This window comes from Ixodes scapularis, unplaced genomic scaffold (genome assembly GCF_016920785.2).
Source record: "Ixodes scapularis isolate PalLabHiFi unplaced genomic scaffold, ASM1692078v2 PGA_scaffold2__306_contigs__length_199485367, whole genome shotgun sequence".
In the NCBI taxonomy this organism is placed as follows: Eukaryota; Metazoa; Arthropoda; class Arachnida; order Ixodida; family Ixodidae; genus Ixodes; species Ixodes scapularis.
Genome location: NW_024609857.1, coordinates 48,335,767 through 48,407,855, shown reverse-complemented (window position 1 = coordinate 48,407,855; position 72,089 = coordinate 48,335,767). Strand labels below are relative to the sequence as shown.

Below are 72,089 nucleotides of genomic sequence, written 5' to 3'. Positions count from 1 at the left end.
TCGTGTAAAATAGGGCATGTTATTAAGTAAATAGGCGTGCAGCTAAATCTGTGTGGTACGCAACTGTTTGTTTGCAATGTTTTTCTTAATACATAGGTTTTATGCAAACTCCAGAAATTTTGAGTATAATATTGTCACGGGTAGTGACCAAAAATAACAAATAAACAGGAAGAAATAAACGTTTAATGTGGCGAACTTGTGCCAAAAATAAAAGAGTACAAAAGATAATAATAGAGCGTCGCGGGCGTCGAAGTCGGCGTGGCAGCAGAGTCGAACGCTGGGGCGAGACTGACTCGACAAGGTCGCGGGCGGCCTCTTATCTAGAGTGCGCCGCTATCTCGAAGATTCGGCGAAAGCGGTTCGAGCGTCGCGTGATCGGGGCGAGAATGAACACACACTTTCTAGAAAACAAAAGCAGGGATAAATGATAGAAGTTACGTGCGGTACATGAATAAACGGGAACTTTCTGGAGGACCGTGACCGAGCGTTGCTTTCTCAGCCTTGCGCGCGGCATTACTCCCCCCTTTAAAAGTGCATCGCCTCGATGCAACACAAAACAAAGCACATAAAGAGAGCGGCAAACTAAAGAGTCATTTGAAACACATAAGCTCCACAGTCCTATCGAGCGTAGTAAGGCTTCAGGCGCACGACGTGGACTACTTCAGGTCGTGGTGGGCGGCGTGATGATGTTCTTGTTCCGTCAGGCATCACCTCGTAGTTCAGCTCGCCGAGGCGACGAAGTACCTTGTATGGTCCAAAGTACCGTTTCAGCAGTTTCTCACTGAGGCCGCGGCGACGGATGGGCGTCCACACCCACACCCTGTCTCCGGGCTGGAAGTGAACGTCCCTGCGACGAAGGTTGTAGCGGCCCGCGTCGACGCGTTGCTGGTCTTGAATCATGAGTCGGGCGAGCTGGCGGGCTTCTTCGGCGCGTTGAGCAACCGCCTGGGCGTCGTCGCTCTCATTTACAGATGGCTCATGGGGCAGCATTGCGTCCAGCATGGTCGTGACCTTCCGACCATGTACCAGCTGGAAAGGGGTGAATCCAGTGGTCTCCTGATCCGCCGTATTGTAGGCGAACGTGACGTAGGGCAACACCTCGTCCCACGTCTTGTGCTCTACGTCGACGTACATAGAGATCATATCGGCGATTGTCTTGTTGAGTCGCTCGGTCAGTCCGTTGGTCTGTGGGTGGTATGCAGTGGTTCGACGATGGCCGGTGCCAGTGAGACGAAGGATCTCTTGAGTCAGCTGGGCCATGAACGAAGATCCACGGTCTGTGATGAGGACTTCAGGGGCGCCGTGCCGGAGGACAATGGACTCAATGGAAAACTTGGCGACTTCAACAGCAGCTTCAGCAGAAGGGCTTTCGTCTCGGCGTACCGTGTGAGATAATCGGTGGCGACGATAATCCAGCGGTTTCCCGACGTTGACGATGGGAAAGGGCCAAGTAAATCCATTCCGATCTGCTGGAACGGCATAGACGGGGGAGAAATCGGATGCAGAAGTCCTGACGGCTTCGTTGGCGGTTTCTTGCGTCGCTGACACTCGTGGCATGATCGAATGTATAGGTGAACGGTCTTCGGTAGCCTCGGTCAGTAGTACTTTTCTCGAATCCTGGCGAGCGTCCTGCTGTAGCCAAGGTGTCCAGCCGTTGGGTCGTCATGGCATCCTTGGAATATTTCGTCTCGAAGGCTAGCAGGAACAACCAACAGCCATGCGGTGTTGTTGTTGACGAAGTTCTCCTTGTACAGCACCCCTCGCCGCATGGAAAATGTATGCAGGATTCTTAAGAAAGCACGGGGAACCGAACTCGCTTGTCCCTCTAAGTGATCGATGAGCGCTCGCAGTTCAGGGTCGTCTCGTTGGAGTGCTGCCATGTCGCTGACGTCCAAAGCGCCGAGGAAACACTCATCGTCGTCGTCTTCGATACAGGCAGGACCGGCCTCGACAGGAGCTCTTGACAGGCAGTCGGCGTCATGATGCTTCCGGCCGGACTTGTACACAACGGTCATGTCGAACTCCTGCAGTCGTAGGCTCCACCGGGCGAGGCGTCCGGAGGGGCCTTTCAGATTCGCGAGCCAGCAGAGCGAGTGGTGGTCCGTGACCACGCGAAAAGGACTTCCATACAGATATGGGCGAAACTTTGTTATTGCCCAGACGACTGCAAGGCACTCCTTTTCAGTTGTAGAGTAGTTCCTCTCCGCCTTAGACAGCGTCCGACTCGCGTATGCGATGACTCGCTCTGCCCCGTCCTGCCTTTGAACTAGCACTGCGCCAAGTCCGGTGTTACTGGCGTCCGTGTGGATCTCTGTATCAGCGAACTGGTCGAAATGGCCAAGAATCGGGGGCGTCTGGAGTCTTCGTTTCAGCTCATCGAATGACTGCTGGTGTTCGTCTGTCCACTCGAACTTTACGGCGTCCTTCGTGAGGTGCGTCAGCGGTGCGGACAGCTTGGCGAAGTCCCGAACAAATCGTCTGTAGTAGGCACAAAGTCCGAGGAATCTTCTCACGGCCTTCTTGTCATACGGCGGCGTAAATGCAGCCACGGCGCGGGTCTTCTCAGGGTCAGGGAGAACACCTTTGTTGCTCACGACGTGGCCAAGGAACTTAAGTTCACCATAGGCGAATCGACACTTTGTTGGCTTGAGTGACAGGCCGGCGGTCTTGATGGCTTGAAGCACGGCTCGAAGTCGTTTCAGGTGCTCGTCGAAATCTCGTGAAAATACCACGACGTCGTCGAGGTAGACGAGGCAGCTCTGCCATTTCAGACCTGCCAGCACGGTGTCCATGACACGCTGGAAGGTGGCTGGCGCAGTACAAAGCCCGAACGGCATCACTTTGAATTCGTACAGTCCGTCGGGAGTGACGAAGGCAGTTTTCTCCCGGTCGCGTTCGTCGACTTCAATCTGCCAGTAGCCACTCTTCAGATCCATCGACGAAAAATATCGGGAGTGGCGCAGTTGGTCTAACGTATCGTCGATGCGGGGGAGCGGATAGACGTCCTTCTTCGTCACAGCGTTCAGTCGACGATAGTCCACGCAGAACCGCAGGGTTCCGTCCTTCTTCTTTACAAGGACGACTGGGGACGCCCATGGGCTTCTTGAGGGTTGAATGATGTCGTCGTCGAGCATCTCCTGGACTTGATCTTGAATCACTCTCCTTTCCTTTAAGGAGACTCGATACGGCGACTGGTGGACAGGAAGTGCGTCGTCGTCGGTAACAATGCGATGTTTCGCCATTGGTGTTTGGCGAATCTTCGATGTCGTGGCAAAACAGTCGCTGTATTCGGCAAGGAGATCAACCAGTTGCCGGCGCTTCGTAGCTGGGAGCTCGGGGTCGATGTCGAGCGGCGGCGGCGTGCTGTTCTGCTGTGACGACGAGGTTTCTACGGAGATTGCGGTGACCACGACTGGCGCCTGAAGCACCTCAATGTGGCCCACAGTGGTACCCTTCGTTAGGTGCTGCGGCTCCTCTCGGAAGTTCGTTACAAGAACAGTTGTACGTCCTTCTTGGAGATCCGTTACGCCTCGTGCGACGCCAATTCCTTTCTCAAGGAGCAGTTGGACGTTGCCTTCCAGAAGAGCTTCACCGTGCATGGCTGCGTCGGTTATGACGGGGACGAAAACACTCGACCGCGGCGGTAAGTTCATATGGTCGGCGATAACTCGGATCGCGGTTGACGTCGTGTTGGTCTCCACCGACGGTAAAACAGGCTTTCGCAGCGTCAGCTGGTTTGCCCCGAGATCGATGACGGCGCCATACTCGCAGAGAAAGTCCATTCCGAGGATAACGTCTCTTGAACAGTCTTGCAGAACGACGAACTTAACAGGGCACGTCTCACCGTGGATCTCGACGCGAGCAGTGCATCTCCCGACTGGTGTGATGAGGTGCCCTCCGGCGGTTCGTATTTGTGGTCCATCCCACGGCGTGGTGACTTTTCGAAGGCGGCGGGAGAGCCTCCCACTCAAGACTGAGTAGTCTGCTCCGGTGTCCACGAGCGCTGACGCGTCGTGGCCGTCGATGACGACGTTTAGGTTATTAGACACCGTTGCAGGGGCGTCGTTTCGATTTCTGGTAGCGTTTGAGTGGGGGCCCTCTGACGTTCGTGGAGGATCTTGGCGTCGGTCGTCTTCGGCAACTCCACCTCCAGGGGTTGCCGCGCCTAGTTTCCCCGGCGAGGAGCGAGAGGTGACAGGCTTTCACGTCGGGGTCGGTGCATCGGCGAAGCTGGACCTCGCGGTGACGGCGACCGGAACTCTCGGCGTGACGCAGGCTCGGGGGACTGGAGTCGTCGCAGGTACTCGTCGATCTCCCGAGGGCGTTCACCATACCGGGGGCGCGGGTCGCTTGGGTGGAATCCGCGCAGCCCGAGTCGTCGGTATGGGCATCGGCGGTACACATGGTCAGCCTCCCCGCAGTGGTAACACAGCGGGCGTCGGTCGGCCGTCCTCCAGACGTCTGTCTTCCTCGGCGCAGGTCGCTCTGGGGGAACGTGCGCCTGATCTTCCTGCCGTCGGGGGTACTGCGGCGTCGGGGCGTCTCTTCGGGGTGGCGCCGTGGCTTGGCGGGAAGCTTGCGGCGGTCGTCGGGCCATGGCGGCGTAGCTCAACGTCGGTTTCTCCGGTGCCACCCTGGTGACGGGAACCTCTGGTTGGAGCGCGCGATGCACTTCTTCTCGGACAGCCTCGGCGATGGAAATGGTTGGCGGACGGCTGGTGGTTGGCAGCAACCTTCGCAGTTCCTCCCGGACAACCTCCCGGATAATTTCGCGGATGTCCGTACCAGGCACGTTTTCACCGCTAAGGAGCGCGGTTGCAGTGACGCTTGGCTGCCGCTGGTAGTGGGAAGCGCGCGCTTGGAGGGCGCGCTCGATGTTTGTCGCCTCGCTGACGAAGGCGTCGACGGTTGCCGGCGGGTTGCGGACGAGGCCTCCGAAGATGTCGTCCTTCACGCCCCGCATCAAAATGCGCAGCTTCTTTCCCTCGGTGGCCTGAGGATCGGCGCGGGAGCTCAGGCGGAGCACGTCTTCCACAAAGCTCGTGACGCTTTCATTGGGGCCCTGGGTCCTGGTTCGCAGTAGGTCCTCGGCTCTCTCTCGGCGGTGGTGGTTGACGAACGTAGCCTTCAGGTCGGTCTTGAAGATGTCCCACGACGCCAAAGAGGACTCATGGTTCTCGTACCAGTGCTTGGCGGTTCCCTCAAGCGAGAAGTAGACGTTGTGCAGGCGTTGCTCGTCGGTCCAGCCATTGTGGCGGGCAACGCGTTCATACTGGTCAATCCAGTCTTCGACGTCTTCGTAGAGTTCACCGTGGAAGGGGGCAGCCGTCCGCGGTGCGACGGGCATGTAGACGACGGGAGAAGCGGCGGGGGCTTGCGACTGGTTGGCCATCGTCGTCTTCTGCGGCTTGGGCTTGTCCAGGAGCAAACCGTACTCAGGATCCTCTCCCTTGGTGCGGCGGCTGGTCCGAATTTCAGGTTCTGCGGTGAGTGGTCTTCTCACCGAGCCGGGAATCGGAAGTGCACTGCGGTCCCTTGGAGGGGAACGCTGCACGGGCATGCGGTACCCCGCACCTCCACCAAGATGTCACGGGTAGTGACCAAAAATAACAAATAAACAGGAAGAAATAAACGTTTAATGTGGCGAACATGTGCCAAAAATAAAAGAGTACAAAAGATAATAATAGAGCGTCGCGGGCGTCGAAGTCGGCGTGGCAGCAGAGTCGAACGCTGGGGCGAGACTGACTCGACAAGGTCGCGGGCGGCCTCTTATCTAGAGTGCGCCGCTATCTCGAAGATTCGGCGAAAGCGGTTCGAGCGTCGCGTGATCGGGGCGAGAATGAACACGCACTTTCTAGAAAACAAAAGCAGGGATAAATGATAGAAGTTTCGTGCGGTACATGAATAAACGGGAACTTTCTGGAGGACCGTGACCGAGCGTTGCTTTCTCAGCCTTGCGCGCGGCAATATCGGTAAAAATGACATGTACTTTTTTCACAACAGTGTTTTTCTTCGATTCCCGAGGATTTTTTATCTAAATGAATTGTTTCATACATATCCCAGACATGAAAGAATTGCCGCGACTCCTTTGGCATGGAATGACCCAGACGTGATTGAACAAAACATTTAAAAGGCACAGAGGAGGTTATTAAAGTTTGCTAATTTTGACGTCGAATCAGGCGTTTATGTGAAGAGGAAAAAACCATACTTCAATATAAAAGAATAAAATAAAAGGGGATGTTTTCTAATTTGTAAATTTCTGTTTCTCTCATTTTTATTATCCTGGTGATTAAAACACCCTTCGTAGAACGTGACTCACGGGACGTTATATTCATGACCGAGGGAGGCATTCGTACGTATTTATACTTTGACACTAAAACACCAAGACAAAAATCCGATACTGCAAACGACAGCTACATTTGTGGGGTTTATGTATTTTGCGAAGTTACTAAAACGCCGTCTTTCAATTATTTACTCGGACGAAATATTGCACAAAAGAGCACCCTGGCATTTGGCCACATTCTCCGTCAGGGTCCGTTCACACGACGTCCACGAGCGACGAGGTGTGAAATCAATGCACAGTTGCATTGTTGCCACTGATTCATAGAAACTCAGTAGCATCCAACTTCTTTTCAGAATCATTATGGCAGTAGTTTACAGCTGTTAATACTTTCGCGAAGAAGCGTTCAGCCGCATGCCTCTCTATTGGAAGTGGCTGACGGGCAAAACTTTAGCATTTTATAAAATTTCTGTTTCATTCATTTCTTTATTTCTGTGTTTGTTGACATAGCCAAGAAGGCGTCACAGAGAGGCAAGATAACCAACGAACATTTATTCACCGGCTGTGTTGAGATGAGTAGTACGGTCTGCTTTCCGCAAGAAAGCGAAGAAAACGATTGACGTGGGATCGGAACGCTACGTGCGTAATAGTACTTCGAACTGTGAAGTAGTGGACAGTTTGAGCTATCTGCAATTTTCATAAACGCGGACTGAGGGATGACTTCATGACAGTCATACAAATGAACGTTTGTTACGTGTAGCGGTAGGCCTCTAGGTAAACCCATGCTACTTATTGGAAATGGCTGACGGAGAAAACTTTGCCAATTTCTAGAGTTTTTGTTTCATTATTTTTTTTTTGCGTGAGTTCGTGTCTATTGACATGACTAAGGAGGAGTCACGAAGAGGCAGCACTAGCAACAAAAATTTATTCACTAACCATGTTAAGATGAGTGGTGGTTCGCTTTCCCAGAAAAGCGAAGAAAAGAATCAACACGGAAACGCAACGCTACGTGTGTCATATAGTACTTCAACCTGCCAAGCATTGGACAGTTCGAGATAGCTGTCATTTTTACGTGAACCCTCGATGGAATGCATAAAAAAGGAACCGGCGCGGGGTACTTTACGCTAAAACATCGACTTTTTAAGGTAGTTCATAGATTGTGCAATCTGTCACTTCCAGCTGGCGCGCAACATATATTTATAGTATTGGCGGGCGCAAGACGACAAAAAGAAATTTACGACGGTAGAAGTAAAAGTGAGCGGGACGATCTTCCGGCACACCGTCCTGCTTGTTTTATAAGCGGCTTCCAGAGTCGTGCTGATCAGAGCGAAAGGAAGGACGGCCGCAGACGTTTAAGCTAACCGTTCGGGAAGATCAGGAGCACAATGCGGGGGGCAAGGATCACGTTCTTGCTTGTACTCTGTGTGTTCGCTAACTCGGAGTTTCCGGAAAGGAGGCCGGAGTTGGAACCATTTCAAAACTACGCGCAGGTGATGTATTCGACTCTTCTATTTTCTGCATAGTTGGAGATAGTAATCACCATTGTTTTGTAAGAGTTCGTCGGTTATGCCGTGTTCATCGTACGCACTAAAAAAAAAAAAAAAAAAAAACATCTGTGAGTTCATCTTATTGTAAAACACAAAAATAGCAAAACAACAACAACAGTGCAGACAGTTTTTTTTTTAATGTCTACACATACTTTCACCCTCGTCATTCGCCGAATATTTTTTTTTCTATAGATTCCAGCAATTGGTTCTTGCACATGCTTTGCGGGCAAGTAGACGCTCCAGATATGTTTGTGGTGTAGATATGATAATTTTTAAAAAGTACCGATCAAACGTACACTCCGGTGCGCATGCCTACATTCAGTGATGAGTAGACGTATTCCGGTCTCCATATGGTAAAGCAACCCTCTGTTTTATTTTCCGTTTTTGTTGTTGCGTATATTCCGTAGCCTGTTACAAATCGTCTGAAATATTGGGGAACTTTAATGATTTTCAGTGTTATCCCTTGGAAGGCACTTGGTTCCTTGAGTACAGGACACACGAGCACGACCCTTTCTTCGGGGCTCCGCGCAATGCGTGCACGGCTATGATGTCGGACCTTTTCAGGAAGGCGCCACTACTATAAGGCTAAAGTATGCCCCTAACATTGAACGGTAAGCACAACGTCGCAGGTAAGTGTTGCATTTTAGATTTTAGTAACTTGATATGAAATTTAAAGAGTCTGTTTTATAGTGCCAATTCCAAATAGGGAAGAACTTTCTAAATGGCTGTTTTAAATTTTGAGATATCTAAAAAAACATCATGAGTGGTGGATGAAGCAAGAATAAACAATTAACAAAGGGACAACACAACCGCATCTTTCAACTAGCAACACACGATTAAAAATTCCCACAGCGAGCAGCCGACTAAACCCAGGAAAGCAAGGGGGGAGAAGGGGAGAGAAGGGGAAATAAAAAACGCGAAGAGAAAGTCAGAGAGGTGGGTTTATCTCGGATTTTAGAAATTCAACCTCAGTTTTCGTCAGCAGGAGGGAAGGGTTTGACACGTTGTTGTTTGCTGTGGTCATGGCGAATGACTCCATGATCTCCCTGCCGAATCTGCTGTTATGCCCCCCAGGATGTTTGTTTCATCAAAGAGGGGATGACAAAGCGAACACCAATGGGGATGTATGACTATAGAGTGATAGGAATCTGGAGAGGCCTTAGAAACTTCGTTGTGGTGTTCCCGCAGTCTGTGATTGGTGCATCTGCCGGTCTGACCTATGTCAGCAAGTGAACAACAACCGGATTCCGATTAGCTGCACTGTTAAACACGAAAAAAAGTTTATTCCATGCAAAGAAAACAAAGTGTACTCCATTCCCATGAGCTACGGCCATCAATACATAAGTCAGACTCGCAGATGCACCAATCACAGACTCCGGGAACATCACAACGAAGTTCCTAAGGCCTTTCCAGATTCCTATCACCCCATAGTAATACATGCCCGTTCGTGTTCGCTTTGTCATCACCTCTTTGATGAAACAAAAATCCTGGGGATGCCCCCCAGGATTTTTGTTCAGCAGATTCGGCAGGGAGATCATAGAGTTATTCGCCATGACCACAGCAAACAACAACGTGTCTAACCCTTCCCTCCTGTTGACGAAAACGGAGGTTGAATTTCTAAAATTCGAGACAAACCCACCTCTCTGACTTGCTCTTCGCTTTGTTTATCTCCCCTTCTCTCCCCTTCTCCCCACTTTCCCTCCTGGGCCTAGTCGGCTGCTCGCTGTGGGAATTTTTAATCGTATGTTGCTAGTTGAAAGATGTGGTTGTGTTATCCCAGTGTTGATTGGTTATTTGTTATTCATCCGTCACTTGAACCAACACACTCTTCTCCCAACCATCATGAGCGTATTGGCAGAATTTGTTGCGGGACATTAAAATGTTTTCTGTCGAGTAAGGAAACAAAGTACTTGCAGCTGGGCGCCGAAAACTGCCTTTAGTCAATCCTGCTAATTTGATTTTTATCGAGACATCCAAAAGCGTGAAATTGAAGCGTTTTTTTAATTTCCAATAGTGTATATTTTTTTTCTGAAAATATTATAAATCAAATTCCGGCCATTATATTACGACGTGTATTAGTGACGTAAATAAAGTTCGTATCGTATCGTATCACTTGGTTCAGTACACCCAGTGATTCGATATAAATCTCTCAATGACAAATTTATGGTTTTCATGTAAAACAAAACTCGAATACGTCCCGCGAGACAACGTCGCACTTACAAAAACATTAAGCTAAAAAAAAAAGTTATGCACATTTGCAAGTTTGGCTTCTGCTCACCGCACTCTTGCTGCTGGTGTGTGTAGATATACTGATAATCAAGCCTTGCAGGACGCGACAACGGTTACCAGACTGGTACCCCACCAAAGCGTTTTCAGCTCCTGGTGGCCAGACTAGATTTTGGAATGTGGCTCCTAAAAAAGGGTATGCACTTGGGCTAGTTGGTAATCCGTATTTCCGAGGGTAAAAGTTCTAAAAAATGCTCCTTACAAAATTGTTTATGATTTTAAAACTCCCTCTAACGTGCGCTGAAAAAAAAAATAGTATCGAAGTTTGCACAGGAATAAACGTTAGTCAAAGGCGTTAAGTTCAGTTCAGAATAATATTCCTTACACGCTCTTCAATAATGTACATTACATAAAAATGAAAGACGGGGAAAAAAAAAGGGGGGGGGAGAAGGGGAAACGCTGATCTAGTACAAAACATTAACAGTGAAGGTTGCCGATCAGAGGTTCGGTTAATAATGAATAAGACACTTAGCGGTAAATTTATGGTGAAAATTTAAAGACGAAACTACGTTGCTGCGAAACATGAGTACGAAATCTTTGAAAATCTCTGCGACGGATACCGACGTAAATAACAGATTTGTGCCGATTTATTTATTTATTGGATTGTGCAGGTGACGTCGGGATGGACTCTAGAGAAAAAGTAATTTCTGCCCAACCACGTCCTCTCAGGAAACAAAAGTTCAAAGTCGTTATAAAATTATATTAATAATATAAAGCACAAAATAATCAAAGAACAACAACATTGTAAAGCGCATAAAGAAGTACTTAAGAAAAAATCCACAAATACACACTTTTACAACTGCTGAAAACAATCTGGATTGAATAGTACATATAGTCAACGAATACTAAGTGTAAATCAACAAGAAATGTCAGCAAGTTTAAAATTATGGTAATAAATGATGTCTGACATTTACTAGAACATGGTCGCCTGTGGCGTAACCCTTCATTACAATTCATAAGGACGTTTTATTTTTATGAAAAAAATTGAGCTCGCTGTGTGGAGGCACCGATTTTTCTGGCCTGTTTTAGAGCTCGACTGTTTGAAAGAGAGAGAGAGAAAAAAAAAGAAAGAAAAGGCGCAGTACAATTACTAACCATAGGTTACTAACTGCTTGTCACGTACGTTACCGGCCTCATAGTAACTGTGGTTAGTAAGGAGAGTGTTCGTAACCGTTACTAACCAAGGAAGTGTTGTAACGGGAACTAGCCTCATTTTTAAAACATAGGGGGGACCACTAGGCGGATTTATAAACAGACGCAAGCTGCCGCGAGAAACCTAGTTGCCACTTAGCTCAGGAATCTAGGTGGCGCTAGCTATTGCTCAATTCAAAGGCTACAAAATATTTTCATGGCATTTCCTATTCTTCATATTACGCAGAGATTACAAACGTCACTAATCGGCTGAACGTATCGCTAACACGGATAATATACACAAACGGAGCACACGAAACACTAATATGAGAGCACATTAGTGTTTCATGTTAGTGTTTCGCCGGTTGCTCTTGTGCCTTTTATACCCAACATTTTCAGGGCAAACTGTTTCTCAATGATCACCTCAGCATTAAATAATTCTACAAGAATGTTGCTTTTTCTCGGAAATATTCCATTCCTCCAAATTGATTTTGAAGGGTTCAATAAATATGAATCTCTTAATAAAAGAAACCACCACGCTGAAATTATTTCGACAGCCGGTATAACAGCCTGCTCACCCGTGCTTCCTAGCCCATGTTTTTTCCTCTCCGTATGCCTCCACGGAAATACTAGTCGTGGACAGCTTTATGCGGCGTTTCAGAAGAAGCTAAGAGTTCTCGTGCATAGCTCTGGTAGGCGTTTATGGGGCTCGAGCCGATATCCGCCCATAGCTTTGACTGCACAGCCCCAGAAAGCTGTCCACAAACATAATGATTACTACCTAGACTTTCTTGGAAAGTAACAACAACATTTGCTCCCTGTGGCGTGTATGAGATGGTAAACAGCTAATCAAATCGTTTTAACGGCCATAGAGAAGTAGTAACTGCTGCCGTTACTATATTTTACTAATCGTTTTCCAAGAGTGTAGGCTCAACATCAGAATCGCCTATTTACCACACACAAAAAAAAAGAACACCGTTACAACTCGTCTCGTACCAAAAACAATCTTAAAAAAAAACCCCGACTACTGCGAAGAAATAATTTCGTGCCACCACGCGCTGCAGTCACAAATGTCATAACGTTTCTTTCTGCGAGTTGGAGTTCTTTGATTAGCCTGGCGGTATAAAAAATGTGATTTCATTCCAAGTGACACGTGGTAAGTTGCGATCCCTCGATAAGAAGGCTTCACCTTATTTAAACCGTTTATTCTAAAAAAGAAACGACAACAAGAAATCGTTTTGACTGGCGGGTACAGAAAGATCTCCTAATGGTTTCTGCCACTTCTCGGCCTTCTTGCAGGGACACAACGCTAAGTTTTAAGACGCCCGTAGGATTCACTCGTACAAACACGTTCACAATGACAGCCGTAGAAGGCAAGTATTGTAAGTTTGATGGCGTAGTATAGTTTTTCTTTAAAGAAAATGTTCCTGTACTGAAGCAATATGTAAATCCAATGGTTGATATAATTTCTGCCTTGGATTTGATATTGAAATGGTCAACACGTTTGAGCCGAAACAGAAGAGAAAGAGAGAGAGAAGGAGATATAATAATAATAATAATAATAATAATAATAATAATAATAATAATAATAATAATAATAATAATTTCCTTGGTTTTCCAATAAACGCAATGTTGGGGGGAGACGGGGGAAAAAGCTGTTTAAAAACAGCTTGATTGGTTCCAAGCCCTCCAAAATGTAGCAGCAGTGGAGCAGGGTTTTTAATGCGGACTTATGCAATTAACAAATAAAAAAGGAAAAAAGAAGGAACCTTGGAAAACTTGTACATAAATAAATCACATTATATGCACATAAGAAAAAGCTTGGACATAACTAGTTGCTGTTGAAACAGACGATAGCGTTGAAAAACATATATCGCGTAAGACGCTCACTGGTATATCATAATGAATATACCGACATAGGTAGGTGAAGAGACAGATGAACAGAAATGTGCACATTCATTGAAAGAAAGGTAGGTAGGTATACAGGTAGACTGACAGATGGATTATGAGCTAAATAGATAGATAAATTGATAGTTCGACGGAAAAATTGGCAGAGAGAGAAAGGAAAAATAAACGAAATAAAATCGGTCCCACAATTTTATGATTATTATGCAATTAATGGAAAGGTGCAAGCGAGCTGAACAAGAATAACAATAATAATCGCTGGAGAAGGGGAACAAAGGAAACAAAGGACATTCTAATTTAAATAACTTCGTCTGGAGCAAAGTAATTGTATACTGTAACTAAATTGCATTCCTTAATTTAACCAAATATGCCAGTGAGGCCCTATGTTCTACTTTGTTCCCCTTCTCCAGGGATCATAAGTGTCATTTACAATTTCATATCCGTAGAACAAGCTGTTCCATGATGTGCACAAAATAAACTAAAATTAGTTTTTTTTTTTGTAGTGTACGAATCGCAGATTAAGTATTCGATTGGCGAAATTTGAAGACGGTTATATAGTGGATTTCTGATAATTGTTTGGTACTTCAGTGCTAATTTAAAAAGCGTGAGCGAGCTTTTTTTCGAACCCTTAAGCGCAAGTGTGGAGCTATCTTAAATTTCTTCAAATTAACCAGTGGATTTCACTACAATTCATTCTTCAATCCTCCACCGGTTGCCAGCTGGAGAAAGTGCGTGTTGCGTCGTCAATTAAAATGTACGTTTACGCAGATCCCACGCAGCATGCGGAGTTCAGCGTCGTGTACCGTGACTGTTCGTCGTGTCTTGTCATAAGACACCTGTACATCGACGGTGAGTGTTCCCTTCTACTCTCTCTGGAGAAACGGCGATTGTTTTTTATTCATACTTACGGACATAGCCATTTTAGGGCTGATACAGATGTACAGAACCGCACACAAAGACAAAAAAAATAACAAATAAGACACAGAGTTGTAAGAATTACCACTGAACATCTACGGTTCCCAAAATTCCCGAGAGCATACTGCAATGTCAGAGCGATGCACTCGCAAGATCAATCATTGGCAGTGCGTTCACTCGTAGTGTTGTAATGGGTTCAATTAGTAAGATGGTTGATTGGTGTCATCATTGAACGGGCTTATCTGGAGCCTCGGTAACCCTTCGTCAGTGTCCTTCTAGTTTTTCGGCGCCTTTTGTTTGTAATGAACGAACTGGCCCAAACCTCCAAGTTACAGTCGTCCAGTTACTAGTAATGCAGACCCACGTGAGAATGTAGGAGAGAGCAATTCTCGCAGGCCGCCACACGTTGATTTGTTTCTTTTGGCTCCTTTATTTTTAATGCAAAATCGCATTCTAACGGAAGCACTCAGATTTTGTGTCGTCTGAAGCGTGTCTTCAGACCGCGGTGCTTCGGACGAACATGGAGGGTAAGAGAATCGGCCGGACCTCCAAACAGCTGTCTTGGCAAACAAAATACGCATCTTAATTTCGTACTCCAAAATACGCAACTTCACAGGCGTTGCGTGTCAGCATGGAGTGAGACACCCCACACGACGCTCTCTTAACTCAGTCTGGGCATCGTCCTCCTGCTGGGTGAACGTATTTCGTGTCTCAAGCAATAGAATAAAATGCGACGGAATCCCAGCTCGACCAATGTGCAAGTCGAAAGAAAACTCTCTGAAGCGTCTACTCTCCTGCAATGCCCTTGGGAGCGTCTGTTTTGCGGAGCGAGCTCAGCTATTGACGAGTCTGAAAATAGGTTTACTATATCGTAGACCGTGTTTATTAAGATACTAATCTCCTCAGCCTCGCCATTCACTAAGCTTTCTCTCTAGGTTGCAGTGATTTGCTCTTTTCGATGCTTTACGGGAGAGTATACGCTTCAGATTACTTACAAATAAAAGCCAAAAAAAAAAACAAGACAAAAAGAGACACACATGCACACGCACATTGATCGCAATGTGTCAATAATAAAAATAAAAATAAAGATATTAAAACCACACCGTTTCTCATAAATTAGAGCTCCCCGTATGACGGTTTTATCGACGGAGAAAAATACAGATGCCAGATTTGTTTTCTTCCGACAACATTCAAGACTGAATTTGAAGTAGGAATTTTACGGAGATGTAAAGCGAAACCCTTGCGATGAGGATTCACCAGTCTGTTTTCGCGCTCACATTTTGTTCTTCGTTCCTTGGCATGCTTCACAGACTACCCCTGCAGCGTCGTCAAAAAGAAGGAACACTTGGGAATCGACAACCTTGCTTGCGACTTTGTCTACGCTTCTCTCTGTGGATCCCTGAAGCACGTGGTGTCCGACACCAGCTGCCCATCCTAGAGGCCATGTGTTTTCCTTCGTGCCCACAGAAGAGCCCTGCTGCTAGAACATGGGTACCAGGCAGCTTCAGCGCCACAGTTTTTCTCTCTCCCTATATCCGTCGTCTGTCTTAGTCATCTTAGTCATCGTTTTAGCAATAATAATCATGAGTAAATGAAGTTGGACGAGTGCAAACTGCTTTGAAATTTTCAAGTATAAAATAGTTGAACCAAGTTTAACGGGCACAAGCTCTTTTTTAAATGTTGCCGATGTACAATACTTTCCTTACAAATAGCACCACAAGCGGTGCTGCAAACGTCCGAAGCCACTTTTCCCCCAAAGTTTAGCCGAAAATTCTCCAGATATCAATAGTGTTTGGAAAATGCCTCGTTTCCAGCAAAATTGTAGATTATGGTTATGTTTTAGCTTGAAAATGGACGTCGGCAGTTCAGTGACCATTTAAAATGTTATACTGTTTCGTTAGGACCTTTTAAATGTTAAAATATTTAAGAGTTATGAATACAGTAGATTGCCGGAAATGACTGGCAACAAACTATAAAAAGCTTTGGAAGATAATGTTTATTTCACAAAGTCTGAAATAAGTTATAACAAAAATTAAGACAGCGCAAATGACGGGAGACTAGATGAAAAAATACACAGGCACAACGCTATCATTCCAAGTATGTCATACCAACTAGCCCAAGCCTCAACTTAATTTATAGGGACTAAAGAAAATCTTATTTTATTTGAAATTCTAATATAAGGAGCTAAAATAGTTTGTACAAAGAAAAAGTATGCATAGCTTTCTGCCAGAGCTTTACCGACACGAAGCGTGTGTACCCCAGCATGCCACCTTGTAACGTACCACACAGATTTAAAAAGCCTGTGTGGTACGTTACAAATAAACGATTTGCATTTCGCAAAACATTTTAAAACGAACAAAATGACACATTCCCGGGAAAATAAAATAATCCTAGATTTTAACCTATTTTCCCTTTTTCGTAAACGATGTCCGAAATTCCTAGATCTTGGGGAAAATAGCTAAGATGGGAAATATTGACCGCAAGTCGGGGGAGGAGGTGTCGTCTTCTTGTCAAAAGAAACATTTCTGCAATATCATAATCTAAACCCTAAAAAAAAAAAAAAAAGACGGTCAAGACGACACGAAATATTAAGTTGAGATTTTATGCTATCTTGTCCGTTATTTTATCTCTCCTTGTCTGAGGGTTTAGATTATTATGTTGCATAACCGGCTCGCCTGCATACTTTCACTTTTTGAAATTTTCTGCGAGATGCTTACCGAATATTGTGTTTTTTTTCACCAAAACTGCAAGATGCTGTTCTTATTGATAGGCGAGAGCAGACTTGTACGTAATCCGTTACAAGTAACGAAATTACTTGTAATCCCTTACATTTATCGGTAATTTAGTAACGGAATAATTACATATTTTCTAGAGTAATTTTAAAGTAATTCCCTTACATGTTTTACGTAACGGATTCCTTGTAATCCGTTACTTTTTTTTAGAACTAAGCCCCCCCCCCCCCCCCCCCCCCACACTCTTTCTAAAGGAAGGGTTGTTTTTATTTTGGTAAAGTCGAGCGCAGGGGATACGGTCCATTCGTCACATGCGCACTCGTCACAGGACGATTGGTCACAGGACGATTCGTCACACAGGAACATTCGTCATAGGATGACTCGTCACGCGGCCAACCGGTCTTACAATAGTTCGTCCCCCCAAACATGTATTGTTCAATTTGGTTCGGGCGGACAACGTGCCTCACCTCGTCCTCATATCTTAGCATGTCTTTGGCTTCTGAAAGGCGAAGAATTTGTAACAAACGTTTTAGCTTCTGGTTCGGTCCCGAACATTGAATGTTGGTTCGGCCTGACAAAGTGGGTCACCTATTTGCTTAGCACGCCTTTCGCTTCTCAAGGTCAAAAAATTTGTAGCAGACGTTTTAACTTCTGGGTCCGTCCCAAACGGTGAATGGGGATGCCATATAAAAGCGACCATTTTCGAACTCGGGCTACATTCAAAAGGATGGAGGTGATCGCAACAGAGAGAGGTGGAGCCATGCAGCTGCACGAGGGGTACTCGCACACAGGCATGCAGCAGAAAGAATTCCGATACTTATTGGTTTTCTCGAAGAGGTGTATGCAAGGCAAAGTAAAAACTTATTTGGCTGCCAGTCGGGTTCTTGCTCGGTCAAGTCATCAACTTAGGTCAACCTGCTGAAGAGTCGTAATATGATGAAAGGAAAAGCGGATGAGTATCGTAATATTAGCTTTTCTACCTATTGGCTTATGTCACAGTGGGAAGCAGTGAAACTCCTCATCAGGGAATGTGGGCGGTTGTTGAGATTTACAATTTACTATCGTCCCCTGCCCGAACGATGTGACCAGTTGCCTGCATGACGAGTCATCCTGTGACGAATGTTCCTATGTGACGAATCGTCCTGTGACCAATCGTCCTGTGACGAGTACGCATGTGACGAATCGTCCTCATCCCGAGCGCAGTGACGCTGTCATGCGCGAAGAGAGGCTTGGCACCCTTCGGTTCCGCAAAGCCTTTTTTGTTTGCAACACCAAGCCCCTAAATCTATTTTTAGACCCTAACAACAATGTCAAAAAACCCAAATAAACATTTCTACGAAAAAAGAAAAAGGGGAGGGGGACGGCAAGTCATATCCGCTTTTTTTTGTCTTTTTTGTGATCGAAAACGGGGAGAGGAGAACGCGAAGTGATTGTGTACCTCTTCGAGAAGCTCCAGACGGTAAGTGCCCAGACAAGAATTAACAATGTGCTTCTCGTTTATAATGTCTACGACCATTTTCATTATGTCACAACACCAGACAATGCTCCGTATACCATAAAATCGACTAAAAGAGATGTGATAATATGTGAAGATGCTATTACCACAAGCATCCTCGTTCGTTGCTGCAGTTATAATCTTCTCGAGACAGGATGTTTTTTTTTTTCTGTTTCTTTCACCCCATTTGACCCTGTTTTAAAATCTACTTACTTTTTTGTAGTCCAACTTCTAGAGTTGGCCTACTTTATTTGTGAATGACAGCCAGGTTATTTGCATCTCAGTCCCCCTTTTTGTCAGTCAGCTTTTTGCGAGCACTTTGAAAATGGTAATAGTCTTCCTTTCTTCTCTCCTGTTTTTCCCCCAGCAGGACGCATCTTATCTCAAGCAGAGATTTTTACAAATTAACATAATAGTAATTGACGTAGACTTGATATTCTGGGCTTGGGGAGGGAGCGAAACTCGAGAGTGGGACCATAGCGCGGCTTACTGTACTCTGCCCTTCGCTGCCCGTGGCATCAGCGGACGTCTATTTGGAGAACACCGGAGTAAACTGCAATCGATTCGCGCTCCGCGCGTTTTTGAACGGCACCAAAAAAAGGTACACACGGCAAACGTGCGTTTACATTTCATTTTTTTAACCGACGTTTTAATTAACTGTTATGAGTGTCCTTTTTTCCGATTTCATAAATATATTTACTGGAAACTTTTTTTTATTCACCAATGACTCAACCAAGGCTCGACTTATTCAGAACCAAAGGAAGAAGAATATCGAGACGAACCTTATTTGCTATTTAATTATCACCTTACTGTTACAACTATGTTTTTCTATTGTCTGGCAATATATGCCGGAATAGTAAGATGGACATCAATCGATTCTTATTCTAGTTTTGGCTAGATGTATGATGACTTCTACAGCTTTGCGATTTCGAGAATGGAGAATTTTAGTCGATCGGTCCGATGATTTCATTAACGATTCCCGATACTCCGCCGTCACCTGTGAGCAAATGGAACAGGTTGCAACAGTAAGGACTTAAATACCCCCCTTCCCTTTGTTTTTTAATTGAAGACAATATTGTTGAAAGTAACGCCACGAAAGTAACGGATTACTTTTTGGGGTAACGGTCACTTACATTTATGGGAGGGTAATTGTAATTGTAAAAATTACAATTTAGCCTTGAGTAATTGTAAATGTAATTCCTTACTATTTTTCAGTAACGTGTACAAGTCTGGGCGAGAGTATTATCTCGGAGTGTTATCGCCCACCGGATTAGCTGGATGGGAATATTTTGTATCTTTTTAATAAATAGAGTTCTTTTTCGAATTTTCAAATGAAAATAAATACAATATTATTTTGGGAAGCGATTTCAAAATAAACGTTTTACTTGAGACGACATGCCAAAGCGAGATGGAGGTGCTGATTAAAGCAAGCGGATGTATGAATATGATATCTTCTACCACAAGGACAACTTCTGAGTTTTCGACACTGCTTGATTTTTTTATTACGAGAATCGATTCTTCACAAACTAAATCTGGCATCTAGTAATAAGCGATCACCTGGGCATATGTTCTGTATATAAAAATCATTTGTGGGCAAGAAAGCAATTAGTCAGTTATGAAACTTTTCAAAACATAACGCCAAATAGCATGGACGACTTTAGACCGAAATTATTTCATTTCGACTGGAACAATGTCCTTCAAGAAGTGGATGCCGTTATGCATAAAACTTCTTGACTAAATATCAAAAACCTAATGCAAGCTGTTTTTCTTATAAATCTAAAGGCGCCTTTAGGAAAGCACGTAAACCATGAATCACGAGAGAATTACTCACAAAAGTTTGTACTAAGCGTGCGTCATTTAAAAAAATAGTAAAAAAAAGTGAGAAGCTAGTGGTATTTAAACATTATCGATAAAAAATAAAAATAAAATAAAAATTTGAAGCGCTTGAGAAAAGTATTTTTGCAATTTTTCCAACTCAGAAAAATAGACCCGATGCTGTATTAAAAAAAGAATCCACTAAACTCTGTGTTAATAAACCGCACATCTGCTCCAAAGTACCTGGAAAAGATAAACTACAATGGTTAGAAAGTTATATGTCAAGCATCAGCGAACATGTTCAATGCGTATTTTGTTAACTTAAGAAAGTTCCACGTCCGACGCTTGCTGTTTTATTAAGTTTCAAAATTGTCCTGCGGTGTTTCTTAGACCGGTAATTGACATCGAGGTATTAACCGTCTTTAATGCATTAAAATGGGAAAGTTGCCACTCCGATGACATACTGATGAAACTTGAAAACTTCTAAAATATGTTATTGACCTTTTTTCCCCTCGTTTGACGTATATCCTCAAGTTCCGCTTTATAAGTAGTGTTTCCCAAGCAAATGCAAGTTTTTAACACGAATCGTAATAAAAATAAGATTGGTAACTATAGATCTGTTTCAATCTTGCCAGTGTTTTCTAAAGGTCTTGAAAACAATTTACTTTTTTAGAATATTTGCAGGTTGTCACAGTCTAATACATTCGACCAAATTCGGATTTTATAAACAGATATTCTCTAAAATTTCTGTTCTTGCGCGAAAAGAATATATCATCCATATGTTGAACAAACAACAAAATAAAAAAATAACTTTTGCTTTACGTATCGATGAAACAGAGCCTTTGACTATCCTGATCATATATTTGCTGATTAAAAAATGTATGAATTTAGAGGTCAATTCTCACTGCTTATTAAATCATTCTTGTGCTTCCGTAGACAATATGTTCATATGAACGGTCATTCATCTGTAATTAACAAAAATCGAACCAGGAATTTCCCAAGGTGTATACTGGTACCTTTTTTTTATTCAATATTTATGTAGATGGCATTGCCAACATAGAAAAATCAACACAGCTTACTATTTATGCCGACTGTACCAGTTTACTGTTCTGTGCGCCTCAGAACTCGTAGATAATACGAATAATACACTAGGAAAAGAGACAAATGGAGCAAGTCAAATGTTTAAAAAAATAAATGTGAATACAACCGAGGCAGTTCTATATTGGTTGAAGAATAAAAATGATGGTGTTATCAAGTGTATTTATATTTTTGATATTCTACTAAAATAAATTATTTACAGCATTTACAACTTTTGGCGTATTTTGTTCGGAGAACATATGGTATGGAATGATCAGATGAACTGCAATATTTTCAAACTGTCCAGCATCGTTGGCAGGTTATATTGCCACAATCATGTTTCGCCTCTTAGAACAAACTTGTTGGTATATCATTTATTGGTTTATTAAATTAGAAAAATATTGCCACCTAGTGTAGGCTACAACTACTGGTAGCATTTAAAAAAATATTCCTGTTGCAAAAAAGAAATACTGAAAAACATTTGAAATGTTGGAGATGCACTATCCAACAGCAGAGGTCGGCATTCTAGGTCGCCCTCACTCACCCTCACCCTCACAGCCACACTCATCTAAAGCCCTCACTCACCCGCACCGCTACACTCACCTTCAGCCCCTCACTCACCCTCATCCTCACAGTCACACTCAACTTCAGCCCTTCACTCACCCTCACTGAACCTCACGCCCCTCACTCACTCATGGCCCTCACGCCCCTCAAGCACTCACCGCCCTCACGCCCCTCTCGCACTCATGGCCCTCACACTCCTCACGCACTCACCGCCCCCACGGCCTCACATCCCTCACGCACTCATGCCACTCGCATACTCACCGCCCTCACGCCCCTCACACACTCACGGCCCTCATACCAATCACGCACTAATGGCCCTCAAGCCTCTCACGCACTCAAGGACCTCGCACCGCTCACGCCCCTCACGCACTCACCGCCCTCACGGCCCTCACGCACTCACGATCCTCACAGCCCTCACAGCCATCACGGCCCTCATCACCCTCACACTCATGAATTTTCCTGGTTCAGAAACTCACTCACCCTCACCTCACCTGTGAAGATGAGGGTGAGTGAGGGTGAGTGAGGGTCCTCATGAGTGAGGTTTACCGAGGTATGTACCAAGAGAGGTCCTTTACAATCAAATTGGTGAATTAATTTTTTTCGACCAGTATAAATATTTCCCATGTCCAAAATATAAGAGTGCAAAAACATGCAAACGCATTATCTTGAAAACTTTGCTCATCTGGCCATAAAAGTATATTCATATCCAACGCACGTCTTACAAAATCCAGGACAGTAGCATTTTTGAGAAAAAAATTCAGTAATCAAACTAGGTCGTATGCCCTTTCGTCCATTTCTAATCAACTTGGTGCGCAGCGTATAGAACTTGACACATAGTCGGTAACCAGCTTACGGTAAATGATTCTCTTTAACCGAATCCGGTGAACTTGAACGGTTGCTGCTCGTCTCTTTGATTTCTCGCTCATTTGCCTCATAATTCCCATAGTTAATGGATGTACTCCATTGATGGTTTTTGTACAGTGCCTTGTTTTCAAACTTTGTCTCAAGATTTTGTGAATGCTTTTTGTATAGAGTGTATTCGTATACATGACGTAAATTTATTTTCCTTTATGCGTATATTCATCTTTTATTTATGATGCTTTTCTGCCGCTGTATGTTGGGAGCTTGGGAGTCGGGAATATTCAAGCTGTTTTTAAGATTTCTCCCCAACGTCCGCACCAACATTGCATTTTTTTTAATCCAAAGGCCAAGCGTGATTATAGTAGGCCACGCCGGGTGTTTCTTAAGCTGTCAGCGACTATAGCATATACAAAGTGCTCCCCCACCCCCAAGAAAAAACAACAAAAAAAACAAAAACAACAAAAACAGAAAAAAGCATGAATCGGTTTTTTTTTTTACCGCAAAAATGTATTACGTATCACCGAACGCTTATCCTTCGCCCAAATGTAGCCCTATAACTGTCCGAACCAGGTGCCAAAGTTTAGGAACTAGCCGTCATCTTATTCAATAGTTATTAAGTGATATTTTAAAACTTTTAATGGCAAAATGGGGCCGGCTTTCGCCCGTTTTTCGGTAACTGTCGCCATTAAGATGCATGTATTATAAGAAGTGCTCAACGGCCGCCATTTTCCCATTGCGAATTGCAGAAAATCGGTTATAGCTTTTGAATAAGATAACGGTTAGTTCTTAAACTTTGGCATCTGGTTCGAACCATTAGGGCAACATTTGGGCGGACAGTGAGTGTTCGGTAATACGTAATTTATTTTTGCAAAAAAATAAAAAAAATATACAAAGCATTTATTTATGAAAAAAATGTACAAAATGTCCCCCCCCCTCTTCCCCCCCTCCTCCCCCCCCCCCAAATTTTTTTTTTTTTTGGGAGGGAGGGGGGGGGGGTGGGACACTTTGTACATTTACGAGCTTCTCAGGGCATGCCGTCTTTCAATTGGTCAGTCCTTCGAACCGCAGCTCTTGTCGTAGATCCAGTATTTGGTGGGACCACAATGCATGTCGTATATGTAATGGCAGTGTTGCGGGATGTCGTCGACGCTGCTTTCGGGAACGACCAGACTGCAAGCGGGCCCTGCGAGTCGAGATTAGCATGTGCATCATAAATGATCTCGCTCAAAATGACCATTTCACTCGCTGGTATTCGCAAATGTACACTGCACAGGCTCTTAAAAAAAAGGAAACAACAAAAAAACAACACCAACAACAACAACAACCAAGAACACCTGAAGTTATTATTCTCCCGCAAAGCACTTTTGAGAGAAAATCGCAAGGACGGACTTCGTAGCAAGAAAAGGGTGGAAGGGGGGGGGGGGGGGGCTGTCGAGTTAACGGTGTGTTTTTCCTACCTTCTTCCACGTAGTTGCTCCAAAAGACTGAGCAAGTGTTGCAATCCGTGTATAAGGAATACACTTGGAAGTCGTGATTGCTATAGGTATCTTGACCTGTAAAAGAAGAAAAGAAAGAGTTGCATGTCTGCTCCAATATATTACCATAATTAAAAAAAAAAACAACGAGGCTTAAAAATATTTTTAGGTGCAACCTGCAATTCTTTTCTCGTCACGCCCACCATCGGTTGAGGCATAAGATTTCTAATTTCACCTGTTCATATATGCTCTTTTTAGAGCGCAGCTCTTAGGCACCCGTTTACGGCTTGAGCGGCGTCGCCGTCGGCGTAACTGCGCGGTGCAGGATGGGTAAATTTCCCTGCTAAATTTAGCGGAAAATTTTTCCCGCTAAATCTAGCAAAAAAATGTTCCCGATAAATTTAGAGTAAAATTTCCCCGCTAAATCTAGCAGAAAATCTTTCCCGCTAAATCTAGCAAAAACTTTTTCCCGCTAAATTTAGAGGAAAAATTTCTCCGCTAAATCTAGTGGGAAATTTTCCCCGCTAAATTTAGCGGCAAAGTTTCCCCTCTAAATTTAGCGGAACATTTTCCCCGCTAAATCTAGCGAAAAATTTCCCCGCTAAATTTAGCGAGAAATTTTCTCCGCTAAACTTAGCGAAAAAGATTCCCTGCTAAATTTAGCGAAAAAATTTCTCTGCTAAATTTAGCGGAAAGATTCCCCGCTAGATTTAGGGAAAAATTTTCCCCGCTAAATTTAGCGGGGAAACATTTCCCACTAGATTTATCGGGAAAACACTTCCCCGCTAAATTTATCGGGAAAACATTTCCCGCTAGATTTAGCGGGGAAAATTTTCCGCTAAATATAGCGGAAAATTTTTCCTACTAAATCTAGTAGAAAATTTTCCCTGCTAAATCTATCGGAAAATTTTCCCCGCCAAATTTAGCGGAAAAAATTACCCGCTTGCTTTAGCAGAAAATTTTCCCCGCTAAATATAGCGGAAAAATTTTCCCACTAAATGTAGTGGGAAAAACTTCCCCGCTAAATCTAACGGAAACTTTCTCCGCCAAATTTAGCGGGGAATTCCCGCTAAATTTGGCGGAGGATTAGCGGGGAATTCCCACCTTCCCCTCCTCCTCCTCAAAAGCTGCGCTCTAATTCGGCGTTACAGGGAGTTGTAAACGGCTTTTATCTTTTTTTTTTTTAACTTACGATGGAAAAGAGACGTCGCCACAAGTCATGAAAGTCAATCGAAAGTCGCGTGAGCGTCAAGTGACCTTTGAGAGGGGCGCATTGTTACTTGACACGATAAATTGGCTGAGAACCACAGCTCCGTCCGCTACAATCTATGGTACCTAGAAACAGAGTATAGGGACGTCTAGATAAATCCCATCTTCTCTCGCAACAGTATAGTTCAGGAACAAGCCGCAGCTCGCGAAAAAGGTGGCTGTTCAATCGAGAGATGGGGAAGACCGTGTGCGCATTGAGATAGCTTGCTCAATAGGAGACGCAAGGACGTGGTGTACAACAATGGGGGCTCTGCCAGTACGGACGCAGTTATCCAGTGAACAAAACATAATCTAAAGGTTAAATTATTTGCTGCCGCATCTAAAAGCAGGAAGAGGTGGCGTTAGAAAACTGAAGACTATATGAAAGTTTAAACCGGGTTTAAGATTGCGGTAAGGCAGGCGCATCGGATGTATTCATATATATTCCACCAATAAGTACTCTTTCGACCGCCAGATCACGTGGGCTGTATTTTAAGTCACCCACGGTTATAACCTTCGACTCCAGCGACTCCCGATCTTTTTATTATTGTTGCGCAGTCGATTTGAATTGCAAACGTGATAAGTCCCGCGTTTTTTAAACTGTATGTGACCATAACCAATATTCGCATCTTGATTCTTTGGCCAGTAAAAGATGGGCTTGCGAAAAGGCCCGAAACTTGGGGTACGCAAATGGTGTCTCCCCTCTTCCATGCACCGGTGATTTAAAAAAAATGGCCGCGTTCTCCTATAGACGTGTCTGTCTTGCTCTGGCGAAGACAATATTTTTTTAAATAAGCGGCGTGTTTTGTCTTTGCACATAACCGTTTGGGAAGCTCGCGAATTCACATTATATTGTAATTTTAGTTCGCCACATGGCAAATCCCGCACCTGGGATCTCTATGGGCCGACTCGACGCTCCGACGGAACGCCACCGTGGTGGCGCTGCTGCCGGCACTGCGCATGCGCAGAAGCCTCACGCGAATCTTATTTCTGCGCACGCGCATGCAAACACAGGCTTGCTCTGTAAACAGCCTGTTGGTGCATAAACGCGCACAGTTCCAAGTAAACAAATGCAGAGAAAATAGTGTGATTACTCCTCACCGGATGGGAAATTCAGCTGCATGTAATTTCGCACCTTGTATCCTTTCGAAGACTTGAATGTCACACTGGCGTTGCTGGTAAAAACGAATAAGAATTAAAAACAACGTCTCCACAGTGCATTTGTTTTAATAATCAAATATACAGCGTGCCCCCCTCCCGCCCCTCCCCCTTCCCCCCCAAATAAAGAAAAAAGAAAAAGAAAAGACAAAAACAACGAGACTATTATATTGCAGCTAAAATAAACTACGCATCGCCGAACGGTCAGCTATCGCTGAGCTAATAAAGAGTTTTAGAGAACCAGAATGAAACACGGTCGACAGACCGAACAATCGGTACATCGTATCGAGAGCTCGGACCGATAGCTTTCCATGAAACGGCTTTTGGGGAATCGCCTTGGCAGGCGATCGGTGAAGGTCGCGCCCCCTGGCAACGGAAATGCGCAATGGCTTCGTAAAGTGGGCACAGAGAGGGCATGTTTTTTTCTTCTTTTTTTTTTTTTTGTTATGTGGGGGGGGGGGGGGGGGGTAATTTTGCAGAACAGAAGGAAAAACATCTCTTTTCAGAAATAGCCTGAAGCAAAATTCGTGGAACTAACTGTATTTTGCCTCGTTTTGATTGAATGGGAGCGCTAAATATGACGGCGGCGTCCTCCCCCCCCCCTCCCCCCCTGTGACCGAACAGTTCGTCTACCAAAGGAACAGACAGCTACCACGGCAATGTGACGCTAGAACGTTTTGACGACGAGTTCGAATTGACTTTCTTCGGCGAGAAAAACTGAGAAAAAGAGCTCTTATATGACTCAACCCAAAAAAGGACGAGATTGTTGACGGCGAGACTAGGGACGTTCGACATCGCATCGATGTATGAAGTGGATGCGCTATGCCAACTTCGCTTCCACAAAGACGACGTAGCTCATCTTTGCTCCGCACTGCAAATCCCGTACACCCTAGCCACTAATGGCTGGGTCATCGGATCGGGTTTGAACCCATGTCGTCGGCGCCTTCATCAAAATGGAAGAGCGACGCTCCAACCCACCATCCCCGCCAAGTGAGACAAACGAACAATGTGGCTGTAAGAAAGCCATGATGTCTTCTCCACGTTCCGTTTGTTTTCTGTTTTATTTTTCGTGAATTCGATTTGATTTTCTTACCGCCACCATGAAATTTCTTCCAGGCACAACCATGAATGCTTTGATTCCCGTTCGAAGCTTTGGCAAGCCTCTTCCCGCAGCAGGGCAGCCGTTCTATAAGCGAGTCGAGACCGTTCTGATGTCTGCCGCTTTGACAACACGATCACAGCTTACGGTTTGGACACTGGACTGCAGTAAGGCAGCAGTGCCCTCGCGCATGCGCAGTCCATACCGGAGAGCCGATCTTATCGTATCGTTTGTGAAGAAACGGCGGTCCAGTCCAGGTGGCAAAGTTTCAGGACTAACTGTTGTCTTGTTAGAAAGTTAGGAGTGATTTTGAAACCTTGCATTGCGAAAAGGTGGGGGGCCCGATCTTGTTAGCTGACGCCATTCGTCTCAATGTATCCGTTGGCCTTGTCGGCAGCCAAGGATTCTCCCACTAAAAATTTTCGAAAATCGGTTTAATAACGTTTGAATGAGATGAAGGCAAGTTCAGAAATTTGGTACCTTGTTCGAACCACTAGCGCTACATTTGGAAGGCGATTGAGCATTCGGCAATACGCAAGTTATTTCTGTAAAAACGAAAGAAAAAACAAAAGTACTTGTGCATTTTTGGGGGAGGGAGTACACGCTGTATATTCCAAATCTTTTCAAGAATGATTTATGGGAACGCTCATTTTTACTGCAATCACATAGGCCACTGCATCTGTCAGCGTACATACTTGCCCCGCGATATAATTGAAGCACAATTGAATAAACGGTATTATTTCAGTCGCTACAGGATGTTCTTGCGAAATCTTTCAAAAATTCCTAAAATATATGCTGTTCGAAATAAAAGGAAACTCTTTGCGGTAACGAACTATCAGCCTCGGAGGACGTCAAGGTCTACAAAAAGATAATAATTAGCAAAATGATTAACTAAAATAGACTAATTATTTTTAAATGAGTGAAAATAAAAGTATCGTTTCACTGAGAAACTTGCCAAGCATCTTCGGAGAACACTAGATCAACTATTTTTGGAAATATATAAGACAGGGCACCATTTTACGGCGTTCTGTAACAACGCTCCATTTGGACACGTTTCTAGGTTTCACTATCTTATCGGAGCGCATCCTTGCGCCCGCGGTCCTGCTCCCCAGGGGCCGAGACGCGTGACTCACGTCCGCCGTACATCCCTCCAATCCTACGAAGGAGGCCAGGCGGTGGCTTCACGCCGCGACCACCGGGGAACAGGGCCGCGGGCGCCAAGATGCGCTGGGATAAGAAACCGAAACCTAGAGACGCATACAAACTCAGCGCTTTTTTTCAGAACACCGTAAAATGCTGCCCCAGCCTTACATCTTTCAAAAAAGAGCTGATTTACTGGTTTTCGAGGACGCTGAGCAAGCTTCTCAATGGAACTGTATGCTTATTTTCATTAATTAAAATTAATTAGTAAGTTTTAGTTAATTGTCTTGTGAATTAGTATGTTTTGCAATCCTTGACGTCCGCTAAGAGTGGTAGTTTGTTCCCACAAATAGTTCTTTTTTACCTCAAACAGCATATTTTTAGGGATTATTTAAAGCTTTCGCAGAAACGCCCTATACAGATACATGGACTGGAATCGCCTTCCCGCACTTGTTGCCAGCATAGCCGAGAATGCCGGATTCAAAGCTGCACTTTGCGAATATTTTTTGGATTTTGGTTTACAGTGTTTTGTTTTAACAATGTTCTGTTTTTGGATTTTTATGCTTACCCGCCTAATTACTCTTTGTCTTTGTGTGCAATTAGATGTGTGTGTCCACCCCCCTCTATAATGCCTTCGGGCCCTGAGGGAATGAATAAATAAATAAATAAATAAACAAATAAATATAGTCAATGATTTGTGAGGGTGTTATCATGTTTAAACGGTTACGGCGTTGCCCGTGACGAAAGATGTTGACGGATTTCCGACACTGAGACGGTGTGACAATTAAACCGCCTTTCTCATCTTATAAACTATTTACAAGACCGCAGGTGATAGGAGTTCCGAGTGCATCGCTGTTGAAGTGTGCATGCAGGGGTCTCTGATGAGTGTACTACTTTCAGAAATACTTTTGTGCTGATGTTGCTTCAAAAGTCCGCACAGTCAAATAGAGGCCTCTCAAATGTTAAAATTGATGATGTATTTAGAGCAGAAAATACAAAGCAAGCTTGTCTGGGGCCTTCAAAGGACGTATGGGTGTCGTTTGCTCCCAATCTCCAGCACACGCGAAAACATCCCAGCGCGCATACTCCCCCGCAGAGAACGTAGTGATGTACCGATCACCGAGTGTGATCTAGATGAAGAGTGTTAAAGAAATGACGAAGCGCAACGTCAACGGTTCGTGCCTTGCCAGGGACAATGGGAAGTCGTATCGTTCCCGTTTGACCCGCGCACATGACGCTTTCAAGCCAGACCGACATTGGTATTCGTCAAATGCTGGCTTCTTCGCCGGAGCTCGCAGGACTTGACACTACTGCTTTCTCTGGGGGAAGGTGGACACGCAGTATTTGTTCTTAGCATAAAGTTGCCGTCACAGAGTGGCGTTTGTTTTATTACACAACGTTTGACTACATTTTCTTTCTTTACAACGTTTGACTATGTCTTAATACTTTTACATACAATAAGGAATAAACACTGTGGTGCTTGGTTGCCGTGAAACTTTGAGCATGCCCGGAAAGTCTTGTCATGACGCACACACTCAGTTGTTGCATAACGTATAATACGCCGCCATGCACACAGAAACGATTACGCGTTGCGCTCGAAATAATATTTTTCCAATTAGTTTTACCGATGAGCAATGTGATTGGTATAATATTCGAATGGGCGTGCAGTCTCATTAAGAAAAAGGCGTCCACTCCTCTAGCCACTGAGATCGCACGGCTATTACATATTATCAATCACCTTCGCATTGGCCTAACTAATAAAAAAGTCACCGCATACTGAAAAGCACTACGTGGTACTATACAGGCGCGAGCTTCTGCATGTAGAGGCCCCGCAACGCAGTCGAGTGTAGTCGAACGGCACCATGTGAATGGGCTTAAATTACCGCGAGACACAAGCATTTAACAAGAGCACTCGCCCTTAATGCTATGGATAGAACGGTCGTCAGGTCACGTACAATGCCTGGTCTTGGCCGTACTGGAAGGATATAGTGCCGGAACCGTGGCAGGGGTTTACGGCAATGCCCCTGGCACATCTCGCGTTGCCGCCGAACGCTGGGTCGTACTCGAAGGACCGATACACCAAGTACCACATCTCTGGATTTGCGAAGCACTGCAAACAAAATTAATAATAAAGCTACGGCACAAGAAAAAAAAATCACGTTTTGCACACTGTGTATATATACCGCCCTGAAATAAGTTCGGAATACGAGTGGTTCGCATTCCTTAAATATCAGTTTAACCAAAGTGTATATAGGAGAACCGTTATCATGCTGCCATGGTCGCGTAGTATCAGCGGCAAAGGCGAGGCAATTGACATTGCGTGACGATTGGCGCACGATGCCGATCTCCCATTTGGTTAACTGAACAGATTTCAGAAAGACTAATTTCATAGATATTCCGGGTGCGCTGCTGTGCAGTGTACTCCCAGATACACCCAAGGGTGTGATTTTCCGTTGAAAATTAATCGGATAAAGAAAAGACTCACCGCTTCTTCATTCTGATACGTGGCCATGTGGGGTAAAGCCGTGGCGTAATGTTGTTTTCCTGCTTTTCCATCAACTGACCCAAAGAATTCAACAAAACTGATCGCTACCACAACCAGAAGTCTAATAAGCATCTTCGTAGACGATACCTTACCCTTACAAAAGCAGGAAGAGTGGTCTAGGGCAGTTTCGACCAGGAAAACAGCGCACTAAAAAAACTGTGCGTGTAATTTTTGTACACCGCTTACAGAGCTAACCACTGCGATTTACGGATGCGTATAGCAAGAAAAGTGGTGAAAGCACATGAACGGTTTTGACATAAAGCTATGTTTTCAACGTGAATCTAAGCATGGTGCGATCACCTGAAAAAAACGTCATGCTCCAGGGTGATATTGTAAAACTTATATTTTGGGTGGAAACGATTTTGCGGTCTCTCCATTCGCCGAGCTGCCTGCGTGCATCGATGTAATTGGCTTTTAAAAAAAAGCAATCATGAAAAGGAAATAAAAGAGAATTTTGTTTATGAGTATAACCGTGCTGCGCCACGCCACGCTCCTTGAAAATTACGGCGTAATAAAAATAAGAGCGAGTCACATCCATCTTTGTTTTGAAGCTTTTAGCACGAAAATATATATCGATGCACCCGGTGCAACACCTGTTGTTATGGTCGTGGTTTGCCAGGGAATACACGTTTCGGTACAGGTGGTGACGTTGAGCACTTTAACGTTGTGGAACTTTTTTTTTTTTTGTTGAATTAGTCTAGATCTGTTGTTTTTAGACTGAGTTCTCATTTATCATGTTGTTTTTCCCACATGTCGAGGTTGTCAGTTGTTCGCATGCGCCGTAGAGGTAGTTTGGACGGTTCGTTGCCAAGGAGCTGGTACATTAGACTTATGAATGCCGTCGTATAAAACGTTTTGTCTTTGTATTTCGGCATTTTGTCTGGTGCCTATGATTTGCATGAACCTCTAAAGCATCGAAGCAGAGAATAAATGTTTTAGGGAAGTGAGAGATTGTTAGAAACGGTTATATATAATTGAGAACATTTAGGGAAAGTTCTCAAGTTAGATACATTTTTGAAATTTTCCATCGAAGCGAACAACTTGAGGGTATTTACTATATAGACATGGCAGATCTTCTTTTAACTATACCGTATTTAAAATCATCGAGCCATAAATACTGCATAGTTCTGAAACCACTATTCAACATATAACGATATTTTGCATGTTGAAAATTTTGTGAAATGTTTGGTCGGTTTTTCGAACATGTCATCCAGCCTTAAGACTGAATTTCAGAACCCGCGTTGTAATATATATTTCCCGTTTAATTTCGTGGCAATTTTTTTCTTTCTGTGCTTTCTCGTGTTGTTGTGTGCATGTGTTTACAGCCTGACGTTAGTCTGCCTCAACGGGAGACTTGTCTCTCAGCTGTAGATGAACAATTTAGCCAGTGCAGTACAACCGCTAGCCTGGGGTCTTTAACGTGCTCCATGCAGTAGTGTAATACACGACCGCGTACCGCTACGATGCTCTGTGCTTCCTGGGATGCGACCAAACTGCGCCTGAAAAAAAAAAGGCCCCACTGACGTGAGCCATTATTTGCCACGGGAGTTTAATTTAAAATTTCCGTTCTCAAGTAATAAATCACGCGTCACCTTAGTTTACCTCCTACATATTGCAATGCAATTCTCCATATATCGTCGACATTATTTGACTAGGGTCTTTCCACTTGGGACGTAAAAGGCGTCTACAACTTCTTTACACGTATTTCGTCAACAAACTGAAGACAGTTGTTGCTTTTAGCGTTTTTATTTGCAACCTTCCTCGTAGATTTGATATTTGGGAGAGGCACCGCAAAGCAGGTCGAAGACAAAATCACAGAAGGTGGTCTTTCCCAGGTTACTCTCCGTAACCAAAACGCTGCAAGCAGGACCTGAAATACAAAGAGTGGAGACACCAGCAGCAGAGTTACGCTGTTAGAATTTAAGGAATGCTAACAAGAAGTTTGAGCTGGTAAATTGTTAACACAACTGCACACCTTTTGTGATCTAAAAAGTGTAATAAATGTAAGACAAGAGAGTATCAGTATGCACCCATAGATGGCCTTCAGTACATAATACATTATGATGCTTCTGAAACGGCATTCATTCTTATTTTTTTACTCAATTCATTAATTAAGGAATGGTGTTTTGCGCATTTTTATACCGCCGGAAGTTAGTCAGCTTCAATAGGCGTCTGGCGTCTCAGCTGTATACAAGACAGTCAGCCAGTGTAGTACCACTTCAAGCCTTTGGCCTTCAACGTGCATCACACACGACCGCATGCCACACGATGTTCATTCAGATCGCAATGGAAGGGGGTGGCGATTGAAGCCAAGGTGAAAATAGCAGTCGGTATCATTCTCCAACAGCCGTGCCAAATCCTTGGCGAAATAGACGAACAGCTTTTTGTTCCTAAATTGGAGTGGCAAATAGCTTTTTTCACTTTTACATAGGCAAACAAGCGAGCAATACAGCAGCGCTCGCTTATCTCACTAGACGAAGGAATTACAAAGAAAAACAATTATACGATCCACCTTTTAAGCGCGCAGAGATTAGATCGAAAGTAGACGCTGAAAGCGTGCCTCCAACCTAAGGCGAAGCCCCAGGCAAAACATTTTGCGAATGAGGAAAAAAAAAAGTAGGGGTGTGAGGATATTCGAGTTTCACTTTCGATTCGAATAGTGATTGCCCAAATAATTCTGTACAACTTTTGAAATATTCCAGTTTTTTTAATTCGACACACAATATTCTGCTGGACAAAATCTGGGTTTATTGAAGAACTTTTTTTTTTTTTTTTCGGTGACGAAGTCCTTGAATCTTTTCGGTCGAATAAAAATCAAGTCTGCCTTGAAAAGTCTTTACTAACTAACCAGTTGAATAAAAAAAATAGATATTTCTTAGAGCACTCGCGTACGATCTGATTGGACGTGCTCGAAAGGAACCGGCAAACCACGCATGTCGCTATTTTGAACTTAGTAGATAAGTGTATAGAAAACAGAGGGGCTAACCAAGGTGGCCTGCCTCAGTTCGGTACTCTGATTTTGAATTCAAAAACAATGTGCCACTTACCGCCAGTTCTAAACTAGTTGTTGCGTACATAACACGTAGGGTTAATTGCCAAAGCACGAATAACAACTAGGTTTGAATCCGCCTCGTCAGCTCGTCCGCTAACCCGTAGCTTCCCGCACTGTCAAGTGAGGTGCCTTGGCTAGGTGACGCAGGACTAAGCTCAGATTAAAGCCGTTCAGCCCTACATGACAGTAATCACGCTGTCGACCGTGTGTATTCAAACGTGAATGGGTGAAACACATCTCAATTGCGTCTCAAGTTTGTTGGCAGCAAATATGGCAAACGCTGATTAACCCCCGTCTTGATTGCTACGCTCCGCTCTTCGTTCAGAGTAGTAGAATAAACATATAGCGTATTTTGTCTAGTGTAGGCGGTTGGTGTTTCGTTTTTGTTTGCATTAAAATTAAATATTTGATTTTCACTAGCCAATCTCACCGCCCAAGTTTTGGCAACTATTCGGAATTATTCGCTTTGAATTTAACTCGAGCTGAAATTTCGGTATTTGAACATTCCTAGAACCTTAAAAAAAAAAAAAAAAGATTGCTATGTATGTTTTTTTTCGCAGGTATTGAAAGTGATTACGGAAAACGACGTATTGAGACCGGAATCTGGACATTAATTTGATAAAGATTTAATACAACAGACCACACACGATTTGAATGACAGCACTCGATCAGGCTTTCTGGTTTGACTGCGGCACCCACAGCCTTCTTCAGATCACGATTTGCCTTAGAGTTCAAGGATTGGAACTTGAGCTTGGAGCTTTAGATCTGTAGTCTGAACTAGATCATCTTTTAAGGCTGGCAGGCGCGCGAAGTACCAACTGCGGGCTTGTCGTGCTCTGAACAACCGGAATAGTACGTGTTTCAAATAGACATGTTTTTAGTAGGAACTTCGCTTTCGAAAGAGGAATTGCGCTGTCAACTTCATTTCAGTGTAGAGTGCCCGTTCAAATTCGCCGGTTAATTGCGGCAAACCTTGTTAAAAAATAACAGGTTTTGATGATTTCCTGCCTCGATTTTGCAGTGGGAGCAGAATCTAGTCATCAACACGTGGCAAAGTCGAAATGAAACTGGAAGCCTCACCTGATTTGATATAGGGATGCCTAAAAACCTTGCAAGTGTCGCAGTCCACGTAGGCAACGCGCACGTCTACCGATCCCTCTGTGAAGGAATGAAGAAAACATTAAAACGCTTTGTAAACACGGCAAAATCGAAAGCCTAAATGCTGGTTCAGATATTTGCGTTGAACTGTGCTGGTACTTGGCGTTCCCTTGTGACTGTTTAAAGGGGGGTGCAACGATTTCCGGACTTTGGTCAAAAATTTGTGGAAGTTGCCCTCTGACACTTCTGAAGTAAAGAACAGAAAACCGATTTCGCCTGCGTGTCCTAGTTGTTGCTTAAAAAAAAGAAAAAATATTGGCATTTTGGGCACCCCTCAACTCACTCCCAGTCTTCAGGGTCACACCTGGTCCCCCTCCTAGTGACGTCATTCAGAGTGCCGTGTAGGTTCCCGCGAGCTATCTCGGAGGCCGCTTCCTGTCCCTCTATCTGCTGACATTAGCGGGCGTTATTTTGCAGCTTAGAGCCGAGCGAGGTCACGTAATCTTCTAGCCGTAGTTCCTTCGGCTGCCACTTGCGGCTGCAGGTGGGGGTAAAAGGTCGGCCTTTGCTTTGCGATTATGCAGCGGAATCGCGACATTTTTAATGAAGGAGATATTTTCTCTATCCTCTGGGACACGATAAACAACGTAAAAATGACAAGATGCAAATTCTCCTTAATCATAAAGTCGTTGCACCCCCCCCCCCCCCTTTAAAGGAAAACTAAAGCGGTTCTGTATTTGAGAGAATACGGTTAAATAATCTTTAGTTGGCCTCCAAGATCACGAATGTCGATATTCTATTTTAAATTGCTGCTTTCAGTTAGCCGCAACAGCGTTTTCAAAGTAGCGTTGAAGCCCCTCCTCCTCGGCACGTTCGCTGGGAGGAGAGAGTCGTGGCGTACGTTACAGAGATCACAATCCGCGCCTTCCGCAAGCCTTACTCCAGCATTCAAAAACACCGCACTCGTTCCCTCACAAGCGGCACGCGCAAGGCAGTTGAAACCTCTGGGTATGACGTCACACCTATCGGTTGGTCTTGCGGTTTTTCTCGCGTTTATCGATACGTTCGGGTCAAATGCTTGTGCTATTCAAATTCACAAGACAAAATACGCTAAAATTAGCCCTTAAACTCGTTTTTTTTTGTAGCGTTAGCTACACTGGCCGAGGTTGAGCAGTTTCACGTGGCCCTCATAATGAGCCGTGCTCATTACACGAGCCGTGCTCATTATGCGGAGTGCGCGGGGGCGGCGGTGGAGCTCCGCATAATGAGCACGGCTCGCATAATGAGCACGGCTCATTATGAGAGCCACACGTTGCCGCCGCCGCGCGCTCCGCCGCCGACGCGCCCGCCTCGCCCACTTCGCCCGCCTCGCCGGTCTGCGCATTCCAGAGTGACGTCATAGCCGCGGCAGACGCACTGTCGCCGCCACGTGCCCAGCTGTCTGCCTCCGTTGCGCAGTAGCCAAGTCTGACAGTGCACCGGAGCCGCTTGATAGCGCCTCTCATTTTGTGCGCATAAGCTCACGCTACGTATATCCTGGCATAGCAGAGCTAAGCCACCGCAATATTTTTCACAAACTTTTTCAGGTTTTTTCTTACACTAATGTCATTTAGGCGCTTTCCACTCAAAACGCTTAAAGCGCTGGATGAATTTGAATTTAATGAACAAGTACCGCCAAGCTGGTGCATGCTGGAACGCACTTGAGCCAAGAATGGCGGAGCGTCGCCCCCAATCTAGTTTGTCGCGGCGTCGCGGCGCCGGCATCTGTAGTATATAGACCAATGGGAGCGTGCTCGCAAACGGCGGCGCATCACCGGCAGCCACAGCAGACTAATCGGAGCGTGTGCGTCTGGATGCGGGATGCGCCATGAGCCAAAAAATGGCGACGCGTCGCAAGCATCCAATAGGAGTGCCCGCGGCATGATCCATCACAGAATGACGGTACTTGGATAAGTCAAGATAACCAGCGCTTTTATAAATCTGGCACACTGGCGTTATCTAATAGTTAGCCCTGGAACCCATTAAATCAGCGCATGGCCTCCGATATATATATATACGTGACGTGGTCAAGGAGCGTCAGTGTGCCTTTATGTGCCAGTCTTGAAAAAGGTCTGTCTCAGGCCGAAACGTCGAACAACTTTACCAATAATATGTTTTAAAAACTCCAACAACCGTCTCAGGTGCGTTTTCTTCCGTATATATATATATATATATACAACGGGCATGGTGGCGGGAGGCCGAAGGCGTGGGTATATAACTGAGAAGGAAAAACCCTTAGTGAAAACAGCAACAACGGACGATTTATTCTTCGACGTTTCGGCCGGAGTCCGGTCGTTTTAAAGAGCCTGGCCTCTCCTTGTATCACCCTGTATATTGAATATTGAAGACAGTAGCTTGAGCACCAACACACGTATTACGTAAATGTAATGTTATTTTCATGGGTATAACGCAGGCATTCGCTACACGCGTTGTTAGTTTGGAAAGTGAGTATACGAAGGCGACTACTTACGGGGCGTTTTGAACTCCAATGCGTTCTTGTCTCGATAACCCTCGGTAGATTTGACGGTCACGGTTGCTTTCCTGGGGTATAAACATAACATTATATCATGCATAACAATGCCTTTAACGGTGCCCTGAGGATGTTTCTGAAGTATAGACCAGGACCACTGGCAGCCGATAGCAAACTAAGGTTTCTCGCGCCACCGACCGGTGGAACCGCGGAGTGATATGTCGAATGCGCGCGGTTCGTTGCCCATCAACGAGGTAGAGAGCTTAGAGCGAAAAACTGGTATTCCGTTCCCCAGGAAAAAGTGACCCCACTGGCTTCCGCCATGTTGTCCAATTTTGACCGCTAGACACGTGACCATACCAAATTTTGAGGTTTTTACGCAAAACTGAGCCAATATTTGTATCGCGATCTTGTAAAAAAACATGATAAAGTATATTTTCAATACTGTTAGCTCCGGAGACACGTGTCAAGGTAAAAAAGAAAAACAAAATACAGCACCGCGGTTAACGGCATGTAGCGGAGGTTTTAGGAAACTGCCCGAGCTTTTGTCGTAAAACCACACTTCGGATTTCAAGCAAACGAAACATAAGTTATCTCGTCGGTAATGTTATTAAAGATCAATAAGCAATTTTTTGTGCGCGGTACTTCGTTAAAACCTAGACGCAAAACAATAAGGTCACGTTTCTAGTGGTCAAAATGTGAAACATGGCGGCGGCCAATCGGGGGTCACTTTCAGTTGCGAGTTTATCGCTCTAAGGCCCTCCCCTCGTTGTTACCCACACCTAAGTTATTAGATTGCCTCAGTTAAGTAACTGCTCAAAGATGCTGATTGCACAAGCACACTGTCTGCCAAATTATTGACAAAAATGTTGAATAAGAACGGCTCCGGATTGGACACTTGAGGCACTCCAGTATTTGAAACATATGAGGCAGAGGGGCACAATTCCTTCAGCACTCTGTTAGGTGTTCCGCCAAGGTAACTAAACAACCAACTGCAAAACGGGATGCTCATGCCCAACGCCGAAAATTTGGCAAGCAACAACTTATGATCTACGAGATAAAAAACTTTGAGTGTGTTCCAATAATGATACAAGGTTTGTTTTCACTGAACGCCCCTGACAAATACCATGGTGGTTGAGACAAAGAGAGGATTTAAAATGAAAATAAATACGCTTATATTTTGCCTTTTCAAATACCTTAGAAAAAGAACAAAGAAGAGAAATTGATCTATAGTTACTAACGTAGTCAGTGCGACCAGATGTATGTATAGGTACAACTACTGCATTCCTGCATCCTTGAGGAAATACATTGGCCTCTAAGGACATGTTCAAAACATGCATCAACACCGGCAATATATCCCTGAGTCCTTTTATAATGAAAGCAGGAATTCTGTCCTCACCGCACGACTTTTTTGGAGCGAGCTCATATTCCGGAAAGCACATCTTCAAGGGTAAGATTCGGAACTGCCAAGCTGCGGATAGATTCAAGAGGAGCATCGGCCATAACAGTGCACGGAGTAATTGAGTTACCGACGAAACAGGAGAACGTAGCAAAACGATGACAGACATCGGGCAGCTCAGATATATATCCAGAGTCGCCTTGCAATGCAATAGTTTTCGATCGACTAGTTCTCATATACCTCGCGTAACTCCACAGAACATTAAACTCGCGTTTTCATGTGTAAGGGGATTGTGTAAAAAACGCAAATTGGGCACCGCATCCTAGGAAATTTGTGCCATCGAACGCTTGCGCCATCTCTTAGCGGATTACGTCAACACTCCCATAGAAGCTCTTTTATTGAATACGCAAATATGACCATAACACCGAAACGTTACGTTCTGAGCAATATATGCTATGCTACTACTCCATTCTACCATTTTACCACATTTTCAAGATGATGACGTGAACACTGCAGGTTGCTCAGTTGAATAAACTTTTTTTATGTATTGCCAAGGCGGATAGTCTTAAATTAATCGAAGTGTAAATTTTCTTCTTAGGTATAAACAACTCGTTATGATTGTATAAATTAGGATCCTTCCTTAATATTATGACAAGTGCTGTAGTGTCTAAGAAGTGTATTACATTCATAGAAAAACATATTTCGGAGGAACATCACAGGAATTTTTAGAAAACAGCGATGTTCAAACGAGCACAATTTAAGAACACAGCTAAATACAAGATTTTTCTAATGACTGAACTAAACTAAACGAATCTATAATGTAATGGGTCCACTTGTTTTTTTCTCAAAATTATTTTCTTGGGTTCCTGAGACCAGTTTTTCAGATAAGGTGGATTCGTTCTCGTTTAAACGTTTACGACCCCAAATATTTTTTGCTAATTATTAATGTTATGTGATTATAACAGTCATTTTTATTGTAGGGAATGGGAGCACTGCGGTCAATAAATGATTTATGAGAGGATAATTGTGTTTTCTTAAACTCAACATTCGCCTGTCAAAAAAAAAATATTTACGCGCATACTAAATGTTTACATTAAATTAATTATCTCAATCTCTCTGCAAAGAAAAAAAAAGGAGCGTATTGAAATATCCTACTTTATATCACATTATCTGAAGAGAGCTGGAGCCCAAAATTTTGCAATGGCACCAGCTTGTAGTCGGCGGTCTTAAAGTTTGTATTTCGTCAGCGGCTAAGAATTCGGCCTATCTCAAAAAGTTCCTGGATGAGGCGCGGGTGCCCGAATTTCAAAAGAAGAACGAATGCGTGAAAATGGCTCAACCATCCCCACCTTGAGACTGGTTTTCTTAAGTAGTGTTCATTTTTGAGTATTTGCCATAGCACCAGGGTGGGCTAGAGGGCTCTGCATTTTGTGTTTTACCTTTAGTTGGGAAACGGGTTGTCCTCAAAAAACTTTTTGGCGAGGCACAGGTGGGCAAATTTGAAAAGAGGACTGAATGCTTAAAAACAGCCGAACCCTTTCCACTTTTAGACCGGTTTTCCCCAAAAAAAGTTCATTTTCGTATTCTCAAGGTGCAACCCACGCCCGCCTAGACCCTACGTCTGTCTCAACCTTGTCAGAGGGTGCGAGCAGTATGCGGTCTTTTAGTGATCGCGCTCTTCTATCTTTTATGCCTTATACCTTTAAAGAAGCAAGATTGATTGGGATTTATGGAGATTTAACGCAAAGCTTCTAAATTATGAATATTTTGTAAAAACGGTTCGCTGACATCTTGAAGATTTGGGAAGGGATAATGGGGAAGAGTTCGGCATTAAATCGAAATGTTTTAACAATGCTTCATTGCTCACGAATATAAAATACAACGTATGCACCCTGTTTTTGCTGTTTTTGTTTGGTGCTCAGACTGGAAACGTACGAGCCCTACAAACCTGTTTCGTAGAGTGAATGCCTGGAAAGGGAGGGACGGGGGGATATCTCCTTCTCACATGTACGTGAGTCAACTTGTTCATATATTAAGTTTTTTCGGAGACCACAGAAATCCATTTTTACATACCGTTATTCAAGTGAGATCGCGTGGTGCGCTTCCTGAGTTTATTGTTTCGTCAAGCATGGATCTAAGTGCCTTTGCACGCGGGTACATGGAAAATATTGTTGGTGCTTATTGGCTTCGAGTTACCCGTTTCTCACTCGAATACTGTCTGGTGTGTCGCGCAAACGACTGACGAAGGATTTAATTGGTTTGTTTTTAAACTATTCCTCTGAATCGTTATTCGTAAGTCCAGGCCCGGGGCAGGATGTGTCGAAGCGAGTCAAGCGAATGGTAGCAACCCCTAACACGATTTCTTTTTAAGTTGCATAGTTGAACGTTTTTAGTTAAAGCCTGGTTACTTGAAACAAGTATCCCAGTAGCTTGGTCTGCCAACTGCATACTGTGCAAAAAGCAGGAAACGGTTGGTCACGCTTTCCTGGACTCTTGGAAAGCGATCTTCTTTTTGGACGTCCTGCAAAAAATCCTCAAAAAAGACTGAGCGGTAGAGGGGGAAAATTACGTTCCAGACATGAACCTACTGCTGGAACTGCAAATTATGTGGCGGTGTCACGTAGCTGTACGCCACGCAGATTTCGATGTTAGCCCCGTGCGTAAGTATTTTGTTAATCACATGAGCTTTTTGAAGAAAATGGGCCTACACCTGAGTGGCTGCAACTTCTTGAGTTGTTGTCTAGTTTCAAAGCCTTGTAGCATGTTGGACATTAGCCGATATGGCTGGTGTCTTTTTGCGTTTTATTGCGATTGTGTGTCACCGCCTTGTGTCATCGTCCAAGTCAGAAAATAAATAAAAAAAAAAAAAAAAGCCGCGTGCGCGGCGGATTTGGCAACGCGCGCGGCTGTCACGCAGATGAAAGAAGTTCGAGTCCCCCTCGGCCCGGATCCTCATTCTATTAATTCTGTATTATTGTAAGAAATACCAGATCGTTCACAGCTGTCATCGAGTATTCTTATTCAGAGCGTTTTTGAATGTGTCGCTTCTATGAAAGTAGCGGTAACGAGCTGCTTCGGGTCAGTCACACTTTCGTCCCCGAAGCAAAGCTCGTGGCACCTTTCTCTTCAAGTTTCATGCACATGTTCGACTCATCAAACGTTTATTTTTCGTTCTAAATCAATCTGATATTTTTATTGGTGACATCATTGCACCAAACGGAACCTGAATATAAATCAAGGCATAAGATATTATGTTCCTGCAATACATTGTTGTACGGAACGGCATTCTAAGGAGCGGCGTTCCTGGAAAGCGTTCCTTTTAGGAGGAACGAAGGAACGCCGCTGTTCCATTTTTCATCGCTGGAACTGGAACGGGAACGCGTTACATTTTTACTGGAACGGAAAGAGTAACGGCGTTTCTTTTTTCGTCCAGTGGGGTAATTTTAATTTTACTTCTAACAGGGAAAGTATGAAAGTTCAAAAACAATATCTTTACGAAGTGCAGGGTCTCTAACTTTTTGGCAACTAATCTTATGGATTATTTTGCGTGGTCCTCGCTTGCTAACAGTTTCGGGTGCAGGAGAGCTGGTGGGCATTGATACCTTTTGAGTGCTCGAAACTGAGGTACAAAAAGCAAAAATTTTAGTCGTAGGAAAATACAAAGAAAGAGGGTTGTTTTAAACTCAGCTACTTTGTTTGGTTTTACGCATCCTCATACACACAGAAATCTTATTCCGACTACAGCCGGGTGATTTCATTTGAATTCGACCAAACTTGTCGGGGGGGGGGGGGGGGGGGGTCTTTAGATTTAATCGTAAAAAATATATATGATACCCGAATCCTTGTGATGAAAGAAACTGCCTTTGAAAAAAATTAGAATTGTATAGTTTGAGAGAAAAAAATTCTGAGGCGCTGCAGGGTAGAACACGTCAAATTCCCAATTTGATTTTATCTCGACTTTAGCCGCCATTTACAAAATATCGAATTCTTGCAGAATTATTATATTTATTACGCAATATGTACGCAGACTTGGCTATTTTTAGAGGTAAATTTCTGTCTTCTGTTATTTTAAATTAATTTTCTAAAAAATCTCAAACATGCAACCTAGAGCAAGTGTGACGCAACTTCGGACAGCTATATAAAACGAACGGTAGGGCGCAATGACGTGAGACAGATATCTGTGCGTAGCTATCAATGTAAGCTATCGATTGACATGTATTTTCTGGTTATTGTGTTTACCGTGTTGTTTTTATTCTGCCACAAATATAGACAAAAATGAAAAATATGCAAATTTTGAAGTCAATTTTCTCAAAAAAGCCATTTTTTATCGTTCATACTTTTTTAATTTATTGCCCAGATTCTGCTTAATAACCGGGTATAAATATTGCTTGACCTTTTTTTGTTGTAGTTTTAGGACAACCAGTTGAATAAGTCATTTTTATCGCGTAATACCAACCTCCGGCTCCGGTATGCGGGCTTCACCGCAACATTGATAATTGGCTCAGCAATATCAGATTTCACTGACAACCACTTTACCTCGTTGCATTCCTAGTAATATACTTTTTACAAAAAAAGAAATGTCACAAAAAAATGACAGAAGGCAAGTGGCGTAGGCAAATTTTTTTTTCTCTTTCAAACTTTTTTAATTGATTTCCCGTGTGTTGCTTACCAGCTGGGTATGCACGTTTTCTGGCGCTTTTCTTTATGTTTGTTTTTACATCAAAAGAAAGAGCCATGTTCGTTACATCAGTTGCAACTGGTCCAGTTGTTAGGTGAAGTATAGGTTCAGTAACCTCTTCGCGAGCGCCAGCAAAAGGCTGCGATTCTTATCATGAAGATTACCATGCGACTCTTAGTTGACCTCTGCGTGCGCCGTTGCAAGAGGGTTATACTAATTTTGTTAGAGTGGAACTCGCGTCGTCACAGGCTGTCGCAATGCATCACAGCGAAGTGGAACTGTGTGAAGCAGTCCTTGTCCTTCTCCCAATAAATTTATGGGCGGAAGCTTGAGACTCTTTGGTGCCCGAAGTTTCTGTAGCTCGGCTGGATCAAGTTTGTCAAAAGGACAAAAACAAATGCAGTAAACACTAGACATTATCACGCCGGTCGATGGAGTCGTAACTGTATACATACAGCTTTTGCGGATACTTATTTGTTTCAAGGGTGGCAAGTTATCACCAGTACAAACATGGCCACAGTGTCGGCAAGAGCATCAGAACAAAAAGGAAGGTTTGGTTGGCTTATCATTTTGTGTCTTCGTTGCAGCGCTTTTCTCCGGAACTAATGTTTGTAGTCCTCTTTGAGCCCCTGGTGCTATGGTCTGTCTGTTTCTCTTATCCATTATTTATTTTTACTTGTAAGCGAATAACACGCACCATGACATTTCTGGCGTCCTTAGGTTGGTTCGCTAATCAGTGTCTATATTTGACAAACTCATCTAGTATAAGAGAATAAAAAAAATATAAGAAGAGGGCTTGCAGCAATGGATTTGTATAAGAGAACTGCGGAACTGCGTCGAAAGCAGAAAGCCGGAACCTCCCGAGGAATGAACGCGTTATTTTGAACTCAGTCATGGCTGCAGTTTTCAGCTTTAATAGAAAGAGTTGCGCGGACTACTTCGAGAGACATAAGCGAAGGGTATACCGCAACCGACGTTTTCGTTATGTCACCGATCTCAACGTAGACGCCTTGAAGATGATCCTGCCTCCATCGAAAGCCGCGGCTCTTGCGTTGGATGACGTGCTCTGCCAGAACTGCTCCCAGTACACCGGTGAGAAGCTTTCATCATCTGTCAGTGATCCATGCTCGAGCTCTCCAGCAAGCTGCATCGAAGAGCACGAAGTAGTGGAAGGTCTTAACGAAGAGATTTCTGCTGCTGGGCTTGAAACAACTCCTTTGCGCATGCCTTCTACAGTAAACCCGAAAAGCCGTCAGGCATATGCTGAAAGAAAACAGCGGGAGATTGAAGGATCACACAGCCGACAGGTACGAAAAAAGTTGGCGACAGCATATACCTTGGAGCCAAGTGGGTCAAGTTCTCGCAGTGATCAACCATGCCTCGGCTGCGACGGGTGGTGGGCAAACATCAGAGAGGCCTTTGTGAAGGCGGCATCTTACCAGGAGAGATGTCAGCTCCTCACGCTTGTGCCCAAGGGCGTAGCCACTAGGGAAGTAGAACGGCTAATTCCTGAGGCATCGAAGTACCTTCTGAAGAAATCAAAGCAGCTTCGTGAACGGTTCGGCGTATGGGAGCGTCCGGAGCCTTATCACGGTGGAAGCATAAGCGAGGACACCATACGGGCAGCCACGCAATATTACACCGACGACGATCTCGACTGTTCTCGGCAGAGCCCAAACAAAAAAGATGCTGTTAAGCTTCTGAAGGATGGCGAAGAACATGTGGTCGTGAAGCGGTATATGACAAGGTCTGTTCGAGAGACGTACAGGCTGTTTAAGGAAGCAAACCCGGACTCAAAATTAGGTCTGACTAAATTTTACTCGCTGCGGCCAAAGTGGGTCAAGCTAAACCCTGAACAGACTGTCTGTGCATGTGTGTGCTGTACGAATTTCGATTTGTGCTTTTCCACCCTGAACAGCATGCGAGAAGAAAAAATAACAAAAGAGGAGATTCTCGCTTTGTGCCTCTGCCCTGAACTCTCGTCCGAATGTTTCAGAGGCGAATGCAAAGACTGCCCCGCGACTGACAGACTCTCCTTAGAATCATTGGAAATGGTGCCTGAAGAGGAAATTACATTTTTCACATGGGAGAATGGTAATTTGATAAGCAAGACTGCCGACTCCAGCGCCTTTTTGAAAGAGCTACAGAAATGGGCCACAAGGTTTTCCACGCACGATTTTATTCGTAGGACACAACGGGAAGCCATACGGATTGAGAAGTCTAGTGTGACCTCAAGACACATCGTCATGCACTTCGATTTTGCGGAGAACTGGACGGTAATTTTGCCACACGAGATACAGGAGTACCACTGGCACAAGCGTCAGCTCTCTGTGTTCACGTGTGTGGCATCCACGTCGCAAGGCTCAAAAGGCTTCGGCGTTGTCTGTGAGGACTTATGTCATGACACTTCCCATGCGCTGCTGGCTCTGAGACTTATAGAAAACTGGCTGGAGGAGCACATCCCAGTTTATGCTTCACTAACGTACATATCCGACGGGGCACCTGCTCATTTTAAAAATAGATTTCAGCTGCATGAGTTCGAACGAGTGGGCCATACCCAATTGAAGTGGATATTTTCTGCCTCTGGGCATGGTAAAAACTATTGTGACGGGGTTGGAGGGCTTCTCAAACACCACGCAACGGTGCACAACCTCCGTTCACCGGAGGAGCAGCTCGTCCGAACATCAGTAGATTTTGTGGACAAGGTTGGAAGGCGTGTCAAAAACGTAACTCTCATGAACTTAACCGAGAAGGAGGTGAGTGACTTCCGCAGAATCAAGAAAACAGAGTGGAGTTGCGTACCGACTCGGAAAGGCATCCGCGCTTCGCACGTGTGGCGACGTGAAAGGGGCGAAGTGCAGCTTGAGCGAACTGTTCTATCTTCGTCTTAATCATGAACCTCTGTGGTGCACGTGCGGAACTCCCAGATGATCTACGGCTTTGTTTTGTTTTGTTGTTAAAGCCTCTTCTTGTACATTTGCGCTTCTGTGAAAAATTATGTGTTTCTATAGGTTGTGGGCACCCTGGCGGCTCCCAAGCCAAGTTGCCCGACTGCGAGGCTCAAGCCGAACTTTTCCCGCGTGGCGGCGACGTCACGCCAGCCACGCGCACATCAGATGCGCCGCCTTGATAAGGCAGATCAGAGGCGGCGCACGGGGAGTCGCTGCCTGGACTCCGGCAGCGCCGGTAGCAATGTTAATCGTCTTTTCCACGTCCCATTAAATGTAGTTTCTTGTTGTTGAAACCGTTGGCTCCGTGTTATTCCTCCGGGTCGGGTATGCAGCAAGGCAAACCGACCACAATGGCGCCCAACCGTGGTATGCTACCCACTCGTAGGAATTTCACGCGGCTTCGTTTCTTCTTTCGGTAAGCCTTTTTCATATTCCCCGTGTTTCCTATCGTTGTTTCGTACTTCCGTCACGTCCACGTTTGCTGTATTGGCGTGTTTGTGAATGTGTCTTTGTGACTGGCGGCAATTGTTTTGCGCGCTTGTGTTGGGTTTTTGGGGGCGTTTCTTTTTTTTTTGTGCTTGCAGGAATGCTTACGCGACGCAGCACCCGGATGAAAGTCTGACCCGGTACGTTCGGGTTATGCAAGAGCTCTTCAAGAGGGCGGACCCGAAGTCACCGGAGTCGGACAGAGTAGCTCGGGTCAGAAGACAGTGTCACCCCAGGTACCACGTCTACCTGATCAACCGCACCTTTGAGACCCTTGAAGAGCTAGCCCGGGGCGCCCGCCTCATCGAGGAAGCTCTTCATGCCGAGCGGAACTACGTGCCGCCGCCACCAGCCAAGTACGCGCTCGAACCGGCATGCGCATGGCGGGGTCCCGAGGCCTCCACGCAAGTGGACTGTCCGAACGAGACCTCCCTTCCCCACCACGTCAACCAGGAGAGTTGGCGTGGCATGCATGGTGAACTCCCGTGCGGGATAAGCGTATGTTCGCCTAACTCTCCCCGAGAGGTCCCCGGAGGTCACAGCGAGGCCCCTGAGGGTTTCGGGCGGGGGTCGCCACGACAGGTGGGAGGTCGTTGGCCGTGCCCTATCGTAAGCTGGGGCCCAACGGAGATCACCACTCAAGCGAACCATCTTCATCAGTCTGCTCCTGCAAGTGCTGGCGAAAACTGGCACGGTGCGGTCGCAAACCCGCAGCTCAGCAGCATTGACCCCCGCCGCAACGGAACAAGCCCTCCCCGCAACAGCCAGTCGCAAGCCTGGTGGAGGCCCTCCCATAGTGGTTCCTTATCCGATCACTGGAGGCGGTGCGACGGGCACCTCGGTGCCGGTGGCCTAAGCAGGCAACTGTCGTCGGACTGCTGCTACGAGTGCGAGCAGCCCGGCCTCACCGAAACCAGTGTCCAAGACTTCTGGACACTACAAACAGAGGTGGCACGAGACGTTTTGTTTTCTACGAAGCTGACTGATGGACAAAACCGTCGCCACACCCGCCATCTGAACGACACGGCGGCCGGTCTCATCGTGGACCGCGGCCACCCTCTACAGGACCACGGGCAAAGCAGCCACCTGGTGGAGCCCTGATCCCGAACAAGCGACAAGCTGGAGCTGACCGAGCCGCCGCGCTCGTCAGCAGCCGCCGCGCTCGTCCAGCAGGCGCCGGCCGGACTTACAACGTCAGTCCGCCCAACAGCGCCATCCACCCCCTGACGCCCACAACGTCTCCGTCATCGACATGCCGGACGAAGCTTGAGGGGGGGGGGAAGTGTGGGCACCCTGGCGGCTCCCAAGCCAAGTTGCCCGACTGCGAGGCTCAAGCCGAACTTTTCCCGCGTGGCGGCGACGTCACGCCAGCCACGCGCACATCGGATGCGCCGCCTTGATAAGGCAGATCAGAGGCGGCGCACGGGGAGTCGCTGCCTGGACTCCGGCAGCGCCGGTAGCAATGTTAAACGTCTTGTCCACGTCCCATTAAATGTAGTTTCTTGTTGTTGAAACCGTTGGCTCCGTGTTATTCCTCCGGGTCGGGTATGCAGCAAGGCAAACCGACCACAAGGTGTGCCTTGTTAACCCAAATAAATTACTCAATAAATAGAGTGATTTTGTTAAACTGTTACCTATGAATGTTTTATTGCATACTGCCAACAAAAGAGTATGATTACTGTAAGCTGAAAAGCAACTTCCGATATGCTGTGCGTAGCCCAAAAAATTTAAACGAATGCAACAAGTAGTCCAAAAGCCGAAGGATGGACAAAATGTAGTCAATTTTTTTTTCACGTACCTCGGAATACTAAGGGCCAATGAAGGATAGGCGAAAGAATGCCATGCGGTAAATTTAAAAAATTCGAGCCGATTTTCCGATAATGTTTGTATAAAATAAAGATTGTCCGAAACGCATAAACGGGGATATTGTTTTTCTGGACTGGATAGTGCCGTAGAATGCAACCCGACATGATCGAAACGGATGGAACGTCTTGGATCTCTCCACTCGCTTAGGCTAGTTAACATTGATGTTAACTAAATTTACTTTTGTTGTTGTTTATCACGGCACAATGTTCAAACAAATAATTTAAATATATAAGTTTCGTGCAACCTCAGTAGTAAAACGTTGTCGTGGCGACGTTCGAAAGTGCAAGCTGTGACTTCGCAGACATCACTTCGTCAATTCAGCCATCTCTCATTTCTTTATGACGTTACTGATTTTTTTTAAAAATATATTAGTAAAAATTCAACGGGCTAAAGTAGTTTTCAGTGAAATCTGATATTGCTGAGCCAATTATCAATGTTGCGGTGAAGCCCGCATACCGGAGCCGGAGGTTGGTATTACGCGATAAAAATGACTTATTCAACTGGTTGTCCTAAAACTACAACAAAAAAAGGTCAAGCAATATTTATACCCGGTGATTAAGCAGAATCTGGGCAATAAATTAAAAAAGTATAAACGAAATAAAAAATAGCTTTTTTGAGAAAATTGACTTCAAAATTTGCATATTTTTCATTTTTGTCTATATTTGTGGCAGAATAAAAACACGGTAAACACAATAACCAGAAAATACATGTCAATCGATAGCTTACATTGATAGCTACGCACAGATATCTGTCTCACGTCATTGCGCCCTACCGTTCGTTTTATATAGCTGTCCGAAGTTGCGTCACACTTGCTCTAGGTTGCATGTTTGAGATTTTTTAGAAAATTAATTTAAAATAACAGAAGACAGAAATTTACCTCTAAAAATAGCCAAGTCTGCGTAAATATTGCATAATAAATATAATAATTCTGCAAGAATTCGATATTTTGTAAATGGCGGCTAAAGTCGAGATAAAATCAAATTGGGAATTTGACGTTTTCTACCCTGCAGCGCCTCAGAATTTTTTTCTCTCAAACTATACAATTCTAATTTTTTTCAAAGGCAGTTTCTTTCATCACAAGGATTCGGGTATCATATATATTTTTTACGGTTAAATCTAAAGACCCCCCCCGACAAGTTTGGTCGAATTCAAATGAAATCACCCAGCCATTTTTGAACTTCAATAACGAGACCTACAATTACATCAAGATCACAGATTTCCAGATATCGGACTCACCCTTGTATCCCGAACAATATTCACTTAAAAAATACACAGAAAATAACCTTTATTCCTTCTCTTGTCCCCCACCTTCACACTCAACAACAACAAATCCAACCTTCACAACGAAGTATTTGTGGATTTCAAGACCGACTTTCCAAAAGCCCTACCCTCTCCTTCACTTGCTCGTCTTGCGGACAGCAACATCTAGAAGCAACTGTTGTTAAGTTCTAACACGGGACTCTGTTAAATTGAAGCGTGTGAGGTTGTTGTAAAACGCTCGTGCAATCTGGGTTAAAAGTACATTTGGCTCGTCTGAATTGTCCACTACAAACATGGACATGATTAATAGCTGAGATGTTTAACATGAATATATCAACAAATGAAACCCTGCTTCCGCGTGTTTTATTCTCCTGGTGCCCTTCCATTACGACATACAAACTCGCATGCTGACTATTAATGGGATAGATAAAAAAAGAACTGCTTTTAGCTAAATATGGTAATTAGCAAAAAATACAAATGTAACGTATATGTAACGATACGTTCCATTTTTAAACTGTAACGGGAACGAGTTCCTTTCTCCCTGATGGAACTTGTAACGGGAACGCGTTCCAAAACTCAGAAGGAGCGAGGAACGAGCTTTCGTTCCTTTTTTTGAGGAACATGTACAACACTGACATTAGCTTACAATCCATCCTTAGATACGTCCTGTGCGGAATCAACCATTAATAACAACATACGTTTTATGACCTTTACTCACTCAATATACAGTTATCTCTGAAGGTACCTAACTATGGTCACGCTGCGTCCGCTAGGAACCCCTACCGATCGCCCAGCGAACAGCACCGCGCGCGGCCACTTTTGAGTCAGCGTAGGGAGAGCAGTAGAGCTCCGCCGCCGCTCACGCTGCTATCGTGCTCAAGCGAGTGTGGTAGCCCAAGCAGGCATGTCGACCTTGCAGCACTCACCGGTGTACCACTGCAGTCGGTCTGCGACTGCCGAGGTCGCTTCCCGGTGAGTATGCGCGACGCTGAAACGAGAGGCGAGCGTATCTGCACTGAGCTAGATCTGCAGGGTGCCCATATCGACCTTCAATTCAACTGTAAGAACTGTAGAAATACGTGCGATGACTTCTGCGAAAGTGTTTAGAAGTTCCCATGTTCTTCCGTTGATCGCAGTATTGCCATGAAATGCTAAGGGAGAATGATAAAGTTATCGCTATGTTGCAACCGCAAGACACTCATTTTCTCATCCTTTTTATCTTTAAAGTTAATATTTTTTGTTTTTTTTACTCGGCCCAGCCTCCGCTTTGGAGAGATGTTTGTACACGGCGTAAAAGTTAAAGGTGGATACGCCACGTGGGGACAGATACGTGAACTACAAGCGCTTGTCCCAAATTTCTGACCATGGAAAATGCGCTACCTTGCTTTAACGACGCGCTTGTAATCAACTCCAGTCTCCATGAAATAGATGTTGGTCATTTGCTTCACTTACGTATCGGTTCCCCCAATGCCAAGAAGAATCGGAGCCGTGCCAGCGGCCATTGGGCCAGTTACAGACCCCTTCAAGCATTTAGCTTTGCCTCCAAAGCCTGGGTCTATTTCGTGGCTTCGGTACGTCATGTACCATTTCTCTTCCACGGGGAAACACTGCAGTAGAGGGAAACGGATTATAACCATAGGGTTCCGTGTTTTCTCTAAATACTGATAAACCACGAAAATAAAACCCCAAACCAGTTTGAATAAAAAAAATATCTTAAAACTTAAAACAGAGACCCCCGAATTGAAACATCACTTAAATAAGAAGGGCCATGCAGAACGAGAATAAATTCATTTTCTATCGGTTTATTTAGCTTTTACCCCAAAAAAACAGTCCTTACTGAAGCGTCCGCGAGGCTCCTTTTTTCTTAGGAACAACACGCCTCATCTTGTTCCCCTCCATTATCGGTACGGGAACGTCGTCCAAATATTTGCTTTAAGGGTATGTTCCCCTGGAGGTTCGTAAATTTAAAGTGCAAGTCTTATTGCTTTTTTTTTGTTTTTTTACACAAGCTGTGATATATTTCAGTTTTTTGTTCTAAATTAAAGTGTACGTCCATCCCAAATGACGCGTTGGTAATTGATGGGATCACAATGTCGATTGTTTGCAAACTAATACAACAATCTGCAAAAATAAAAAAAAACATACACACACACAAAAACAAAAGACATGTTTATATACCAAGACATGCTAGATACAGAAAGGGTTACCTTCGAAAAGTCCTGGTATTTCCCAAGCTCTGGCCTCAGTTCTGGATACTTTGTGGCCGAATTATAAACGTTGGCGGCATCAAGGACTCCGCGAAGTGTCAGTGCGGCGGATAAGGTAACGAGCAGAGACGACATTGTTGTCAGATCGAAGTGTCCAACTTGAACTGTAAAATGCCTGAAGTGGTGAGAAGCCGCCGTTTTGGAGATTGCAGCAAGCAGTGACAAGTACAGTAGACTCTACACACGTATCAAAACGTCTATAGAAAACATTCAAGAGCAACTTCAATCGAGTTTGTAGATTTTCGGGGCGCGACTGTTTTAGTACGGTTTAATGTTCCTAACTTACAGGATAGATGATAATGCAATTCATGCAAACGAGGTGGACAAGAATGACGATAACGATCCCTGGAGAAGGGGAACAAGGGGGACAAAGGACAAACACAAGTCTCCATACACACCTAGGTCACTGGTGCGCGACCGATAAAATCCGCCTGGTCCTGGTATCGAACCAGGGACCTCCCTATTTCCAGTTGAGCGCTCTACCAACTGAGTTAACCAGGCATTAGACGTCAGTAGAGCAAACGGGTTTTATCAGCTGCCACCAGTCTAACGCCACGAAGGTGTTAGACTTGTGGCAGCTGATAAAACTCGTTTGCTATACTGGCGGCTAACTCCTGGTTAGCTCAGTAGTAGAACGCTCCACTGGAAATTGATAGGTCCCTGATTCGATACACTAGGCGGGATGTTTCGGTTGCGCAACAGTCACCAAGCTGTGTTTGGAGATTTGTTTGTTCTTTGTCCGCTTGTTCTCCCTCTGTAGTGATTGTTATCATCATTGTCGTCTCACAGGATAAAATTTTCTTTTCTGTGCTGCTGTCAAGTTTTTAGATTTCAAACCTCAAATTTCGGTTTTAGTGGTTTATGATGAGACCAAAACTACAGCGATAAAGATGCTTAATTACGTACAATGGCCACAGATTCGTATAAATCCACCCCACCACCCCTTTCCCCCTTTATGAATTGCTGTTATAAGTCATACAGTTGTATAAGTCGAACATATATATTTGTACGGTCGGCGCGGCGAAACTGCATTGATACGCGCACAGATGTGTATCATGAGCACAATATACGCGCAAGTGAGAGCAAGTGTCAATATTTTTATCAGGGAATAGAAGAAGAAATATAACCCCCGTGGCAAATATATGGTGTTAAGGGCTATACCTGTAAAGATAATGCATATAAGTCGTACCATGTTATATAAAACGCTCTGGCGGACTTTCTTTTTTTTTTTTTTTTAATTTGAAACCGCGATTTTTACAACAAAATATACGGTCAATTAAAATACTTAAATGAAACTCTTAGTGAACTGTGGCAACGTGGTGACCTCACTTTTGTGCCACAGTGCATGCGATTGGGCGGGTCGAACGAAGCAAATGCAAAACGCAGCTTCACTCATCATCTCAGACGACAGCATGGGTTGCCCGAAAATGACGAAGCTTTTCCCAGTGTGGCACCAGCTGCAACTGACGCTGGCCATTAAAGAGTTGATATTACCGTTTTTAATTCGAGACATGATGGGAATTCCGGAGTAATTATGAAGGGATATCTTATGCGGGACCTCATGACGTGCCATTGAAGTGGTATCGGTATCATATTATGATGTGAACTTGATTGTAAATTGAACACGCATATATACGGTCTGTTTTTATCGTTAGAAATAAACTACGCACCGCCGAACGCTCAGCCATCTGTCCAAACATAACACTAGCGGTCTATACCAGATGCCCCAGATTTAGAGCCTGCCGTCAACTTATTCCAAAGTTATAAGCGAAATTCGTGAATCTTTAGTAGGAAAACGGTGGCCGTCGAAGGCCACCCATGCACAGGGATGAACAGCGTCAGCTACCGGGAAGAGCCCTATTCTCCTATTGAAAATTCCATCACTTATTACCACTAAAAAAAAAAAAAAAAGTTTTGTAATTTTGGCGTTTGGTTCGGAACTCCAGCGCTACGTCTGGGCGGGGACCAAGCGTTTCACAATGCAACATTTATTTTGATGGAAAAAGCACAAAAAACAAAACAAAAACAGTGTTAGTCATGGTGTTAAAACGTATAGACTGGGAAAAAAAAGAACTTGAAGTCAAAGTACAGCACGTAAACAAGTGCTTTTAAGGTGTTCTCCAGCGTTTTCTTCATAGTCCCCGATTTGCCTGAGAATCTGCTAAACGCACGAGCAAACTTCGCTGAAATAGTAACCCAAATATTGGGCTCAAATATATTTTTCGCGAAGTTATTTAATTTACAATTTTGGTCCTCACCGTGTTTTTTCAAAGTGAAAGTCCCCGGCAGCAATGAAAATGTGACGTAAGGGGAAGATGGGGGATCACTCTTTAAACTGTAGACATTGTTCCCAACTGTTTACAAGCAGTTTCATAGTGTCAAATGAAGGCTTTGGAAGCTCGCTCCATCACCCGCGCAGCTGCACGATAAAAATGCTTGGCATAGTTCATTTTTAGAGTACTCGCTCGACTTCTAAGCCTGCCTTCCCCTGAGTTCACGCCACTGAAAGCGCGAAACTATTTGAATGTTAGTTTTGAAATTAATTTCGCTTGCCGATTTCAAAATATATATTCAGAATTTAGTTAGGACTGTGCGAATAGTGATTTTTGAAACCGAATCGAATACGAATCGAATAATTGTGGCACCGAATCGAATACGAATACGAATCGAATAATTTTCGAATACTTTCCGAATAGCAAGTAGACAGCTACTAAAGAAGAGCAAAGAGATTATAAAATTTTTTTTATTGTTCCAAAATGTTTCTTAAAATTATTGTAAAAACGCGACTTGGCGATAATGACCAGAGTTCAACGATATATAATTAAATATAGAAACGCTACTAAAATATTAGAATGCTACATATAATATCACGGTTCACGCGGATGCTGAACATAAAATCCCAGTTCGCTTGAGCCTGGTACATCCTAATGCATTGTACCTATAGTCGGATGCAACCTGAGAACAATCTTTTAGCTTCACCCACAAGCGCACTGCGCCCATCTGAAGTGCCTCCGCCGTCGAGAAAGTAGTTCGCTAGCAACGTTGCTTTTTCTTCCTCTAGGAAACGTGTCTTAAACTACTACAATATTTATTTAATTCATTCAGGACATTTAAATAAGTTAGAATACGTTTTTGGTCAACGAAATAGCTGTTTAGTAAAGAAAGAAAGTCATGTCCAATGTACCGTCTTCCCAATTCATTTTCTGTCCAAGATACTGTCTAACATACCTCTCAGCAGTGCTAAGCCTCGCGCCCGCTTCGAAATTTTCGTTGGCGATAGCGTCGCTGTATTCTCACGTTGTCGCGCAAAAACTGCTGCAAACGCAAGCCGATACCATTAAGATTTCGTGGCGTAACCTCGGGCACGTAAAACACGGTGCAAAAAACGCAGAATAATTGTCACGAGAAACTAGCGTCGCGTTGCTAAGACCAGCTGCCATGTTGAGCTTTTTTTTTTTTTTTTTCAAAAGGATCGCGATTGGTTTACGGAATTATGACGTCATGAAAACGATTGGCTGGCGTTTCTCGGCGTAGGATTACATTTTCCTCTGAGAGGCATTTCCGGTTTTTTCTTAGCTTGCAACTGACTATAGTAGGAACTCTACATTCTCTTTTTATTCCTTGTTGTAGCAGATGTCCCTGAATTGAGGATCAAGGAAGGTTACAAGGGCGTGATGTGCCTGCCTCCTTACGTCCAGGAACCTTGTTTTCACTGATCTGAGAAGATTCTGGGAAAGCGCATTGTCTTGTTTCACTTGTTCCCTCAAAAAGGAACATTTTCACACACTGAACAAGTAGAACAACCATGGAAAGTGTTGGGAAAGACTCGACACAAGCAGCTGTTGTGGCTTTTTCAATTGGCTGCAATGGAGCGGCCGAAAAACTTCCAGACTTTACTGCGCTTTCTCCTGGTACTACTTCCCGCTTTTACCACTTCTGCTTCGCTCATAGAGAGCTGCAGTACCGTTGCAATCGGTTCTGAGACGTCTCCACGACATGCTTTTTGAAAGCGTGCACGCACAGTCTCGTGCGAAAGCGGTGCCTAAAGGCTGAACCGCACCTAAGCGATTTAGCGAGCGACGAGACGAGCGACAGCGACGACAGTCAGCGGCGAGCGACGGAGATTTCTCACTGTCGCTCGTCACGTCGCTCGGTGTTTCGATTTGTAGAAAACATCCTCATCCCCTTGGTCGCTCTCTCACGCCACTTTCATGCGGCTTGCCCCATCGCGCGACTGACCAAGCGACAGCGAAGCGGGTCGACACGTCGCCTGTCTCGTGTCTCGTACGTATAGACAGAAGCTGCTGCTGCCAATGACGATAATCATTGTCTAGAAGAAGAGGGTACGTATTGCCATCTTGCGGGCATGTATGGCAGGCGTGTTGGCGCGTTGTGGGACGCCTGTGAAGGGATTTTCGTGGCGCGACACCGTAACGACTATTCGAATATTATTCGAAAAATATTCGAAACTTTTGAAAATTAATATTCGACCCGATTAACGAATCGAATAGGGTAGTATTCGATCCGTTATTCGAAAAAGGCGATTATTCGCACATCCCTAGAATTTAGAGATACTAAATAGCATACCGGAAAAGGTAAAAGCCAATGATTCCGAAAATATAGTTGGTGTAGCTAAAAAAATCGCCGACCTTAAACGTACGATTTTATACGGCCCGCAATAGTTGGCTTCTCAACGTATCGCGCTGCAATTTACTAGAGAGATGCAAGCAGGTGTTAAAAGTTTGCAACAAGAAATAAAAAAAACAACTAAACCTACTTTGTTAAAAAAATGATTATGAGGACACCTAAGCACTTATGAGTTGTGAATGCAAAAGCATGAATATCGTTCTTCCGCTGCCTTAGTTCGTCTGCGGTGTACAGGCGTGGGCGACCAAGTTTCGCTACTGCCGAGGTTGCAGCGGCCGACGATATAGATGCCTCAGGCGCCGCGATGTCCCTGGCCGCGTTGGGTCCAGGCGATCGGGTACATGCCGCCGCGATGCAACACCTCCCAGATAACAAAGCGTAGTGCTGATTGAGATCGCGTCATCAGAGGAGGCCAACGTTGGGCACAGCTTAGATGCGATGATTGCGTCAACGTTCGGCTCAAACTTGATTCGAAGCCCAGCGCTGACGCAGCACTCGTTTTGAATCTGTGTACAGCGTTGGCCGTCTCTGATTAAGTCATCTAACTCAGCACCACGGCTTTGTTATCTAGGAGGTGTTGCGCGGCGCCTCTTCCTCTCTAACTCCGCGACAGCTGTGCGCGTGAGTTTGCCGAAAACGAAAGGGCGCGTTTCGACGAAAACCGGGCGGTGTCTGTCAGTTTATCAGCGCCGGGGAGAAAGGGAGAGTTTCACGCGCGCTAACGTTAGCACGTTGGACCAATTAGAGCGTCGCACGCAGCAAATGGCGAATGAAAGACACCGCTGGGTTTTCGTGAAAACGAGCGTTATAAGTCTAATGCAGTGGTCTCAAACTCGTTCAAGTGTGGGGGCCAAATAGCCCACACCGGAAAGGTAGCGAGGCAACGTAAGACGGGGGAGGGAGGGGGGCATAAAATTTTATAGAGAAGAGACCTTGCTCTCTATGTTTTTTTTGTAAAATCACAGTTTTGCCAGTGAGGTCTATCGCTTTCATGTGTTTTATGACTACTCTGGGCCCTGCCGTAATGTGATAACTAGAATTAAAATGATACTGTCCCGCCAACGCGCTGCCATTTTTAATAGAACAGGGGAACGAGTACACTGTCGTTCCCGAGCTCTGAACATATTTCTAAAAAAAAAAAAAAAATCCGTTAATCTGGCAGTTCTTGCTTTCCTTACGATTTTTATTACAACACTCTGAGCAAATACTTGTCTTTTAATTGTAACCTTTTTTGAAGGCGGGATCCCGAGCTCGTAGCTTTATTTTAGGCTGTTACTCCGGCTGATAGAAAGTTTGCGCAGCCGAGATGCACCCTTCAACGAATAGCTCGCGCTTGCGGTCTGGTAGCGGTACAGTTGTACATTACAAAAAAGCTGGGAAGCAAAAAATAAAGCGAAACATAGGATAAATAAACATAGATAAGTGTAAACTATGTTAATACGTTAAAACAGGAGAGCTACTTTTCGAGCGAAAATGAATCGGTGAGATCACGAAGCTGCATGCTTTTTCTAGCGCTCGAGGCATGGAAACCGCGACTCGTAGCCGGTTGCCTGCAGGCCGCGTCCCAGCGAATCACGGGCCACATGCGGCCCGCGGGCCGCGTGTTTGAGACTCCTGGTCTAATGCATTAAAAAAGCTGTAAAAAGAATAGTTTTAGGTTTTGTGATTTGTGAATCTTGTCATCGAATATAGGGGCGATGAAGCCAAGATGACTGTTATTCCAAATCAGCAATGTTCGCTTGTCTCCCGTCGTAGGTAAGCAACACCATTTCCGCGAAAGTCACCATTGACCAGGGCCCTACAATTACTAGAAGTAATCTTTCACTGCTTTTAAAAAAGTGAAAAAAAAAATGCGGATGGTAGGTGTGGGTTATCTTTCAAGGGTGGGTTCTTTCTCGGGATATTACGGTATCTGCCTTTTTTGCCCTCTTTCCACCTCGCCACGCGAAAACGCAGCGCATGCGCACTTGCGACCATTATGCACATGAGGAGTCCGCCATTAAGTTGCAAACGCTCCCCATGGCTAAAGATGAACCCTATCTGCAATATATGCTTTCTAGAGAGCGACGGCCGATTCAGGTTCTTTTGCGAGATCGTCTCCTACCAAGATTAACCCGAATCGTCCGGCACTCATTCGACGCGGCGTACGCCATCTGTCGGCAGCACTTCCCGGTACGCATGCATCGTCTGCGAAGTGGCGGCGTAGATGGCCCGGGACAGGTTCTTGTTTTCTATTTCTTCTTTTTAACGAGGTAAGTTCAGTCACTGATTTTTTTTTTTTTTTAACCGCCAGCATTAGTGCCATGCGCTCATCTTGGACTGGTTGGAGAACACGTATTCCAAGTTCGTAACGTTGCCACGAGATGGCGCCACAGCCCCGCTGGCTGGGGAAATGGGCTAGGAAATACCTTCTGCAAGCGCCAACCGATGGCAGCGGGGTGCATATTTCGAGAGACGCCGCACTGGATTGACTGGTTACAGCAAGGAGGTTAGAAGTACTAGGAGGGGGCACGTTGCAATATTGGTGAAGCCTAGTCATAAAAAGTTTACACGATGTTGTGGCCAACGTGACCGTAGATCTCTCTGGCAATTGGTGCGCGTGACATGTCACGTCTGAGATGGATGGTTGATTGCAAAAGGATTCCTTGCAGGATTGCGCGCGCTCCGTTCGGTAGGTTTTATCAGATCGAAGGCTAGACTGTGGTGTATTCTAGTACCTTATAGCTGGACGAAGGCTAGCTACGGTCACGTGATGTGGTCACGTTGGCCTGATAAGTGAGGAGAGTAAGGAGAAAAATGAGAAAGAGGCGAGGCGTCAATGGAGCATGGCTTGTGGAGGCTACGCGGCTGGCGTCATGCCCTCTTCTACCCTTCTATCCTCCTTGGGTTATAGGGAGCGACGCCGTGATGTAACACCTAGCAACTGAAGATGGCCGGCGACGTCCCCCTACGCCAATTTCGGATCCTCGCAATGGTGGTCGGTGAGTGTATACCTTTGGCGCGTGTGAACCAACCACGGCTAAAGTCCCATGATTCTCCTTTTACATGTAACGACAACCGATACAAATGAGAAAGCACATTCCGCTTAAACAAAATGGCGGCATTCAGTTCAAACCCATGTTACTAGAACACTCAGTTGGGAAACTCGCCGTCGAAACCTGGGGCGCTGGCGTTCACCAAGACCGAGCTAAATACAACAGCGCCACTCTTTATCATGTATCTGTATTGTGCTCACCTTGAGCTTTTAGAAAGCGTGTTTTTGCGTGAAAACAAACGGAAAAGACTCTTTTTGTATGAAATTTATTGGAGTTTAATACAAAATGAAGGGCGCGTGATGTTTTTTTTAAATCTTTAGTTTGCAAGGTTTTGCGGCACAATTAATATTGCTTTTATATAACCATGCCTCAGCGGTGCTTCTTCTGCTGTATCTTCCGCTGTAACTTCTTCCGCTGTGTCTGTTTCAGCGCTGAAATGGCCGATTAAAGCCAAAATTAACGTCACGTGCAGTTCCTCGAGCGGGAGAAATGGCGGCGTTGTGTTCGCCTTTAGCTCGGTGCTCGAGGGCAGATCGGGGCCACTTTTTCAGAGCAGTCTCTAAGGCAGTTTCCCAACTGAGTGGGTTCTAGTAACGTCGGTTCAAACCTTTGCTGTGCGCCGCCATTCATTCGCTTCCTAAAACCTGCACCGTCACGCAGTCGCCGCTTCAAAGAATGTCGCTACTTCTAGGAAGCTCTTATCTAGGGACTTTAACCCCGGCCCCCGTTCACGCCGCTTCGCGGCGACAGACTGCGGATGGCTCATTACAAAATATTTACCCACGTCGGGCCAGCCGCACATGCCGCCTCGCGGCGCCCCGCCGGTAGCCCAAGTACGCCGCAGTCCTGCTGTTTCCCACTGCACCTCGGATGCTAGGTGTTACGTCACGCGGCCGGCGTGCGGGTTCGTGCTTTGGATGTCCTCGGAAGCTTTTGGCCCGGCTTAGGAGACCCGTGGACGCACACGGGCTGCGGTTTCGTTCTTCGGCCTGCCGCGCCGTTGTTGACGCGCGGTTACCGCACCACCGGGCTGCAAGCGCACGGTGTCGTCGCCCCTGTATGCACAGCATGTACGCGCAACATGTATGCACAACAATGAAATGGCTCTGACGTTTTCCGCGTATCGCGCGCACGTGCTTCAAGCACGCGCTAAGTGACATAATCTGCCTGCATCACGAAGAAGAGGGGTTTCGCGAATCTTCACTCTGTGGAAAAGTGACGAGAAGCTGCATTCACCATGCTGTTATATATATGGGCCGAGCGAAATGCTTAAGCATTCCTTCGAGAATCAACGTGGCGGTAGCAGCGATTTGGGCCTATTTTTCACCGTAAACTTCTACGACTTGCTTGCACATCTGCAGTAAATTGCAGCGAGATAATTTGAGAAAGCGATTTTTGCGGGCCGTCTAAAATGCCCTAAAAGCGTTCGTTTACATGCTGTGGAGGGGCAGAAGACAGTGGACAGACAGCGTCTCAGTAAGTTATATCAGTCTCATATTGATACACTGTTGGTCGACTTCCTTCTATTTATTCTATTTCCTCTTCCAGTCTCCTTGCGAGTCCCAGGGTAACATCATGATTGATATGCACCAGCTCGCCTGCACTTTGACAATTTTTTTAAACACGAAGTGTTTTTCGGATATACGTTGCAGTTTACACGCTGAAATATAGCAGTTATAATTTAGTGAATACACTAGTCGTAATCCTGTGCCACTAGCAAGATGGGTTATTGCACTTGAACGCAATACAAAACATAAAAAAATGCAAAAAAATGGAAATCAAACGAAGCTTCTAGGATTCGAGAACTGGCTGCTGGTCTGTCGGAGCAACAGTAGAAGTACACAAGGCAGGATTATCTTGAGCTCCTCGAGAAAGGTGTCTCCGATCGAACCTGGTTGAGGAGGTACGTTCTCTGGCACGTCTTTTTATACAATAATTAACTTTCCTCTTTTTCTTGAGAAAGCAAATGATATACGTCTCCTGGGACGCATGCCAAGTTTCAATTCCGCCAGCTGGGAACTTGCTTTACAATTATTTCACGCCTGGCGCGTAGCCATTAAACTGGGTTAGTTAATGCGTTATGCTGTCGGATCTTCGGTTAAAAGCCTGCCAGCGTCGAGTACACGCAATAAAAAGACCCAATTTTGAAATTTAGGACATGAGTGTTCTGAGCGGGTTTGTTAGGTTGCGTATACACGCGCTGCTTTGCATCATAATGTACGTCTTAAAAGCATACCACAGTACAATAGCCCATGTATTTCCTAAAGCAACATTTTGGTCCTTAATCTCAGCAGCTACGTAATCTATTGGTGTCAAGGTGGTTGTATTTCTAGGCGTTTCGTACCGGACGATAATTCCATAGCTTTTTGGAACCAATGAGGGTGTATTAATGTAGATATCATTTCAGTCAGTGATTTCCCTATACACCCCCCCCCCCCCCCTCCACCTTGTTTTTCTGAAGACACCCGTTAATTCGCAACGACTCCTCTATTTTCAATGTCCCCCCCCCCCCCCCCCCCCCCCCTAGTTTCAATTCCTGGGGAAACCCCTGATTTCAGCTGTATGCGTGTGATGGGAGCGTGTTCTAATGCGAAAGCATTAATTGACCCATGGAGCGAAAACGACACCTAAATTCCCATTGGCTACGACGTGTCATATGGCTCCACAGCAACGGCGTCATCGTGGCTAAGAAGCCAGCCGAACTGCTGGCGGCGCAGCACAAAGAGCAAAAACACGTCAAAACGTTCTGTTGGAGGTTCCTCTAAACAAAGTAAATAAATGGCTTTGAAAATAAAATTTTCGTACAGTTCCGTCTGTGGAGCCGCGTTTACATGAATGCGAATTAGCATCGAATCCAGTTGACGCATTCAATGCGGTAATGTAAACGGCCTAATACGCTAGGAAAGCGCAGCACATTCAAGTCGCTAGACAGAGGTGGATCGAGACGGCGAGTAAACATTCATTGAGCCCATGCAAATGGAGGTCGCGTCGCATTTTGGAACGGGGAGAAGTCCGGGAAGGCGCTACTGAAACGTCTACTTCAATGAGTATTTATTCGTCTGTGAAATGTGGCGTTCATGACCAGTGTTGTAGTTTATGACCAGTTGCGTGGTAAATCATGGAAGGAATATGATTGCCTCGTCCTACCATTGTCGCAGGTTGAGGCTTCGTGGGAAAAAGTTGCAATTGTGCCCTGACGTCACCCTTATAGTTTCTTCGACAGAAAGAAACTTTTTCGCCCTCCTTCTCCGTTTTGTGCCAAGTAGTGAAGGAACCTTTGCTGCCTCGCGACGATGTCGTTCCGCTCGATCGGCGCCGAGCTCCGCGTCTGAAACCGATCGACGCTGCCTATGTCGCCACGTGGTGGAGGAAACGACGCGCTATTTTCTCGAAAGCGGAGGCACTTGTAGCGGTCGCATTACACCCGGGGCTGCGAAGTACCTCCGCCAGCCTCCGCCGCGCTACGTGTCCTCTCCCTCCTTGGCCCGTTTTCTGAATACGCTTATGTTTTCCATGTGGCCGTCGAAACCAAACTTACAATCCCCGTTCGTATTTCCAAGCGTTCAATCCCTCTCTGCCTCTGTCATTTAATAAAACGTCAATTCGCTCAAATAACCGCTGATTGCTAAAACTTCATTCGCGCATGTAATACACTCTAAGAAAAAAAAAATGAAGGGCGATTTGGTCCTTCAGGGATTTAGTCCTTCAGGACCATGCGCTGACCCAGCCGTTTTTCTCATGGAAGACTAACGGGGACGGGAGCAACCTTTGCTTTCTTACCTTTAATCCGCTCAAAGTTGGACCCCCACGACTAACTTTCGAGCCCTTGCATTTAAACCCCTCGGATTAATTGTTGCGACCTTGTATTTAGACCAGGGTGTCGAACCGAAATTTTTATCGGTTCGGTTCCGGTTCGGGTTCACGGCTTTCGGATCGGTTCCGGTTCAGTTCCGGGGAACAAAAAATAACGGTTTAAACCGGTTTGAACCGGTTCGAACCGGTTTGAACCGCTAAATTAAGCATCGTCGATACGCGGCATTGGATAGACATCTTTCTGTGTTATTTTGTTTAGGCGACGAAAATCTATGCCGAAACGGACTGTGCCATCTTTCTTTTTTACTAGCACCACTGGCGAAGCCCATGAGCTACAAGAGGGACGTATAACACCTTTCTCATCAATTAAATTTCGTTCAGCTGAACGGATCTCAAATATCTACGGACCGCGCGTTTTCAAGAAAAGTTCGGCATTTTCGTCTACGGGACAGTCTTGTATACCGACGCAGTTACCTGCCTCATGGCCAACGTTGGTTACTTTACATACCCCAACACCTTCGCGGCGAAGTACTGAATTCCATGCATTCAGACGCAACATGTGGACATGCCGGCTTCGCAAAAACCTACACTCGAATCTCCCAGCGATACTTCTGGCCCGGACTATATCGCAGCGTGCAGCGCTACGTGCAAGCATGCGCTGAGTGCCAAAGACGAAAGCGTCCCACGCAAGCGCCATCTGGACTATTACAGCCCTTACCCTGTCCCTCGCGACCCTTCGAACGAGTTGGAATTGACCTGATCGGACCTTTGCACACTTCATCTTCTGGAAATCGCTGGGTTGTAGTTGCAATCGACCATCTCACCCGATATGCTGAGACATCCGCCCTCCCAACTGCGACCGCAGAAGATGTGGCAACCTTCTTTCTTACCAATATACTGCTCCGCCATGGCGCACCACACACACTGCTCAGCGATCGCGGTCGGGTATTTCTTTCCGCTCTAGTTCAAGGACTTCTCGCAGCTTGCAATACCATTCATTCTACAACCACTGCATATCATCCACAGACAAACGGGTTAACTGAAAGACTCAATAGAACCCTTCTCGACATGCTCGCCATGTATACCGACGCCAACCAAACCAATTGGGACAAGGTTCTGCCATTCATAACTTTCGCCTACAATACTAGCATCCAAGCCACCACCAACTTTTCACCATTTTTCCTCTTGTTCGGCAGGGAAGCCTCTGTTACCCTGGACACAATCTTACCATACCGTTCAGACGCAACTGAAAATCAGACACTTTCAGAAATGGCTTCCTATGCAGAAGAGTGCCGGCAAATCGCGCGTCTGCGAACCATCAACTCCCAGGCTGAACAAAAGCGCCGTTGTGATTCTCGTCATCAGCCAAACAGATTTAATCCCGGAGACTTAGTGTGGCTCTGGATCCCACAACGCCAAGTAGGCCTCTCTGAAAAGCTCCTGTATAAATATGACGGACCTTATCGGGTGATATCCCAAACATCCCCAGTGAACTACGTCATAGAAGCTCTTGAGGTTCCCGTGGACCACCGCCATCGTTACCGTGACACCGTTCACGTCGCCAGACTCAAAAAGTACTACCCACCAATCGCAGCTCTGTGATACCCCTATGACGCCAATCTGCCGTCCTTCATATAGAGGGGGAAAATGTTAAGAAGATTGACGTTCATACTTCGTCATCGTCTTCATTCACAACCACCGTGATCGTCATCGACTCACGCGGCGCACGCTGGCCGAATCAGTTGGAACCTAGTCCTCAACCCACCCGGTTATTCATTAAAAGCAACCTTCCATTATCCATCTAAGAATATATTTTCCGCGTTGTTCTGGCAATATACACTATTTACGCCGTGAAACGATTAAGTTTATAGTTTCTTCGACCGTCCGTGCAATTTACATTTGTTTTTAGGCACCAAAAATATTAAATTCAGTTATTTAATTTCGACGCAAGAGTAGAAGAAGATCTACATTAACATACATAACGTCGTGTTCATACGACCCAACATCCCTTTGTTTACCAGTAAAATATATTTTACCGAAGTACAAGATTAAAGAGTTGAGCTTGTTGGTACATACCTGTAAATCGATCAGCCTTTAATTTAAAACTGTACTGTATTTCCTTGTCCTTTCCTCGTTTTTAAGTAAAATTCTAAAGTTCAAGCTGATCTATTTACACGGTAAAAAATTTTGTCACGAAGTGTGGTAGGTCGTCTGAAATACCCGTGATCGGTACAACTTTGTGTCGCAGTATTAGAAGTGAAATCGTGTCCTTGAACTGAGGAATTAATTACATCTTATAAAATTATCAAGTGAGCGCCTCGTGGCTTATATATCATGAAATAAGGTTTACGATATACACTTCACAATATATATGTATATGATAACGACCGAACTGAGCTAAAAGCAATGAAAATTTCAAAATGTAACAAAAGTTTTGGGATAATTCCTTTCAGACTAGTTTTTTATAGAAACACCGAATGGCAATCCAAATGTCTGTTGTTATAACCAAACATTGCTTACACTGAGCACCGCATGCATGCGACTAATCATGCAGCAAGAAGTAATCGCAATTGTCTGCTCTAATATATACGCGCCTTCGCACTCAGATCGAATCTGGCCCAAAATAGCGCTTGCCCAAGTGAACATTTTCTCATACAAAATAAACTGGCATAGCCTGGCTGATGAGGTTTGTTCTTGACAAGATGCCGGACAGTTTAATTTGCAAATGAGCATCAGCCTTGCTAATTGATGATTTTAACACGATAGCGTTAAGGAGCTCATGTCGCACAAAAGCCGATGTCGGTGGCGTGACTGAAAAATCTGGATTGGTCGATAGGTTCATGAAGTCAGAGCTACATACCCTTGCGCAAGAATTTCAAACAACCCACAATGCTTACGTGATACGTGACATCACGCGTGGAATGAGAGTGATTAAATCAGGACATGTAATGCGAATTAAAGGTCGCCGTATGTTTCAAATAATTTCAATTTCGAAAGTGATTCCTTTGCCTAAAGAAAAAAAATTAAGAATTTTAGGCGGGATTCGAATCCTGCGAGCTGCGAGTCAGACGCTTTTCACTAGGCCACGCGAGGCACGCTTGAGCGGCAAATGAGCATGCGATGCAAACGAGGCCCGTCGACGCTATCGCGAAGGCGAAGCTTAAGCGTCCTTCAAGGTTCTTTTTTGTTAAGTAAACCGAAGTAGTATTTCAGGTTCTACTCGACATGGCAGCTACTTAATTGTACACTTTCTGACGGTTTGCATGCGTAATCGTCATAGGTCCGCCGTGCGCCCCTGTATGCTTTGTATTTGTCCAGCCCACAGACACATGAAAGTAATGTTCACCACATAAAAGAGGCAACAACAGACTTTTGCATGTTTGAGAAGTTATATGTGTGAGGAACACATAGTTATTTAAATTAGCTTCAAAATCAGAAATGTATGTAAGGCCGCCCCATATCACTTACAACGTGCCTGTCCGGGATAAAAACGCCGGAAAAGATTGACAGAACACCTTTCAAATAATTTGGGGGGCATCGCTTTAGGGTGGTCGGCCCTCTATTTATGTTGTGAATTATTCAGTTAGTAATTAAATATATTTTATAGTTATCAATAAATTTTACTTTACAAAGTTCACATAACCGCTTGAGACCGACGCGGAAGGACGACACTCGAAACTACACGAGCTGTAGAGTCTGCGTAAAAGTGTTTTTCTGTTTGCTGATTGGGAGTCTGAAACATCGGGTTGCAGGGTACGCTCAAAACGACTCTGTGCTCACATGATGGATTGGAAGTCAAATACACGAAATGTTCAAAAAGAGAGAGATAAATAATGTTATGTTTTCCAAATAATCCCTCGCAGAACGCCTTACTGCAAAAAGAGATGCGTAAAGATGCACGAAAGGAAATTCATGATTTTACATAAATAGCGCGAAAGACAGACAAAGATTCTTAAAATCATAGTATAAATTACATTTCATCAGCTTGTGTGAGCTCGAAACTTCGCGAAATACTGCCTCGGGAGGCTAATGTTATATTCGGTTTTACCTGCACTCGTTTGGGGCCCTCACTTTACGACACTATGCTAGAGTAGTCACGCGCTTTAACATTTCTCAAGGCTGCGATATCTCATCGCAAGACTGCTATAAATACCGCACAACTTTACAATTAGGACATCTATTGCTAGTGTTGCGAACATCACATTTCACCTGAAAGCTGAACTGTTTAGCATGGTATGCACGTGACGTCATCACACTATAGGCTAGTGGTCATTCTGATTTCTTCTTGCTGAGAAAATCGAGTTCGACGGTGCAAAAGGCACGCTGCAGGAGGTTCAAGCTCAGTGAAAGCCAAGTATTTGAAAGGCACGTATTATTATTCTTAGTGCATCGTCGTGAAGAACGGCCCGAGCGTCTGGCACGACGAAAACGTGCTTTATGGCAAGAGCGTTTTTGCAAACAAAGTAGTTTCCGGGGTTACGCTTTTTGGTCTGCGCCAAAGATGCAGGGAAGTGGAACCTTTACAACACAAAATGTTTTTAAAACTCCCCCCTCCCCTCCCCCCCCCCCCCCACACACACACAGACACACTCCTTTATACAGCTGGGCTGTTAAGGGATATAGTTTCCCCAGTGTCCGTCAGAAAACAAATGATGACACTAAACTCTGGAGAGCTACCGCCATCTATAAATGACGACGGCAACCAGACAACCGGCTTGCCGGTTGCCTGGTTGCCGCCGTCGCTCACAGATGGCGGCAACCTTTCCAGCTTTTCCACTCTGACTTGCCGACTTGCGGCCGGCCATTACTTCATTCCCACCATAGTACAGCTTTTCTGGTCTTCCTTCTTCACCAGAGTGGAAAGGCTGAAAGTATTCCTGAGGGATTGCCTCCTTCGTTTTGTGTCTGTTAATTCGACAATTTTATTTGACACTTGTTAACCGCAACCCTTCATTGCTTTTATTTTACACCCCGTGAAGTTTAAAGGGGTCATGAAACGATATCGGGTTCGAATTTTTATGACTTTTCCGAGGCGTACTGGTCCTCTGGCTCAAGTGTACTCGCATAGGCCGCCACTGACTCAGAAGCTTCTTTGTCGCGGTGAAATGGCGAGTATTAAACGAGACTATTTCTTTTAGTCTTGCCTTCCCAAAGATTGATATCGTAATTGTGGAATCGAAACCACCCGCCTGTCGACAGTCGAGCGCGGCTCATAGATTGGACAGGAGAACTGCGTGAGCACCGTACATCGGATCGTAACAATCAATGCCTCGGCGGACACTTGGGTAGTGGCTCTTGTGCCACTACCCAAGTTCGACTATTCTCATCACTGCGTGTGCCACTACCGAAGTTCGACTATTCTCATCACTGCGGTGATGAGAATAGTCGAACTCTAACAATACCCGGAGCTCCAGCACGCGTTTTCTTCCTTTAAAACCCCAGCGCGGGGGTATGATTAACGTTGGCGGCATAAGACAGGCACCAGGCCACGTGGCCGCTTCTGGCTCCGAGTTGAGAAGATGAACGATGCTCATATTTCTCTAATTTTTTGGCGACTGCCGTTGCCTAGAAAAAAAGAGCAATGCCAAGTTCAATCAGTTTTTAACGTTAGAGAGTGATCCTGAGTAGTATTTAGTAATTTATACAAATATTTTTATAGCTAATTTCAGCAAAATTTAGAGGGGGTCGAAACTTAGGCAATAACTTGAAAACGAGGCTCGTGTGAGACTTACAGCGACTGCCAACGTTCGGCTGTTCCTCTGAGGTCACTAAAATATCTCTTTTTTATGTATTCCTTCCGTAAACACGTGTTCTACGTGACGTCATAATATTAAGTCGCATTTAGTCATTTAAGAACTTCTATTCTCAGAGACATCTTTCAGATGCAGTTCAGCAACAACAAAAAAATGTTTCGGTGCCTCAATAATGTAAAATTGGTCTTGCAACTTTTTTTTTGTACTTTCAATAAATAGTGTTAAGAAATAACCCCTGACGTCGATAGCTTGCGGAAACATTCATTAGTTTTCCTGAATAACAGATGCAGAAAAAATAAAGGACAGAGACAGCTGTCGATATTTCCCCAACTCGCAATTTAACAAGCGGCCACCTGATCTGACGCTAATTATATGCCGCCAGTGTTCATCACAGTCATGCCCTAGGCGGATAGGGTTTGGAAAGCAAAAGCTTGTGCTGAGCTTCAAATATTGTTAGAGTTGGTCTATTAATTATCCTATTTAATTGACATGAGCCGTTACCCGAATGTTTGGCGATGCTGATTGTCATGAGCCCGACAACTCGAGTAGGGGTTATGAAAATCGCTTACGTCATGGTGTCACGTGACTCTCGGTGCGAAATCGTTATGTCATGTTACGTCATGCTGTCAACAAGGTTAATACATCTAATGGCTTCCTTAAATTAAATCAAGTTGACGCAGTGAGTCACGTGACATCACGAGGCCACGTGACATCACGAGGCCACGTGACATTACTTGACAACGTGTAGTGACACCATGACGTCACGTGACCACGTGACACATGGTTAATCATAGTGCCAATACAAAGGTGCTACGAAAACCTACAATTTATCATTCATTGCAATTCTGTATATAACGATTTGATCAATACATATAAATACAGCCGCCAATTTGTTATTCCCATATGTTGATTTTGTGATACTAACAAAAAAAGAAAAGAAATATTACCTTGAACCGTTTTGAACCGGTTACCGTTATATTTTTTTTTTCGGTTCGGTTCCGGTTCAGTTCCAAGATGGCGGCGAAGATTTCGGTTCGGTTCAGTTCCGGTTCGGCTAAAAATAACGGTTCTGTTCCGGTTTTCGGTTCGGTTCGGTTCAGGTTCGACGCCCTGATTTAGACCCCTGGGACTAAATGTTGTGCCCTTGCATTTGGACCCCTTGGTCTAAATGTTGCACCCTTGAGTTTAGACCCTTAAGACATAAAGTTAATCCTTTACATTTGGTCCGGAGCCACTAAACTTTGAACCCTTGCTTTTAGTCCTCTTCGACTCAAAGTGGGCCCCACAGATTGCGCAGAACTGAAGAAACAAGCTTCGCGCAAGTCTACCTGATTGCTTTACGCACTATAATCTCAGAAACAAAATTGTAAATTTCAAGTTAAATGTAGTTTTATTGCCTCGTGGATACACATCACATTCAAGGATGACTGAAGTCGAAGTTCCTGAGCAGTAAAATCCACGCCAAGGCCGAATTCCAAAGAGTGCACTTCCGTTGACAATGACTTGGACACTGGGACGTCTTTTAAAACCAATCATGGTCCAAGAACCGTTTATTGGGGTACTTGCAGCTTTTCACCTGTTCGCGAAAGATTTTATTTAGTGGTAAAAGTGGCATCGTGAAATACCCGATCGCTCGAGAAACGTATGAGACATAGCACACTCAAAATAAAATAACAAGCAGGCTGCGTAAGTGCTGCAACGGTTTCCATATAACATGTGATCTATTAAAAGCAGCCGACCAGCGAAATATTAGATTTTTAGTATACTGTTTGGTGTGAATTAGAGACCTAGCGTGCACGTGCTCATTCTATGCTTCGAAATGACGGCACGAGCTCCCGCTAGCAACGAGAAAGTCTAGTGTGCGGTCGAATAACTAGGGAGTTTTAGTAGACCATTTTCCCACCTCCGCTACGCTCTTCGGAACAAAGAAGCCACTACTGCGCATGCGCGGCGCTAGCCTTGCCTGCAGGGCCTTGGATCTGGTAGTGGTTTGCGGAGAATG

The 72,089-nt window shown here is 44.8% G+C and overlaps 1 protein-coding gene across 1 annotated transcript; it reads right to left on the bottom strand.

Moving 5' to 3' along the window:
* Positions 1–23,657: 23,657 nt before the first annotated feature.
* LOC121836474 lies at positions 23,658–52,914 on the bottom strand. The gene is made up of 6 exons (XM_042291380.1): positions 52,780–52,914; positions 52,025–52,179; positions 37,933–38,003; positions 35,406–35,483; positions 24,066–24,161; positions 23,658–23,791 (listed from the first exon to the last, which is right to left on the bottom strand). Exons 1-6 carry the CDS (start codon positions 52,912–52,914, stop codon positions 23,658–23,660), a joined length of 669 nt encoding a protein of 222 aa, XP_042147314.1.
* Positions 52,915–72,089: the final 19,175 nt, after the last annotated feature.

Coding starts and splice junctions, on each gene's coding strand:
- LOC121836474 (XM_042291380.1), bottom strand. CDS start 52,914: ATGTCGTCTCTGCTCGTTACCTTATCCGCCGCACTGACACTTCGCGGA. Junction 38,004..52,024: donor GGCATTGGGGGAACCGATAC/GTAAGTGAAGCA, acceptor TTTATACCCCAG/GAAAGCAACCGTGACCGTCA. Junction 23,792..24,065: donor GAGCAACTACGTGGAAGAAG/GTAGGAAAAACA, acceptor CTCGACTCGCAG/GGCCCGCTTGCAGTCTGGTC.